Source organism: Ptychodera flava, chromosome 13 (assembly GCF_041260155.1).
Source record: "Ptychodera flava strain L36383 chromosome 13, AS_Pfla_20210202, whole genome shotgun sequence".
NCBI classification, from domain to species: Eukaryota; Metazoa; Hemichordata; class Enteropneusta; family Ptychoderidae; genus Ptychodera; species Ptychodera flava.
This window is the reverse complement of record NC_091940.1, coordinates 7,408,247-7,480,335: the sequence shown is the minus strand read 5'-3', so window position 1 is coordinate 7,480,335 and position 72,089 is coordinate 7,408,247. Positions and strand designations below refer to the sequence as shown.

The following is a 72,089-nucleotide window of genomic DNA, read 5'->3' as shown; positions in this document are numbered from 1 at the left end:
AAATATGATACGCTGGCTGGCGAGGCTAGTCTAGACCTACGCGGACACAATACGGAAATTGGACACATTCTTATTTGGTAAAGACTAACTTCAAAATATAAGTTAACTCTGTGGTCACAGATATTTAGCATTTGAAGGTTCCAACCAAACTTGACGATAAAGTTAATCGTAGGAATTTCAATGAACTTTCAGCTTTTCTAAGTAAACTGAAAGGTCCGACAGTGTGCATGTCGAACTTCACTTATTTTGTTTCGTGTTCAATATCAATTGAAAGCCGGTTATATTGTGCAGAAGATGTAAACATGGTTAAATGATTTGAGAAAATGTTGCTTACAACAATTACCCACAAAATAGACATAACACAAGAACAAAAATACTGGTATCAATGGAAATGCCGGTGATAATATGATAACTACTTTCAGCATAGATCGGTTTGCCATGTCAATTGACATTTCATTATCTTAAAAGCGGCGCTTTTAATTTAAATTTGTGACCAAGAAATATCACTAGTAAATACATGATAGTTGTTGTCGACGTTTTATCTTGATTAACGTGACCAGGACCTATGTGTGGGCGAACATACTTATGCTGATGAAATTTTTTATGCTGAAGTGACAACCAATAACAATTTAACTTGAACTGCGCATATGACCTGCCATGTACACAATTTACAATATCCGAGTTGTTTAAGATATTAAGATAGTACAAAAGTTTTGAATTTGCCTTTTCCAGAACACGAAATGCAACGCCAATTATACAATTAATATGAAATGTGAAGCACGATAATTCGAAAAGTTTGCGAGTTACGTCAACTATTGACGAGTGCTTTTAGGGCGCCTGCCAGTCTCAGTCAGCTTGGTATCACTGATAATTTTGCAATTGCAAAAATGAACTCTTAAACATTCTTATCGTCTGAATTGCGATTTATGTGAGGTTGTAATGTTAGCAGGTGCGCTTTTATGCTGTCGCTTATTGATTTTCGCACAATTCTATGTGAATGGTGAATGTGAAGTTAAATGTCAAAAATGAAATTACGCTGCATGAGATACTAGGGTTAAAACTAAACATAACATATCACCCGACGCAATTCAAGAGGAAGGTGATTTTACGGTCCTGACTGAGGCATAAGAATACGTATGTATCGTATCATCCCGGTAGCGCAGAGGAGGAGGGCACCTATCGGCCAAAGAACAAGTCTAAAAATCCATGGTAGTAAAACAAACGACAATGCATTTCAGAAGCCTGAATTTTATCAGCAGTGCAGCAAAGACCACGCTTAAAAACTATCTACTATTGATTGACCAATCAGAGTGCTCAATTAAGGATGTTTTATTTACTCGTAATTAGTAAAGCCTTGGTCACCAAATTCCAGAAACGAATGACAGCGCCGTAGTAAAGTACTGTCCAATCGAAAGTGAACATGTCATATTCTGTAGACATCTGGTACGTTTTTTCCCTAATATTCAAATTTGGTAACAAAGCGGAAACCAGCTGCAACACAAAATTTGCGGTGGTACAAACATAAACTAATGTGCCCTAGGGCATTTATAGGATGTTCCATTACATTGGAAGGCTATATCACAAATAAAAGTTTTAATTCATATCCTAAACATGTTACATTGACAAAGGGGACGGTTGACGTAAACACATTGAAAACGAAAATATATCAGTTAGGGGCGATAGTTTTTAAGTCGGATAAAACCCTCGTACTCGGGCTCTTCTGGTATACAAAGTCCAACCCTACGATAAAATGTCTTGACATTTTATCGTTGGGTTGGACTTTATATACCAGAAGAGCCCTCGTACTCGGGCTTTATCCTTTACTAAGAGTACGCAGAAACGCTCTGTTTATGGTCCGTTCACCGGCGAACTCCAATTCTCTCCAATGTCTTAGCTTGGTGCATTCTTTGCGCCGGGCTTATGTAGTAACTCCACGATAATACCTCTTACATTGATACGTGGGAAGTGAAATGGGCTGAGTAGGGACCGCATTCTTGCAATGTCAGCAGTTTCCTTTTCTTCCGATGTAGAGCGTATTTTTTAATTTACATTTTTGTAGTTCTTAAGGTGTCTAGTAAATGACTTTTGATGTTCCCAGTATCAAATCTTGTCCCATACAGTTCTCCTGGCATCCATCTGGGATTTCAACAAAATCGCTTACTTGACATAACTTTTCAAATAGGCATCACAGGAAGAAAAATAAGAATATTGAGTAATTTTGGCACGAAGTATCTATTTGAAAGAACTTTTTATGATTCAAACACGTCAAATATCCTAAATTTAAAGTGACACTGCCACTCAGTAACATTTTTAAAACACATTTTTTATGCCAGCGGTCGATATTTCACGTGGCGACTGCGCGCGGATCGCGAAATATCGATCAAAACAACATGTCCTCAAAGACAAAAAAGTAAAAGTTTGAATTCCGGTGGCCCACATAAATTCAGTTTCCGAACATCGAACGTCCGACACTGGGGCCGTTGTCAACAAAGCTGCTGTTTAGACAAACTGCATATGACTCTTACAAACAAAATGAACAAAACACAGCAATATAACAGGAATTCTGATCCTAAGAGAAGCATGATAATAAGACGACAACAGCAATTAAATTATATTTATTTTTCATTACAACATTTGGCAATGTGTCGCCAGACTTCAACCAGATATGCACTGTAACCTCACGCGTTTCTGTATATATTGCAGTTGTCTGTGGAATTAAACCTCTGGCGCATGTTTGCAACTTCATTGAAAGTGTTATGATCGCATCATGACAGTATTCACCACAGATTAATTCTAAAGGTCATTACATAAGTATGTAATTAGCTAAAATAAAAATACTAAATTTCTTTCGCTGTTGTCATTGTAGGACGTACATCCCATGAAAATAACGATTACTGTGAAACAAAAGGTACCACCCAAAAAGGTGACCGCAGGGAATTATATTTGAGAGTAGATAAAAATAATGATGTTATCGTCAACATTTTCATGTCGGAAACTGTCTGTGGCTGCATTGTACACATGTTACCCACAATATATTCTTACGACGACAGTCATACCCCAAAGGGCAATCAGAGGTAAGGAGAAGAGGGCGCCAGACGCACGGCACGTATGCTATGTAGCCCTCATGTCATGACTTATCAACTATAATCCTGCGAGTGAGGTAATTTACACTGCGACCTTCACAGTCGTCGCCATATTTCCTTTTCCACATTAAGTGTTACATTGTGAACACTTGAAAAAGGGTTTAGTAAACTCGTCCACAGAAAAACTGCAAATTAATACCCAACGATCGTCGATGCCGCTACCAACAGGCATCTTTAGTAACATAGGATTGTATAAATCCTAAACACCTTGACATTTTTCGACAATTTTGTTGTATTCTTACATCTTGCTACAATGTTACCAAATCGCCAAGCTACGAGTTTACACCCCCTGGCCAAATCCTCGCCAAGTCGAATGCAACATTCTGCCACTTGAGAAATCTATTAGGTTAAAAACTGAAATACCGAATACACATTATCACTTCAGTTTAATCACATGTCTCGACCAAATGATATACGTTTTCATATAATTCAAGGGAAACGAATAAAATAATCGAATGGCCGCATTGATTACGGCAAAAACAGAATGGCATGCTGCAAGCTTGTAAAAGCGTGTCGTTTGGACGTACTTGATTGAAAGGAAAACTACATTTTAGCTATGACCCTATTAGTCGATACATCTATTCGAAATACATATTATATATTACACCCCTGGTAAAATCCCCGCCAAGTCGTATGCAACATTCTGGCAATTGAGAAATCTATTAGGTTAAAAACTGAAATACCGAATACACATTATCACTTCAGTTTAATCACATGTCTCGACCAAATGATATACGTTTTCATATAATTCAAGGGAAACGAATAAAATAATCGAATGGCCGCATTGCATACGGCAAAAACAGAATGGCATGCTGCAAGCTTGTAAAAGCGTGTCGTTTGGACGTACTTGATTGAAAGGAAAACTACATTTTAGCTATGACCCTATTAGTCGATACATTTATTCGATATTATAAATTGCTTCGCTGCAAAATATCATGGATTGTGTTCGCTAGGTTAAATCGGTACTGTACAAAAGTAACAGAATTTACCTCAGATCGAGGGTTGGGATCGAACAAGTAAACAGGACGTTTTAAGGAGTCTTCGTTTCTTTTAATATTGTAATCCCTTACGGAACAGTACCCCAAAAGTTTCTATACAGCCTAAAGGGCACTACAAGTGACAATGTTTCCGGCGGAATATGCGGATGATACTTGATAGCGGGTTTTAAATAACACTCTGCAACCGTTTGTTGGGTTACTTGTGTTATTATCGGGGGAAAGATGCTCCACTCTACCCGCTCCCATTTTCAAACAAAAATTGAATTCTAGACTCGGTTAAACTTCGGTACACGTTGTTAACTACGCTACCACTTCTAGTCTTTCCCTGATGAGTAAATACTGATCATCTTGTAGCTCGCAAAACCTCGTTACACTTCGCTACGTTCGCAACATCCCCTTCTCTTAACTAGACTCTGTTACACTTCATAACTACGCAACAGGATTGGTGTCGCTCTGGCGAGAAAAAAGTGACCATCTAACAGCTTGCACCACCTCGCTACACTTCGCTACGTTCGCAACACCCCTGAAAACATTGTACATCAAGTCACTACAGCCCTTTAACTACATCATTCATACACTTTCACACGCTACTGTACGTCCGAGCTCAACATTCGCGACATCGCATCTGTATATGTATTTTCACTGCCCTTCTTGCACTCAATTTTAAATTGATGCTCTTCCAGTATCAAACTTTATCGCAACAACCTACTATTTTACAGCACATTTTGTTTCACCAAACCAACGGATGATGATCTGTTCGAACTGTAAATTTCCTCCCGTACAAGTAAGGATTCAAGGCTCTATAGCGCAAACAATGGCTAAACATTCTCTTTCTATGGTGGCGTAATTTCTGTTCCTGGGGAGGAGTTTTCGGCTTATATATTGAATCGGATGTTCCTCTCCCTTGTCATCATACAGACACATATGACACCAATATCATGGTCCGATGCGTCTGTCTGCACCACAAATGTCTTACTGTGGCCCGGAACCGCCAGAACTGATGACGACGCTAAAGCATCTTTCAGATTCTTGAAAGTATGCTGACAGCTCTGAGTCCATCGAACATTGCCTAGTTTCTTTTTACATGTAAGCTCAGTCAACGGGGTCGCAATATCAGAGACGTTCAGGTAAAACTTCCTTTAATATATTGCTAATCCCTAAAATAATATGACATCACGCGTTGTCTCTGGTGTTGGATAATTGACAACAGAATTAACCTCATCTACCATAGGTTTTATATTTTGACATCCAGCACCATAACCAATGAAAGAAGCCTCACTGCCATCAAGGTAGCATTTGGTTTGTCTAGCAGATAGTTTACAACTATGTAACTCTCAAATATGCTACACAGGTGTTTGACATGATCTTCAAATGAATGATCATGTGGATCTAAGTTATTCTTGCACGCCTTCTCTCTTTGGGCTGATTAAATGTTTAATCCATTAGTCTCTGAAAAACTGGCTGGCACATGTTCCATCCAGAATGGTATAAGAGTTAACTCATACAGTCCAAAAGGAGTGATAACGGCGGGGTTCTCGTTTGCACACTTGCGTAGGGGATTTTGCCAGATTAATTTATAGGATCAATAGTCAATATGTAAATCGATCCGCCGATTTCTTCAATCAGTTTATCTGGTCTAGGTATAGGATATGCGTTAGATATTGTAATACCATTAAGTTTTGTATACTTTACACAAATTCTTACTCCCAATCTTTTTTCTGGACAAAACCAACCAGCGATACCCAAAGACTCTGATTCAGTAACAATTCCAGCCTTCAGCATTTTCTGCACTTCCTCTTGAATTGTCTCTTTAGCTGCCTGCAGTAGACGCTATGGCTTCTGACAACCGGCGTTTCATCAGTAGTAATCACATCGTGTTTTACCCTATCTGTATAATTAGGTACATTAGTTTAAACATCACTATACTCTTGCAGTAAGCATGGCAGTTCAGCACGTCGATCTACAGTCAGAGAATCTGCAATTACTACATCTCTCAAAGTCTCTTCGCTCTGATCTTTTGGTGTTTAGTACATAGAGCTGACTATGTCCTTTTTGCAAACAGCATAACAGTGTCAACAGAATACACTGGTTTATTTCTGTCTTTCCATGCTCTGAGCCTGTTTATATGATAAACCCGTTTAGGTTCTCTACGGCCACCTCGTTCAATTTTGTAATCAATCTTAATTCCTCACCACAGTGAATGGTCCTTGCCACTGAGCATTCAACTTATGCATGTACGAAGATAAGAGTACAAGTACTTTATAGCCACTCTTAAAAGAACGTCCCATTGCTCCCCTATCATACCACCTTTTTTTGTCATGCTTTAGCTTTTTACATGTTCTCCTTGACAATCTTACTCATATCAGCAAGTCTTTCTCGCATCGTTATTACGTCATGTGCCAAGTTTTCCTCCTGTTAAGTTGTCCTTGTTCACAGCGAGTGGTCCTCTAATATTTCGACCATACATTAATTTGAAAGGTGAGAAATTATTACTTGCCTTGGTACTTCCCTGTACGCAAAACGAAGGTACGCCAAATATCGGTCCCATTCTTTCAGGTCTTATGCTACAAAATGTTATAACATAGCCTTTAGGGGAAACCCACCTTTCTTGGGCGATTTTGATAATTTTTTGTTTTATGGTAAAGTTTGAATCAGTGTAATATGGTCTTTGAGTGGACGAAAAGTTTGAACCCTAAGCTTAATATATCCGGAAATGTGTAAGATTTTAACAAAGATGAACATCGTTTGCATGCCGTCGTTTTTCTTATAATATCTTAAAGGTTTCCAGATTAGTCAAAAATATTTCAAGAGTGTGAGTAGATTACGTTAATTCCATCAAGATGAGTGCGCATGTGTCAGTCTTCTTCCAAATTGCTAGTAGGAAGTATGTCGTGGCTACCATAGGTAGCCTTCCATATCTTAAAACTCCAGTATCCGATGCGTTTACAAAAGGTCGCACTGTGTAACGCAGAATGCCACTCATTGAACAAAAGACTGAACTTTGAACAATAGCTGGTGATACATCTTACGAACAACTGAGAGGCTGCTCAATCCAGGAAAACAAGGTAAAAATAAAACGTATTTACTAAAAATGTTCCCGAACAAAACAAATAGTGGCCGAATCCAAAAAAATACGTCTTTGTCTTATGTTTTACATGTTTGCCAAATAAAGTCCAGCATTCAAAATAAATGGCCGTTCGATATTCAATATTGATCCCATTCCGAACTAATTGCGACTGAAGATAAAACTGTCTGGTTATGTTTTATATGACTGCAAATACCCAGTGGAGTCCGGCATCCAAAACTGCTCCCACTAACAATACGGTTTAAAGCATGCAATGAAGATTACGTTCCTGTATGCTACCACAAGTTTTCTGCTTTTTTTGTGAAAATGGTTGTGACTTCTTTTTGTTTCGACAGTTGGTCGAACAACATTCCTCGAGTAGAAATTAAAAGTATGCCAATAGTTCGAACATTTATAGTTAGAAAATCGTGCCAGTGTTTGCTCTGCCCGGTTGGGAAACGTAATGTATTGTAAATTCTATGAGGATAACACACATACAAGTTTGCTTCATTACATTAGAATGATGCCGTGATTTTCAATGTAAACACAATGTTGACCTAACATTTGTTTTGAATCTGCACTAGAGCTAGTCAAAGAGCAGATATAGTTTGTGTCGGCCTATCTTTATTGGCGGACTCCTAAAAAATGAATCAAATCACTCTCAATTGAAAAGTATGCGATAATTCACAGCTCAAATTCGTGTCAGTATAGTTGTTAAGGAGGTACGCTACCATTCCAAAAAATGTTGGGACATTCTTGAAGTTGACTTTTCTGAAATAATCTTTATGTGTACATTGCTAAGATATGAAAAAAATATGGGGTACCCATGCAAAATTTTTGAAAAAAACACATGCCAAAATTGACAGAAATCCACTAAATCTCCCATTTTGCGAAATTTGTACTTACCAGCAGAATCTTTATTTTATCGCAAACAATTAACAGATCCCAGTGTACATACTACATTTTTGCATCGCCAGGACAGCTGAATTACGACAATCAACTAAAATTTGTGATTTCTTGTCTTAAAAATTAAATATTAGACCCTAAATTTATCATTTAACTGTAAAATTAGTTTTTTTTTAAATATAAACTTCATATAAATGCACAAAATAATTTTCAAAATGTTAAAAAGTACAGCAATTTCTATCAAACAGACAGTGTTCTTTGATTTAGAAGCAAAAAAAGTTGGGGTCACCACGCAAATTTTCTTACTAAACAGCAAAAAGTGACGAAAAAAGGTGAATTTTGTTAGACCTGAGATTTGACCCTCTAGCTTACTGATATTATGTCAGAGCTACAATTGTTAATTATTCTCTACTGATCTTTCAAAATAAAAATAACTGTCGATTTTTCAGTGCAAAAACATAATTTCGGTTCTTTTGATTCATAAAAACTTCTGAAAGAAATATTATAAGGTCACTAGCATGATTTTTTGCCATTTTGTCCTGTTATTCACGCTCACCAGGTTAGGTAGTCTAAAAGGAACATGTACGTCTTCTGGACAAAAGAGGGCGCTCTCCTATATAGATGGTAGCGTACTACCTTAAATGATTGCAATTCAATTGTTAATGGGTAATTATACACTTGTGCAATAAATTTAAAGAACAAAATAGAAAAATAATAGAATTCTTTAATAAACATAAAATTAAAAACCACGAGCATGCTCTTTCCGAATCTGCAACCGCTTTTTTGTGTGATTAACTCAATCACGCTGAGAAACAGCGTGCTGCTGGTCTGTCTATTGTCGTTATAATGGTAGTTCAATGGATAGTTGTCAGGGAAGAATGATGAACTCTCGTTTCAACATATTAGACAACGCGATATTCAACTGCTTGACTGAAGTTCACGTATTTCGATCGTTATTTGTATAAAACTCGACCGTCGCGATTTTTAGAATGACGTATTCAGTTATCTCCGTGGTCACAGATTCACATATGTTTTACGTACTCGCAGAGCCAAAACAAGTCGCTTTTAGACCCAGGGCTTTTAGAATTGAAACTAAGTTGAGTGTAAGCAACACAGCGTCTGAATGACATCAAAGCTTTGTCGCTATGCATGATATTGTTAATTCATTGTCACATGTCTCTCGCTCGACAGGAAGCTGAAAATGCGGTGACGATTGTGCAACCAAATGTCAGGAAAACACATGTCATCGGACTTCGCATGCAAAACCATTTCATTTTTACGAAATATATACGCACCCGACCATTTCTTCCCTTGATAATCAGATTTTAACTGGTACAATACTGTGTCCACCTAAAACGCTAATTTGTATTTAGTTAAAAGATTATCCCAAGATTTACCTCGGAGAGACAGATGTGTAAATAAAGCCTAGTGCTTACATTGCGGACTGGCCGTTTCAGTGTTCTTTTTCTTTCAATTTTCACGTCATGTATTATTTCGTACATACCACAAACTCAGAAAATTGTGTAAAAATCCTGGACTTTATAATGGGCTTGAAATTTCCACCAAAATTGTGAGCGAACCAGATTTTTAGCTGACTTTGTGCGACCCCAAGGGTCACATACACATCTCTGCGATTTACTCCGTTCCGTTTTTTTGCAATTTATCAGAACTTCTGGAGAGTGTAACTTGGTGCCACGTTGACAGATTAGCATATCTTTGCACAGGTGGTAGTTAGTGACTGTTTTACAAAATCCTGTCCCAGAATTCCGATAATGTTCCAAAAACAAAAGATATCGTGACAAACGTGAACAAATGGCATTAATTTATTCAGAATCCACCATTTCTCACTTTCAAGGCTAATTGTGCAAAAACAAAGTGGAGCATAAAAAACCCAAGGTAGGGTTTTTAAACACCTGACCCTGCTCTCTATTGCATTGAGCTGCTCATTAATGGCCATCACCCCTTCGTACTTTCACTTTTTAAGTGAAACAACTCAAAAACACACATTTCTAGCAAAACAAACACACGCACACAGGTTTGAAATATTCTTACAATTTTCGTAATCTTCAAATTTCGAGCTACCCAAATATATACTACATGCTGTGCTAAAGATTCATTTTAATGGTGAAAAATCAGGTTAAAGATAAGTGTCTGCGAAAGGTGGGTCTCCCCCTTAGGAGTTCCATTGACCATCTCAGTGAACCCTAGCACTATATTATGATGTGCACTAGTTTTGATCTTCGAGATATGAACTTATTAGCATACATATCAGTCATACATGCGATATGAAGTTTGTACCCTGGTCTGTCAGAATGTGACCAGGTAGTCCCATATGACTAAAAACTATTAATACGTAGCAACAGTTTATGGTTCCTGGTCTAGAATACCCAAGGCCTTGGGATACCGAGTTGCATAATCTAAAATAAAAATAAACTCATTTCCTCGTCGAGTATTCTGCAACATCCTTGTAAATGCCAGGCCAGTAATAGTATTGTAGCAAACATTGTGTACTCTTTTCAATACCAAGGTGTCCCGACATAGGTATGTCATGTGACATTCTTAGCAATGCATCGTGACATTTCACAGGCACTACAATTTGTCTAATGTCACGTTACTTATGTGTGTGTGTGTATGTATGTATGTATGTATGTATGTATGTATGTATGTATGTATGTATCTATCTATCTATCTATCTATCTATCTATCTATCTATCTATCTATCTATGAATGTATGTATCTATCAAACTATCTATCTATCAAACTATCTATCTATCTATCTATCTATTTATCTATGTGTCTATGTATGTATCTATGTATCTATGTATGTATCTAAGAATAAGAAGGGATAAATGTCATGCACATTCGATAACTATGTGGTATTTGTTTTGTTTTGTTTTGTTTTCAGGTAACGCTGTTATATTCGACGCTATACTTACATCTATCTGTACAGGGTAAGTCCATAATTATTGTCGCCATGTTTTCAACAAGAACTCTAAAACTGCATTGAATTCAGTCAATTACCTAAGTGAGACTATCAAATTTATTTCACTACTTTTATGCCTGTGTTAAAAATTGTGTGATGAGAGGACGGCGCATGTGTTTATAAATCATATATGACTCGTGACATCGAAGCTTTGGTTACATCACTCACTTATGACGTTGTCGAAATTTCCTCATCTTTCAAGTAAGGAGGTTCAAATGAATCGTTGCATTCACCTATAATTTTGCTAGGTCAACAAACAAATTTTGATATTGCCTTAAATTGCGAGCCTTAGTGGCCAAAATTGCTTTTTTTTAATTCAAGAATATGTGGCCATGAGGAGATAGGCCGGCACAAACCGTATACCTTCATTAATTCGCCAACGCGCAAATTTTCCAGGTTGGCGAATTAATGGCTTATTTCATCCTATAAGTAAATAAACTACCGATAAAGTCGTACAAGGATGTGATTGTCACCTTCTGTCAGTGCCTTATCAAACACGGACCCTCCTCACAGCCTTTGTGACAGACATCATCACACCATGGAGGTTTTTCTTTTTACCTCCATGATCACACTTACACGAAGTGCAGCATGCATGTCCGATCTGCTCGAATTGGAGAGACTAGATTGGTGTCTTAATTAAAGTCATTTTTGAAAGTTAAATTCTTGCCATGCTGTTTCATTAGTAATTAACTAATATATGTATCACTGGTAAAATGGTGTTGCAGTGTACAATCGGCAGTGTTCAATCCGCCTGCCGAGTTCTCAACCAGGAGAGACTGTGGCAGTTTCCTTGGTATTTAAAACAAATACACTTTAAAGGGAAACCGAAGTCAAGCGAATTTCACCTTTATCCATTCTTAAATAACCTTTAAATAAAATATACTTGCACGCGCCGACGACTACGGCGTGACGAGAAGAGAAGTTGAAGTAGACGACATTTATGAAAATAAGCTCGGAATCCCATGGGCGCGAAAAGGCTCACGGGAGGAGTGTGCGTGATGTCATCGGCATAACACGAATGTGTGTGACGGCTTTCTGTAGCATTGGAGTGTATGACTTTAGTAGTGCAGTTCTGCACGTTACAACTTTTAATCGAATGCTCAGGAGCATGAAAAAATTTAAATTGTTGTGCAGTTGGGTGCGAAATGACTCAAGGAAGAATAAAAAAAACGGTGTTAGTTTTTACCGTTTTCCCGCAGAAGAGTTTTTCGAAGACCGTGGTTAAAGAAAATCGGACGAGGTAACGCAAGTGACCTAGCGGCTGATATAGGTCCCTAATCCGATTTTCCCCCTTTCATTTTGGGCGTGGCAGCTGATAGTATCTATCTTTGGCCTAGGAATGCATCAAATTGTGACAGTTATTTGCGCGGGTAACTCGTTCAGTGGATCGAGTAACGAACATACAAAGAACAATACTGTTGCGGCCGCCGGAAAGGATTGTCCGATATAATCAGTTTGACCTAACCTGCTGAAGTTTTGCACTTCCCGTCATAGTAGAGCGGATAAGTGAGAAAATATTTCAAATTGTGATACAAATATGAAAATTGGCATGAGGGCTCATTTTAGGTCACCTTTTAAGAAAAAAACGCTAGCCACGAAAAAAATCCAATATGGCGGCCATTTTTCAAGATGGCCGCCAAATCGACTTCCTGAAAAATGAAATCATTGATGATTTGGGACATTATCATCTGAATTTAACAATTTTGGTGGCTATACCTATGTTTTCAACTCCATAGTCAATGATACGATACAGTGAGTGGATCAATGTTGTTTTTATGAATCTATATTGCTTTGACCCTGGTCATGTGATCTGGACCCGAGGAAAAACAGTTTTATGTTTGTGTGATTTGCTTTAATGGTGTTTAAGGACCGAATTGGGGTCCCTTCATCAGTCGCTCGAATGATTTTGTATTACCACTTGTTTAGTTTGATATTAGCCATTGTTTATCTAAAAAATTCATCTTCAAAAATCCTTTGAAATGTTGTTTGGGTGGCAGGAACTTCTTAATAAATATTGGAATGTGTCAGTCGGTTTTGTGTGGGTTTTAGAATGGAGACGTTCTGCTCCCATATATATGTTTATAGTATTCTCCATTGAATTCAAATATATTGCGTTTGAGAATAATCGAGAGTAGGGCTTTCATGTATTTTGTTTTGTTTTTTGACATCGTTTATGTTGGGTGGTTCTATTTTAGAGTCCATTGCCACGATATCACTGCACTTATGGCGTCCTTTTGTGGCGTGTCTGTGTGCAGTGATACCACCGTGACGTCTAATATTATAAAAGTTGGGATTGCAGGTATTTTTTTTATTCCAGCTTGTTAAGGAAGCCTTTTGTGCCCTTGATATTTGTTGATTGTCTTTAGACTATTATTGTTTTTATGAAATAGTCTAGAAATTCCGAGATTTGGGTTTTTAGGCTGGAAACAGCAACTCATATTAAGGCATCATATAAAGATTGTTCCCTCCGGTTTGGTTTGTGTATATTGGTAGAAGATACCTTCATGGTGTGCATATTTCTTTTCTAATGTGGGTTTCAACACGACTTTCTGCTATATAATGATCTTAGTTATTTTCAGCTAGTTTTCCCTTTTCGGTTTATCCGTTGTCAGAAGTTGCCACATGGACTTATCCATGCAAAGATGTCTGATTGATTGACTCTCATGATATAACGCAATCTCATGATGCGCATTAATATGTTAATATCTCATACGAATTTTTCCCATGAGGGTATTTTGGAATGGGAATATATTTCAAGCCTTTGCTTAATGTGTTGATTCAAAATTTGTTAACATTTCATTTGAAAGGTATTTTGATATATCTGAGGTTTTTTCTCAGTTCTTGTTTTTGTTTAAAATTCCATTTTCAAGGGCTTCGTGTCTTTTTTTTGCATTTCAAGTTTCTTGCTTTCTTTGTTTGAGAAGCCTCTTTCATTTGTTGAATTTTTTGTTTGTTGTTATGTCTTGGTGTGTGCGGTGCCGGAAACGTGGTTGAGTGCGACGGTAGCTTTCTTTATGGAGGATGTGGTGACCTTTATGAAGGTCGGTTGGTTTTTTTGACAAGAGAGAAGATTAATAGAATCTCACACCCCAAATCAATGGGCAATCAAACACTTGACCCGATTTTTCAGGAAAAAGCCTATCACAGCATGCAAAAGGAATAAAAACATAAAAGGCATCATCATTCGAGCAAAAAGCAAACACGAGGACAGTTTAAACAAACTGTCCGAGCAACAAACTACGCAACAATCAGACCACAATGTAATGTTTCTAGCTACTCTCCCTGATGAACAATGGCTATCATCAAACTGAATATGTGGGGATATAAAAACCATTCAAGCGATCGGTGAAAGGGCCTCATTGTGGTCCCGAAACACCATTTAGACGAATCACACAAACATAAAATCGTTTGCCCGGGGACCAAGATCACATGACGAGGGGCAAAGCACAATCGATTCACTGGTTTGTTACCATGTTTACCGTTGTCATGAAACCCCACATTGGTTTACTCTCATGCCATATGACTAAGAAGGGTAGAAACAATGTGTGTTGCCAATTCATTTCGTGTTCCATACTGTATCTGCTTTCCAAGGGAAGGGAAATAAATCTGCATGGTACTCATGGAATGTCTTGAAGAATATCTCTGACACCTGTTGAACATTCACCCATCAACCGGCATCAGCCATTGATGAGGGTCTTGCAGTTCTAGAAACGTTTCTTGAATACATATATGATAGAAGGAGTACAGTAATACATATGAATGATGCAAGATTGGACCTATTTGCAAGCAGCAACGATCATACAAATTAATTCCTCCGATTCACTTGACACCCATACAACATACCAAATGTGGATGCATATCAGGCAGGTCATATATGGGGACAGGAAATTTATAATTCGTCAAGTAGACCTATACACCAAGAGAATGGGGATTGGAATAACAAGGTAACACTTAGCGCATCCATATCCTATTGCTGAAAGTTGTCAAGAGTTGACAAAATGTGGCTGTATAATAGAGAATGTGCCCGTAGGTGTGGGTGTTATGGCAGTGGTCTGATTTGCACAGTACCATACTTTGAAGTTGTTCTGCCTAAACTAATATCAAGTTAATGTTGACAAGATAAAGTTTTAGTATCTGGTCTGAATAAGTACACAACAGGTTTTTTAAAGTTGGCTATGAGTCCATGAGTGCTACTTAAATAGTAAAACTTTATATGTTTTCAATTTTCGAGATGAACGGAATAACAAAATATACTTTTAAAACCTGAAAGAACAGTCTCAGGCACATACAAACATGCAATTTGACATAAAATTCACTTAAATCGGTGGTGAATTGTGCATTTTATGCCCTAAATTATTATATATTGATTTGCTTAGAAGCGCTATTGGAAAATAGTCACCATACAGCAATCAGCTTAGATAAAAAAAATCACAAAACAAGCCTTTTCAACCTGCAAGAACAGTCTTGGGCATATAAAGAACATACGGTTTCACACAAAAACCACTTAAATTGAAATGAATAGCGATTTTTATGCCATAAATATAGTATATAGATTTGCATGGAAGCCAACTATCGCCATGCAACTGCCATCTTGGAAGACAAAACCAGAAAAATATACATTTAAAACATGCAGTAGTAGCCTCGGGAACATAAAACATACAGTTTTACGCATAAACTATTTAAACGGATAATAAATTGTGCATTTTACGCCTTAAAAACTGGTACATGGATTTGCATGGGCGCCATATTGGAAAATGGCCACCACTACGGCCGCCATCTTGGATCGACATAATTACAAAATATGCCTCAAGACCTGCAAAACCAGCCTCAGGCATATAAAACATGCAATTAGACACAGAAACAACTTAACTCGTTCATAAATTCTGCTTTTTATACCTTAAAATATTTGCACGGAAGCCATATTGGAAAATGCCTGCCATACGGCCGCAATCTTGGATTTTTTGTGGCTAGCGTTGTTTTTTAACTAAGTGATACACCATTAATGGTTTTGCAAAGTATCATGCTTGCATCGTAAAATGAAATATTTTGCCAAAATACGACACTTATCTGCTCTACTAAACGTCGCAAACTGGAACATTGTGTAAAATTGTGATAGTCATCAGTCCAATCAGAGCGCGGCATCCACATTTAATTTTTTCTGATCAATTTATTCAGCTGTCAATCTTTGTACGCAATGATGTTCTCCTTATATCATAGTTTTTAGTCCCAACGGACACCGTCCAGGGGGACCTATAGGTTTGGTCATGTCCGTGCGTGCGTCCGTGCGTGCGTCCGTCCGTCCGTCCGTCCGTTCACGCAGATATCTCAGAGATACCCAGGTCAATTTCTTTCAAACTTTGCAAAAGAATAGTACCCTACCTCATACAGATGCACGTCGATTTGTTTCACAATGCGATCAAATTTGGCCGTGTTAGAGGACTTTTTAGTTTACATCTCCATAGACTCCCATGTATAAGGCAGCTCTCCATAGACTCCCATGTATAAGGCCAAGAAAAATAAAAATTTAGTTTCTCATCGTATTCATATTGCAAAAAGGATGCAGTGACACAGTTTTTAGTCCCCACAAATAAAGTCCAGGGGGCTTATAGATTGGGACATGTCCGTCCGTGAGTCCATCCGTGAGTCCATCCGTTCACGCAGATATCTCAGACACTTTGACAAAATGTCATGTGACCTTGGTGACCTTTGACCTCAAATATACATATTTGTCCACAACTCAGTAACCACAAGTGCCAAACCTTTCATATATGGTATGATGGGACACCTTATGAAGCCACATATTGTACTTCATTAATTATGCGCATATCTAATTTTGAACGAGCCCATAGAGCTGGAGGTCTGATTTTTGGTATATAGGGATAACTTAGCAATAAAATTTTTTTGACAAAATGTCACTTGACCTCAATGACTTTTGACCTCAAATATACATACTTGTCCATAACTCGGTAACCACAAGTGCTATACCCTCCATATTTGGTATGATGGGACACCTTATGACGCCACATATTGTACCTCATTAATTATGCGCATATCTAATTTTGAGCGAGCCAATAGAGCTAGAGGTCTGATTTTTGGTATATGGGGATAACTTAGTAATACGATTTTTGGACAAAATGTCACGTGACCTCAACGACCTTTGACCTTAAATATACATATTTGTCCATAACTCAGTTACCACAAGTGCTAAACCTTTCATATATGGTATGATGGGACACCTTATGAAGCCACATATTGTACTTCATTAATTATGCGCATATCTAATTTTGAGCGCGTCAATAGAGCTAGAGGTATGATTTTTGGTATATAGGGATAACTTAGCATTAAAATCTTTTTGACAAAATGTCACGTTACCTCAATGACCTTTGACCTCGAATATACACATTTGTCCATAACTCAGTAACCACAAGTGCTACACCCTTAATATTTGGTATGATGGGACACCTTTTGACACGACATATTGTGCCTCATTAAATATGCCTAATCTAATTCTGAGCAAGCCAATAGAGCTTGATGTCTGATTATTTGGTATATAGGGATAACTATAGGATAGAAATTTTTTGACAAAATGTCATTTGACCTCGATAACCTTTTACTGTAACTATACGTTTATGTCAATTAATAAGTAACCACAAGTGCTATGTCCTTTATATTTGGTAGGATGGGAGACCTTATGACAACACACGCTTTACCTCATTAATTATGCACATATCTAATTCTGGGCAAGCCAATAGAGCTGGAGGTCTGAATTTTGGCATATAGGGATTAATTAGCAATACAATTTTTTTTCAACTTGTCACGTGACCTTGATGACCTTTGACCTTGATTATACATATATATGCATAACTCAGTAACCACAAGTTCTATACGCTTCAATTTTGATAGGATATTAGACCTTGAGATGTCACATCTTGTACCTCATTTCTTATGCACATATGTATTTCTTGGCTGGCCAATACAGCTAGAGGTCTGATCTTTTTTCCCGATTTAGAACGATAACTTAGACATGCCTTTTGTTATAAATTGGGAAAAAGGACATAAACCCATATGCCCATAGATCTGAACATATACATTCCAGTGATACTTCTTAATGACCACATTTCCCTGCCCTATCAAGACTAATACTCCTATTACAAGTGGGGACTATGTCATTGTCAATGACTTGTAATCCGTATGCCGGCTCATTTTATAAATTGCACCCGTTCCAACCCGATCCAAATCTTGACCTTAAAGGCGTTCGATATCATGTTTGAGGCTAACAGTTCGTTCAGAGATACCACTTGCCCTGGGCAAAGCATTTTGGAGGTGAACACCCATTTCTTGAATTTCCTGCGGCTGAACGTGCACCCGCACTCTACCAACCAAAGAACAGCTTTTTTCTTGTCTTACAGTATGTGAGACGATGTTAGGGATTGACCAGTTTGTTCAACCTCGCGCGCTCTGTACGTACGTGTGTAGTACTAGTACACACACTCCAGAGTTTGCAGAAGCCATCTGAGATAGCGTTCTACATTTGTACTATAAATCGGAAGAAAAAATGATGACATTGCACCAAAACGGTCACTACTCTGACAATTTGTAGCTGTGGAAACGCAGCTATTGTTGGCGGGGTAGCGTGCGCCATTATGCGGGTCATCAAAAGGCAAGGTTGACCTTAGATGACCTTTTGATGACCTGCATAGCCACGCACCCTACCCCGCCAACAGATAGCTGCACAGCTGGACAATTTGATGTCCCAGTGAAGAATGTAAGATTTATAATAATAAGATTATCAAGAAAATACTGCAAAGGATGCACTATGACATCGGCGCCGTGCATCACCCTCCGCTTTGCGTCGAGCGATACGCTGCGCCAATGTCCTCGTGAATCCTTTGCGGTATTTTCGTAATAACCTCATATTAGTAAAGTTACGCGCCCGAAAGGCGCACTGAAAAATGAAACTGAATTGAGGTATATATATATAATATATATATATATATATATATATATATATATATATATATATATATATATATATATATATATACCTTTTTATATACATTTTCCATCTATTCTATCTCTTCAATTGGCATGATTGTGTAAATTATGTTTTTTACTGTTGGCGCCTCGTAGGGATCAGCCACTTTTTGACGTTGGCAAAAAAATAATCCACCGGCCCCCAGGCCGAAGAAACTAACCAGTCCCTTAAAGATCTTACTAAGTTCGACTTACATGGTAACACATACAATCAGTCAATCATTCCGTAATCGCAGGCGTATGTGAGTACGCAGCAAATTCAAGGGTTATATCAGAAGGGATAAATGATCAAATTCGCCGGACTTCGGTTTCCCTTTACAGATTTAAAGCTTCTCCATTTACAAAAGTACATGTGGACAGGACAAGTGTTCTCTCCAGAGGGTTTTAGCATATCGGGCCCCTTATCCTTTGATTGCTGCCGATATCTAATCAATCAGGTCGATAACCTATTCGATATCCTATGAAATCGAACTTCCCTGACAAGTTTTTCACGTCAGCCGTTATTTCGTCGTCCGTGTATTTTGTAGCAAAGAAAAATAATGGTATTAAAACATATTCAATGTTCAAATATTCAAAGCTTGCCCTACTTTTAGCGATTGGCACGACGACAATGCCATTGCCAAAGTATAAATGGGAGATCTGCTGAAGCAAAAAAGATGACGCCACTGATTTACCTGACCAACGTTTTCTAACAAGGCTGTCGTCCCGGCAGGCTCATTTGTAGTTGACGGCCGGTAAAATTGACAGCCGCGGCGGCTCATTTAATTTGGCTGCAGTTTTTCAAGACTGGTTCACTATTTGTGTGATAAACAAGCACCAATGGAAACCACACATCCTTCAAGCGGCATAGTACCAAGTAGCGTCTCCGACGCATGAAATATGTCTTCCCGACCATGAATAATACCTTAAGCCTATGGGTAATCGACTGTTGCCGAATAATGCTGAAGATCAACCGAGTCAAATTTCGAATATGGCTGCGTGATCAATTGGGGCCGCAAAAAGCTGCTGTTAAATTTGTCAGTCTTTGTCCAGTGGGTATACACAGACAAGGGATAGAGTTTGGAGCAAAATATCAGATCAGATATTCAAATTTCTTGCAGAAAATATGCAACATCATGAGATTGAAAAATGAAATGGTTGCGTACAGTTAAATTAACAAGAAGTAGCCCGGCCCTACACATTGTGAAAATTTCAACAAATTCTTGTCATCCAAGCTTTTTAAGCAATCACTGGCACGTCAGTGCGCAAATTTTAGAACGGGAAGTATGAAGGTTTTTTTGTAGTTGATAAATATGGATAAATTCCAAACTGATTTATATTTAATCGGCTAGGCTAAGAAAAATATAAAGCTTGTTTCTCATAATCGTGCTCGTCAAATAAGACTCGCCTTGTCAACATTTTTCTGCTCATGAGGAAATAAAATTAAAAAGTAAACGTAAAAATACGCGATGATAGTGCATAATACAGTGCTGTATAAAACACAACCGTAAACAAAATAATTGACACTAACATTCCATTCAGAACTGTACACATAAGTCACAGTGACTGTTATATTGAACTGTCAAAATTTGGCATTGCTGCACTAAAATTCAAACCGCAGAACTGTTGCTTTACAAATATAATAAAGCAACACTGCTGTGCATTTATCTCTGTGTGCACATTCCTAAGTTGTTGTCATGTTTTTGCGTGTTGTTGTTGATTGAAGAATAAAAAAAATTGAGAAAAAAACCCTCACGTTACCGCATCATTTTTGAAATATGTCTAGGATGAGAAACAAACTTTTTATTTTTCTTGGCCTTCCAACGTGTTTTTCCTCCGTACACTGCTAAACTTCGACTATTTTTCAACGCATGCTGCACAGTCAGGCTAGTCGTTCGTTTAGAAATCGAGCAGTTTCAAATAAAGAATGTGTACACCACTTATATGTTTGAAGAACAAGAGCATATTGGCTAACACCAACAATTCTTCACTTGCTTTTAAATGTGTTTGCTACTATAAACCGAAATGTTTTGGACAAATAATAAAAAAGGTATGAAATGTGATATTCAATCAAAATGCATTAATATGGTTTAGCTGTCTCGACTTTGAATTGTTTTGTTTAGCCAAAATATAACGGAACAAACGTTGTGTTTTCAAAATCATTTGAATGTGAAACGATCAATTAATTGGGGAGCTTTATTTCTTTGTTAAGATGTGAATGGGGGGGGGGGGGGGGCGATTCCAAGGCGAGCGCATTCGACATTAAATCCATGATGATACGATGCTGGGTTACCACAGCCATGTAAAATATCCTACATTACGGGCGAATTGCTTGCCTCTGGTTGAAAGCTAACTTATGGCTCTACAAAATGACTTCAGATTCTTCAGAGTTATTTACATAACAGTTCAGTTTACTTCGCTAGTTGGCTGGAGGCCGTACGCTGTGAGTTCGAAACGGATATCGAAAATTTACTGTATTTGACACATTTACTAACAAAACCTGCTACTGAAATATAAGCCTTTCGTTTCCATTTTTCTGAATTGTATGTCCTTACAGTATGCACTGATGGCGATTATACATTCGGAGGATCATGTTACAGTGTTAGATTACAGGAGGTGCCATACTCTGATGCAAATGACAATTGTCAGGCATCAGGTCATTGGTTGGTTGCGTTTTCTTCAGAAGAGGAATTCAATTACGTATCTGCCTTACTGATTAGCTTTGGCAATGAACTGAATTATTGGATAGGTGGGTACAAAAACTACAAATTCGATGACTGGAAATGGAAAAATGGAGAACCGTGGCTGAACGATGTTATTAAATGGTGTGATAACTTCAAGGACTGTTGTAACTGTGCACATTTGGCGAAATCTTGTAATTACAACGGATCAAGCGGTTACTGTACAAGCGAAAAAGCTAACGTTTGTGAAAAATATGAAGGTAATGCTCATTATTGCAATATTATTTTGTACGTTTTATTCACTAAGGGAGCATTCGTTTTTTACAGGGAGGGGGGAGTCGGTGGAAATCAGGGGGTTGACTTTTACAAAACCGCTTTTTAGGGGGAGGGTCAAATTTTACAATCAATGATTGAAGGGGGGGGGGTCAAATTTTACAAAGGTTTGTATTGAGTTATGGAAAAAATGACTTTGGAATTTCATCGAAATTATGCTCGTGTCAGAATAATAACCGACCGAAGCTCAGCCAAATTTATTTCTCTAGCAGGGCCAACTAGTCCGAGACTGGCGTTAGCCTCTGTAGAGCAGCAACAGAGCATGTAGCCCTGAGTAACAGGTCTGTGTGTTCCTCCACCACTCCCATGCAACGGTCTATGGAGATAACTGGGGTCTCTGCAGCGAGATTCAAAATGGGGATTTCCATGGGTAAACAACTTGTCGAATACGTTATGTTTCAGAAAATGAGCGGTTTTGGACGTTAGGAGAAGTTAATCGCATCTTTTCTGAGATTGGTTAGGAGGTATAGGTAGGCAGGGAAAGGATTTTGCCCCGATAGAGCAGAATTTCGGCCAAAAAGACCGTTTCTTCATTGCAGTCCAGATCCAGGCTGCAGAGACCTCAGTTCTCTTCATAGACGTTGCAGGGCTGTGGTAGAGGCCATATAATGCTGCGAACACACGTGCACAGACCTGTACGCAGGGCTACAGAACATGAGGCATGAAATGAGGAACTAACACACAGTCATATAATGTAACAAACAACTTCTGTATATAACTATATTGTGTCAAATATCGGGGTCTACATATAAAATAGTAAAACCGTACTTCAAAACTATAAATATTACTCCATGGTAACAATAACCGTACTGATCGACCTCCCGACGGCAGGAGTCGAACACACTTTCAGAACAAAAAATCTGTCCAAACCCTTTCAAATTGCTTAACAATTTCTATGGAAAACTTAACATTACCGCAGAGCTGCAGAGGTACCTCAGACTTGACCACGCGGCTCGGAAACACAAATAGTTCACACGCGACTTTAAAAAATTGTCGATGATAAGCACAATTGTAAGTCCGACTTTTATGTCCGCACATGAAAGTCGGCGACAACACACGCAATTCACTGCTAAGCAACGTCCAGTTCAGCCACCACTCAGTCGCGACGCAGCTCTGCAATTTGGCGGTTAATTTGAACTGCGCACTTTTTCTGCGCAGGTTGCCACAATTGCTCATGGCGGATTGAGCTGTACGATCATGTAAGTGGTATGAGTTAGGAATCGTTGGAATTCTCGAACATCTCTTAATCTGTCTGTCTAATTCAGGAAGTATGTATTAAAGGAAGACGTTGCCTTTGTGTGGACGATTGCATGATATTTTTACATACAGCATCGACCTATTTTATATGTCTTCGAATGTAATACGTTGATTTCCAGCTACTCGTTACGTACCGATTCTTTTCGAAATTGGCAAAACCGTCCTAGACAGCGATTTACCTGACCATTAACAGAAATTTCTTCTATCATCCTTGTGCTACGAAATTGTGGAATATGAAACCGGTACATCCATTAAGACTTGTAAAATTTTGCAGTAAAACTCTGCCTGTACGGTGACTGGTTTCACCTGGCGAGTCGCAAAACCCGGACCGAGACGAGACGAGACCAAAATGACCCCTCAGGCCAGGCGTTGTAAATACATCATTTAAACAACACTACAGCTGTTGCTCACGCCTATGGTTTAGCGATGTGTCCGTCGAATTCGGCCGAAAATCACACGAAACAAGCGTTGTTGAATCAAATTAAGTACCAGGTATGAATTTTGAGAATGATAGTGAACGATCGACGGTTACATGATATATGAACTTGCTACTTTTCATGGTAAAATTGAACGTCGAAGATGACATGGTGGCATAATCCCTATAGGAAATAGCCATTTGATTTCCTTACTTGTTTTTTCTCAGGCATGTACACACGTCTATGGGGGCATAGACGCCGAGCGGAATAGACTGATCATGAGTAAATGTGGTCAAAGAAGTGATATCCCACTCCTACCATCGACTTATGCTTGTTCATTTTCGTACATTCTCTTTACATGTAGTTACAAGTCAGTGGTTACATAGCTCTCCGAATCTGATTCTTATACTGAGGCTGCCTCAGATTCCACACACATAACATGAATGTACTATCAGCAATGTAGAAAAATGGTGCAGAGCCACTGTAATAAAAGTAAACATATGAGCTCTCAGTTTACGTTCTATAATGTGTTTATAAATGGTGAATCTAATTTCTAAAAAATGATTACTTAAATCTCCTGTAATTATGTTTCAAATACAAGGCTTAATTAACAGTAGATATCATAGTAGAATCTGAATCTGGCACTTATCGCAGAAATGTCCATGTCGTAGTTCACATGTTTCGAGCTCGCCTTGAACTCAAGTTGAAAAACCTCAACAAATCTTTTTTCAGTTGTTCCAATCGTTGATTGTGCTATCTCTTGCTTTGTGCATCGATCTTTGACACTCTCAACAAACTGCAAGCTTTCTGTAGTATTGTGTATATGATGTATTTTCACCGCCTGGCCTGAGGGGTCATTTTGGTCCCGTCTCGTCTCGTCTTGGTCCGGGTTTTGCGACTCGCCGGTTTGACCTATAGAGCTGCAGGGCGTGTGGACGGAAATGTTGGGCGACAGTTGATTTAGCACCAGCGCTCCGTTTTCCATATCGGCGTTTGTTCCTCTTTAGGCCCCTAAATTCCAAAATTTTCTTGCCAGACCGGGTTCTGACCTTATTTCGCACCTACTCGCCAAAAGATGTCCTGATGTTCGTTATTTTCGCTGATAAAACTCGTATTTCGATTGACATATGTGGTAGTATCCGCCGTGTTCAGCTGTGTTGCCACGTCCATGCTTAACATTGTCTTTTTTATGAGCCACAAAGGTGAAAAAATCTTGTAATTGTTAGATTCAGATCATAAAGCAGATCATAAAGCAGCACGATTTCAAAAATAGTGTGCGACCTTCATCTGAGTTTGCTCAGCACAAATCCTAAGTAAGGTAAGATTTGATCTTGTGACAGTTGAGGGCGCTTCTTGGCTGCATCGGTAGGTGAACTGAGTGCGGAAACTGTTTTGACGAATTGGCATAGCCGTCCTAGAAAAAGAATGCGGTAAGGAAGTGGATTATTTGGTCAAAACATAATCTGTTATGGGTTCAGTGCATTTTCGACTCTGGACACAAACGTTTTGCTGCTTTTTACGGTCGATGAATAGATTATATCGCATTGATACGATCGCGAGTTGTCTCCCATGCCTGCCGATTTTAGGGGGTTCTTGATGAGGTAACCATTGATTTGACCAATGTAGTTATTTATAATGTTCTGTTTTCGGACTGTGTTGATTTAGAACGCAAAATGAAATCATTTAAGGTGAAAAATTCCACGACAAACGAGGACATGTTGAGTGCAAAAATGGCCGCCATGTATTTCAATTTAATGTATGCAGACCCCCACGAACGGCAAATGGATTCTATTGTTCTCGCGGAGCTGCGTCGCGACTGCACGGGCGAAGCCATCTTAGATCTTTGTTTACTTCCGGTCGGCTTCGGGGACATGCCGAACTAATCTGAAGTCTTCCTCTGCTAACTTCGCGCATCGACAAAAATTCAGTGGAACAATCACAAATAATGTTCTCATGACAATCTCAGACATCTGACCGAACTCATAAACGGAATAAAGTTCGCAGTTACCACACAATTTGCTGCAGAAAGATCAGCTTTCAACTTGTGGTGACACCATCTCAGCGTGCAGTGCGCATATTGCATATATACGGCACGTCTTTCAAAGTTTCACTTGTGTGAGCAATGTTCGTTCGATCGACTAAAGTAGAGGATGGCGTAGGGTTTAAATAAACAATCCGATCAGCATAAAGTTCGATCTCTGCCACTCACCGGTTTCTTTACATATCTGCTGACTTATGTAAGACTCAAAATAAAGAAATATCTGACTTAAAAAGCACACGCAGACACTCAGACTTTCCAGTGCAGCATGCAACGGAAAACACTGTCTGGAAAGTTCCTGTCTCGGACTCCCTAGGTATATAGTGATAACACATAAGAACTCCCCAGCAAAATAGAAAATACACAAGTCCTCCATACATAATCTATGAGAAGCTATTCATTATTTTTTTTAAATACAAAACTAGCTAAATCAGTTCAATTATTGATATTAATTTACTTGATTAGACTAGGGTAATTACCGGTGCATGTGTGAGCAAGAAATTTGATTTTGGAATTTCACCGAATTGTTAATTCACTATCTTGTCAGAGGAAACTATGAATAATTTTTTTCCAATACAAAATAGTTAAATCTGTGTATTTATGTACGCTTGATTATTGATATTAATGTACTTGATTAGACTAGGGTGGTTAAAAAATGGATGTTTGTGCAAGAAATTTGATTTTGGAATTTCACCGAAATGTTGATTCACTATCTTGTCTATGAGGAAACTATTAATAAGTTTTTTCCAATATAAAACTATGTAAATCTGTGTATTTATGTACTCTTGATTATTGATATTAGTGTACTTGATTAGACTAGAGCGATTACAAGTTCATGTGTGTGCAAGAAATATTATTTTGGAATTTCACCAAAAATGTTGATTCTCTAGTATGTGAGGAAACTTTTTTCAGCCCGGGGCCATAGGGTGCGAAGGGTTAATGAATCAAAACTGATGAATCTTTTTTTTTCATTGGGGGTCACATTTTACAATTGATGAATTGAGGGGGTTACATTTTAGAAATTTGATTTGGAGGGGGTCGCTTTTTACATTTCATTTGTCGCTCAAATTCCACCGACCCCTCACCTCCCCGTAAAAAACGAATGCTCCCTAAGGGAGCCGAAATTATTTACTTTCTTTGGGGGAGGGGGTTAGAGGAATTTCATCTGACACTCCGAAATTTCGAGTAATCCCCCAAACCATGCTGAATTTGAGTAATCTCTCTCTAACGCAGAAAGTTTGACCGACCCCCGCCACTTAGAAAAGTTAACACCGATACATGTATTTGTAAAATTTACATAAATAAAGCAAAAGTAAAGACCTTTAAAATCCCGATGTACCCTGCTAGATTATCATCTGTTATTTCATGATGGTTGAAAAAGGTGAAAACAACAAAATGAAATTCAAAGTGACAACAAAATTCAGATATAAAAGCTTATGCTATAACAAGTATTCAACCATATAGTATTGTTTAATGGGCATCATGACAGGGTTTCCACCATGGTATCTGACTGCGCAGAATTTTAAAGTACAGGGGGAGAACACGCGAGAGGCTGAGAGGGAATATTTTGAACAGAATACTTTGAGAAATTTATGTGTTCATCGGTGCAGTCTGGCGCAATCTGAGAGGTGTTTTTAATTTTATATTTAGGCAAAACTCTCAGAAACTCCAGGGGAGAGCACGAGAGGGGGTCCCCCATTCGTATCGTAACTTTGAGAAATCGATGTGTGAAAAAGTGTAATCTGAGGGGTGCTTCAATTTATTTTGTACTTTTTTATTTTGTAAAAAAAAATTGTTTGAAACTTATATTGAATACTGATATTTTACTACATTTTTTGTATGATTAGTGGCTGAGTAACAATATTCAACAAACAAACAATGACAATACGTGATGTAAAAAACAGTTCTCAGCTTGCCAGAGACAGAAGACCTTAGTATACCAGATTATGCAGGAACGGAAATTCTGTAAGCTTCTTGTGTCATTTCTCCAGCTCCGAGCTTCTGATGAAAAGCCTGAATACGGTATAGTCATATGTCAAAATTGGTTTTGAACTGAAGACAATGAAAATATATGTTTCTGTGATTATAAAGGATGAATTCACGACAGTTAAGTTCTGTCCTAGATCCTGTGAAAAATTTTCAAAAATTGAAGTATGCAATGTTCTAATCTGAGAAGCGTTTTTCGAATTGTCCTTTACGAGTAAAACTGTTAGAATACCCCAAGGGGGAGAGCACGAGAGGGGTTCTCCCCCTCTCGCATCGAAAATTTTAAGAAATTGATATGGGGAATGGTGCAATCTAAGAGGTGTTTCAATCTATTTCGCACAAAAAATTGAGAAACCCCCTTCTTCCTCTCAACATTTTGAGCAACCCCCTTTAAGTTTAATTTTTTGAGGGACCTTGTAACCTCCACAAATGTAATAATCTCCACAAATGTAATATCAACCACAATTGTAATAAAATCAACCACAAATGTAATAAAATAGTCAATCATTAATGTAACAACCCGCAACCACAAATGTAATAAACAAATTAACCATAAATGTAATAAAACTCAACCATAAATGTAATAAACTTGAACTTGCATATGTGATCATTTGTTTATCAATGCCCTGAGTAAAAAATGATTTTAATAGGACTTGTGTAATGTTATTGCATACTTTCCTGAAACTAGGTTTCCTATCCGAAACACAGAATAGAATACCTTGAGAACGCTATCAGAAAACGGCGAGGTACTGATCAAACCGTTTGATAATGGAAGTGGAATAGCAGTTCTAGACACTGATAATTACATAATAAGGAAGCGTCAAAATAACTCGTCAACCAGTGATACTACACAAAGTTTATGACAGATGACTCAGAACAAATAACAGAGAAATATAAAACCTTATTATAGCAGAAACTTACGACACAAAACATGTTGACGAGAACATATATTTCAATCTAGTAAAAAACAATACGAACACTACCTTGAACACAGTAGAAAAAAATTTGACATCCTGGCATCCCTAGTGAAGGAACAAACTTCAAGTGGGACAACATAGGAATACAGACAATCTATCGATTATTCCACACAATTTATCCACTGAAGACGAATTTGAGGAGATTGATTAACAAAGTACGGCAATTTTCGAGAAAACGGCGTTAAAGGATCGTAGTGTTATACTGTCTTCCCCACTCTGGACTAGAGACTGCACTGACACTCAGATTACAGCTGTGTCTAGCCATGGCCAGTCAGTTCTGTACACAAAACAGGGAAACGTAAAATACACTTTCAAATATGCAAAGCACACTAAACGCAAACAATTAAGAAATGAATAATGTGTGGAGTTGCTTTCCTTATTACATAGATCAATATTTAAGGGCTAATTCCTCATTTGCAACGACAAAATAGATTTATTACATTTATGATTTACAAGTATTACATTTATGGGTGATTTTTTTATTACATTTATGGTTACCATTTATTACATTTGTGGTTGGTGTTTTTATTACATTTATTGTTGATTTGTGTTACATTTATGGGCGATATTACATTTATGGGTGCATTTTATTACAATTGTGGTTGATATTACGTTTGTGGACATTATTACATTTGTGGAGGTTACAGACCTCCTAACACTCCTCTAACCCCAGGCCTTAAATAATCACGGCTCCCTAAGTTGTATAGTTTATCAAATGAATACAGCAATCTTTTCTCTGCAAATCAAGCATTAACAATAATACTAGGACGAACAAGTAAATTATTGAATCATACGTGTATGATGAAGTCATGATGTGAAATTTAAGTGTGATTATTTTTTAAAAAACAAAGTATTACTCTCTTCCTTTCGTCGAATTATGACTTTATAATCCTTCTTATTGACAGTTATACCACAAGCAGCTAAAGTTGAAGTCTCCTGGGAGAAAACTTTCAAGTGAAAACGTATATGCAGATGTTAATGACAAAAAGGGTTACATGTCAAGAAACTAATCTTATCTGCACTGTAACACTTTACAAAACAGTCTCGTAAAATTCTCATGTTCACTCATAAACTTGGATCACAAACAAACACGTAAAACATGCTTAACACATGTGTGCAAATCCCCTGACGCTGAAGGTAATGGTGTTTTAATCAATCCTTTTGGTGTTGATGACCGGTAGGTCAATTAACACCCATGTAATATAAATTAACCTATTAACAGCATACACGTGCACTTGTCGCAAAAAGGTCAAAATGCTTATCACAGAAAAAAGGAAAAGAAACATTAAATATCTAACAGCGCACATCAAAAAACTTAAGAAATAATTAAGGAACAAATATACTCCACTACCGATTGGGGAAAAACACTAAACATATGCCCCAATCTAATATTACTGTGAATACAAAGACAAAAAATCAGAATTGAAAAGTCGACCACAAATCAATATTATTATATGTAGCAGGTGTCATCAGCTTTTGCACAGTACTCTCAGAGTTAAATCAATAATTACAAAACTTTATTTGATATGTGAATGAGTTTTTTATTAACTCGACACCGCTCAATTCTTCATGGGACAATTAGATATCTATCAGTTTAACATATGTAGCACGGTTCATCAAATTTAGAGCTGTAATTTTGGAGTGACATCACTAATTACAAAGTTAATGAAATATTAAATGAAACCTTTATAACTTGATACTGCTCAATGTTTCAAAACTGAATTAGATATTTATCTGATGAATATCTGGAACAAGTCTCACCAAATTAAGTGCCGTAATTTTAGTGTTATATATCTAGTTACTAAGTTCATTAAATATGTAAATGAACCCTTAATTAACTTTACACTACTAAATGTTTTACACTAAAGTTAGATATCTGTCGGATTATTATCTGCAGCAGATTTAATCAAATTTGGTGAAGATATTTCGTAGTTATATGACTAATTACAATACTCTATAAAATATGTCAATGAGCTATTTATTAACTTAACACTATCAAGTGCTTCTAAGTCCAATTAGATATATATTAGATCAATATTTGTTGCATGTATCATAAAATATGGTGCAGGAATTTCAGAGTTATGTCACTAATTAAAAAAGTTCATGAATTATGCAAATGTGCAGATAATTGACATGACACTTACAGTATCATCATAATTTTCTGAGATTGTCATCTATGAAAAGTTTTAAGAAATTTTGTTAAGTATTTCTCGATATATGTCATCACTGTGTTTATTTTGTCAATTGGAAACCATTATATGAAAACAATGATGTTTCATAACTTCATTAATGTGCAAGCCACACTAACCAAAATCTAATCATTTCTCGCATGTAGCAGAGACTACCTGTCTACCAAATCTCACTTGAATCTGTTCAGGCGTTTTTGACAGACAGACTGACAGACAGACACACCGGACGTAAAGACAGACATCGCTATGACATTAGCTCACGTGTGTGAACACGTGAGCAAAAAAGTGCATAGCTGTCGTGTCCTTCAATGAGTGTTTATCCGCTGCATCCAATCATCATACTGTAATGTTTGACGAGATATAGAGTTGAGGATATTCGGAGCATTTGTGCCATACCTTCCGTCTTGAAACCGTACTTGATGAACAATTGTACCTTGTAGTAACCAATATCAAATAAGGGACGTGCGGCTCGAGAGTGAATACTTTCGTAGGGGCAAATTCGTGTTATTTCTGGAGAAGTGAAGGAATTAGGTTCGTCAATAAACTGTTCCCGTCACTACGTCGGCAATTTTATTTTCTGATGCCAATCTTGCATCAAGTTATTTTTTCATATGCAGAAGCAATGCATGTTTTCTTGGTAACCAACGTTTGAAAGCGCAGATCGTAATCTACGTATGCCACTTATTCAAATTTGTAGCACAAAATGTTTTTTAGTCTTCTGTGTAAGCAGACATAAATCGCAATTTAAATATGCGTCTGCTATATCAATTTTATGTACGAGAGATTGTGAAATACCATTCTCAGCTGACTGATCTAGTGACTCCTCTGAATTCCCGTCCTTCAAGCCGTCATAATGGTACCAGGTGCCGTAGGCGGTGCGCCTCCAGAGAATATGAAAGAATAAGATGATCTAGTTTCTTGGTTTCCGCAGGTTCTTTCTGTTCGAAAGATATTTTTCTTAAGCCATTGTAGGAGCAAATGATTGTTATCTCCTTCACCTGCTGACGGTTTTATTTTAAATAACTCCTCCATCCTTAAATCATACGGCTGTCCCCCAAAGTCATCAGTCCATATGACGAGATGGAAAACTCTTCACAGGGACTCCTCAACGGGTACTTCTACAGTATATACCCATTATACAAAGGCGCTCGTAGTGCGTCATCGTCCGGTCCACAATACATCATCCGGGCATTTCTCTCAGCATGCTTGGCGGAGGAAGTAGTCAATAGCCAATTAATAGGTAAGATTTCACGTAGTCTGAAAGGTAATGCAACAAAAGTCATGTAATAAAATTAACTACTAGTATCCGATTCCAGTACAGGATTTTTGTCTCATCTATTCACACAGAAAGTGCAAGTATAAAATGTACCCAAGACTTGAACATAACAACAACCATTGACAAACCTACCATTCCTGTATCATGGCCAGTTCCTAATGTAACTAATGAATCTGGCACTGTTCATGTACATGGGAGCCATAGACCTGGCAGTAACTTCTCGCTCGGCGCTACAGTTGTATCTTATGACATATCATACCCGTCCGGTAGTGTGGTTTCTTGTTCATTCACTGTGAGAGTTGAAGGTGAGAATTGGTGTTATGTATAAAAATTCATGATATGCGTTTACTCATGCCGGATGAACGCATGACCGATCAAATCCACTAGGCCTATAGCTTAAATTATGAGTGATAATGATGGCGCACGATGATAATTTTAGATAGATAGATAGATAGATAGATAGATAGATAGATAGATAGATAGATAGATTCGTCTGTAAACGGTGAGAATTTGAGGAAAGACATTAGTACTGAAAATTTACGTACATTTATTAGGAAATAGCAAAAGCTGTAATCAATAGGCAATAGATAGATGCCTTTTCTCTCCCGTCAATAAAGAAAATTTAACTTCTTCGTTTTTTTGCTATATTAGCTTATCATTATGATGTTTACTTGCATAATTTGAAGTATCATATACGTACATTCACGTGCCTTTGTAAAGCTGTGGGAGAAAGCGCCCTCAGATCCGTGCATTTTTTTACGTTGGCTGGTCCCCGCCTCAGTGACAAGCACAAAGAGGCAGGTAACGGGAAACCGCCATGTATCGAATTACGAAATCTGATTGGTTGAATCATGGGGCGCTGTCATTGGCTGTTCAATTTTACTTTGAAGTAAAGCTAAAATTATCACAGCGAACGTGGCTAGAATTTAATCGAGGATTTAATTAACATTCTTACAAGTTTTGAAATATTGGCAGGTACCAGACTAAACTAAAAAGTACGTGACAAAAAATGATTCACTATGTGCGGGCATGCGCAATTAACAACTTCCGGGAGACCAAAAACTGTCTCATTTCAAAATGGCGGTTTGCCGGTATCTGCGTCTTACTTCGTGCTGCATCTAGCTAGTCACGTGAGACGCAGTGATCAGCGAATTTTTTACGTATCATTCCCCGGCCCGGGGCCCAAATATGGGCAATCGCGTGCATTTCTGAACTATCTCGATTCTGGTTACTACGCACGTTGCTATCTGCAAACGTTCCATGCTCGGGCCCTTCCGCCGTACGACCTCGGCCGCAAAAGCCGTATCGGGGTCGTAAAGGTTTTATCATATACCTTATGGAATGATAAATATGTAGTTTACATAATATTCAACATTGTTAAGGAGTTAAAAATGCGTGCGATATCAAAAATTCATCGCCATTTGTGTCAGTTTTTCATAAATACGATGGCCGCTTCCCGTCGCGGATTGACATACATACTGACGTCATTTGTTTACCTACAGAATTCTAGAACGCGCAAAGCAACATCCTACTGTACATGACCAACAGACTTCAAGGCTGAGATGGAGGTGTAAGAAGGACAAAAGCGTGATGTCAGTTTCTGGTAATTTATACTGAACAGGCACGCACTTAGGATACACAGGATTTCACTAGAATTTAGAAATAAAAGCCGATTTCATCTGTCGCCACGCGCAACTACGATCTAAGCGAGCAGACGTTTTCCTTATCTCGCGCTGGCTTTGTGTACGAATGGAACGTTTGCGGATAGCAATGCGCGTAGTAACTAGTCTGGATCCCTGCCCCCTTTCTACCGTTGGCTGCGCTACACTCATGAAAAGGGTCAGGTATGCGGCAGCCATTTTGCCCAGATTTTGGGCAAAATGGCGGATGCGCGTGGCGCGTGATGTCAGGCTGGAATGTTCGAAATGACTGCGCCCTTGACAGTAACTCAGCAACAAAGTAGGAGGGGCAGTTACATGAACATTACACAAGTCTTCAAAAATCAATTTTTCATTATGCAAAACGTCGTACAAGGTGATATATTTGTGAAAGAGTGTACATGTATACGTCATCCTAATGACAGAATCGAATTATTTTTTTGTTTGTTTTTGAAATTTGAAATAACATATAACACTTCAGCGGACGCAAGTGCTCCCCTTAGCAAATCGACATGTTCCATCGTGTCGTCCAATCAGTGCCGTGAATAGAATGGCGCGTACCTGACCCTTTTCGTAGAAAGGGGGCAGGGAACCAGACTAAGTAGTAACCAGAATTAAGTTAGCTACACACCTTTTAGACACTTTCAGATTTTTATTTTTTTCTCAATTGAACACGTCCCAAACCCCAATAAAGTATACATTTCTGAAAGCCCTGATATAGAGCTATCCGACCAAGCACTGTACACGGTCATTATTTGCATAAGAGTCACGTGACAAGCGTTTTACCAAAAACGGTTTTTCCCGCCTTATGCAAACACGCTGCAAGGTTTCCGGTTGGAATTTCTTCATTGACAAGCCTTGACAATATCCTTCAAAACCGTGTCTGGGATTTTTTTTATATGCCTTTGTTTTCTTTTAATGGCGCTCTTAAAGGTGTTAGATGAAGGTGCTTTTCAAGGAATTTAATTATCACGCCATATAATTTGAATGGAGCCTCCGAGAAAAAATCGCAGACACGGTTTTGAAGGATATTGTCAAGGCTTGTCAATGAAGAAATTTCAACTGGAAATCTTGCAGCGTGTAAGCGTAAGGCGGGAAAAACCTGTTTTTGGAAGGTTCAGCAAAACGCTTGTCACGTGACTCTTATGAAATAATGACCGTGTACTGTGCTTGGTTGGATAGCTCTATATCAGGGCTTTCAGAAAATGTATACTTTATTTGGGTTTGGGACGTGTTTAATCGAGAAAAAAATAAAAATCTGAAAGTGGCTAAAAGGTATTTAGCAACCAGAATTAAGTTAGTTCAGAAATGTACGCGATTGCCGATATTTGGGCACCGGACCGGGGCGTGATACGTTAAAAAAATGCACGGATCTGATGGCGCTTTCCCCCATAGCTTTAGACAGGCACGTGAATGTAGGTATATGATAATGACCGAAACTTCTCAGAGTATGCAAATTCGACAAAGCAGTGTTTTAATGGTTACAATTTCGACTTTTACGGTTTACATTTTTAAATAGGGTCAGACATATCATGCTCCTTTGATTTATCTTTCACGGGAATGATTGGTCACGTTAAGGTATAATTTCGCATATTGAAATTGAGCGTCACTCTTTCTTTTCATATTTTCAAATGTACTCGTTTCTTTACGACGGCGACCAAGTATAGCTGTCATCGGAACACTTTTCACCATTCCGAACGGAACACAGTCAGAATTATCAACCGCTGAGGTTTGTATCTAAGTAATTCGAACATACCTAAAGCGTTTTTGACGAAAGTAAGACTGACACATTATTTTTTTTTATTTCCTCAAAGGCATAAAATCAAAATTGATCTTGCTTTCATTGATTTATAAATGCAGTCTTCGATAGACAGACCAACATGTTGAGGTGATTTGAAAGCGAATCTCTACCACTGACATTGGTAAAGCCTATCTGGCAATCATCCGTAACAGTTACTTTATTTTGAAGAGGAACTTTAAAACGCTATTCAATAACCTTATTTTGTAGTGAGAGTCAGATTGATGTCAACATTTATAAGAATATCGTTGTTGAATATTGAATGCGAGCGGGACAGTTGATTCCAATCATGTGACAAGCTTTACTTATATGTTACAGATTTTTGAGAGTTTCAATAAGATATCGGATACGATCAGTGGGCTCGACCAGGTAAACCTATCGCAAGACGAAAGCCACACTTTGGCCACCGGTAGGTGAAGCTTGAATCCTCCAACAATAGTATCGAAATTCGTCACGACTATAGCGTTGTCTAAGACCTATGATACTAGATTTGTGACATATAATGCCGAGAAAGGCCCGAAGGTATAATGAACAATTGTAAAAATGCATGAAACAGTTGGAAGCTGCTGAACAGAACATACATACTGTTTAGTTGCATAGCGTGTAATATCCCTATGACAATTTTAACAACACATAAGCGAAAACGGTCCCATTCAGTCATGCCAGGTGTAGTATTGAACGACTTTATTTTAGACAAAAGCAGTAGACTTGCTTACTTGTTCATTAGATGGCATCAACAGCTACTACAAGCATCATCGGTAGAAAAAGCTAGCTAATACAAATTGAACACCATGTCAGGAAATCAAGAAAGGCAATAAGGAGTGTCGTAATTTATGTCAGTGCATATTAATGAAAATACCAGACCGAGAGACACAGAGCGTTTAAAGTTGAACTCCTATTGCAACGCAGTACAGTTCACGTTTACCGAAATGTTATACGCGAATTTATTTCCGGAATTTTCTGATAGAGACATCAGTTTGAACATGCCCATTATTCTCCTAAACATTCTATTACTGTCGATGCCTTTTTTGTAAGATAGGTATTACAATAGTGGTATTGAAATTCTGGAAGCAGAACCTACAGGAATGGAATCGAATGAATTCACAAGCTAGTAATTAATAGCCGGTCCACTATGCAATCCTTTGCCATTATTATATTATGTTGCAACAAGTCAAAGTTCGACCGCACTCTCTCCGCTGATGATAAGTGCCTCGTAAGGTGTCATAAACTAGAGTGGTTTGTTCGAGAAAGTAAAATTACTTATGCAAAATTGGATTGTTGGTTTTAAAGCGATGTAGGTCTTTAGAAGGGTAATGTATGAACGAAGAAAAGAGGCGTAATCACATTCATAAATTCCACACCCTGCCATATGTTGTAGGACAGTCTCTTAACCACTGATTTTTCCTAATTCTTGTAAAAGACTTATTAACAGCAATCGACGAGGGCATCGAAGTAATACAGCTCGCGGCACCAAAACATGTAAACAGCAGTGATGGCACAGACTTGTTGACTGATTCTGTGCTGAACACTGTTGACAGCCTTGCGAAGTTTGTTCTACGCAACACAAAGCCTGCCACTGGACCCATCGTATTGGATACACCATCTGTAGCATTACTCTTAGAAAGTGACTCAATCGACAACATCACCAATACCGCTATCGTATTCGGAGATGGTAACGGATTTACTTTACCGTCGGCGGATAAACTGTTTGCTAATCAGACGTCAGTGGATGGAATATTTAATAGAATTGTAAGTTCGTTTAGAATCAACCGCACTGGTCAAAACATCTTTTGTCGATCATAACCACTTTAAGAGTTGAAAGAAGCAATGGATTGCATTTATGCATCGGTGGCTAGTGCAGTGACTCTGAAAGGGCCCCCAGATAAGGTATAGGAAGCATGAATGCGGTGCTGTAATGTCTGTATTGCATTGAAACCGCTATTTTAGACTGAAAGCCAGCAATTTGGTAATGTAGGGTGCTAAAAGACTTTCAATGCATATAGTATGATTTAAAGGAGATAATGTGGTGTTACTATACTATCATCCACGATTAAACATAATTAAATATATAGAAACTAAAACGTCTCCACAGCGGACAAGGCTAACTGCGATGCTTGCACTTTAGCTTCAGCTAACATGTAAGAATCTGCATGAAAATTCCGTCCACAAAGATACGAAATGCATCTTGCAGAATATATGGATTCGTGAATCAATAACCGAGTGACATGTTTTAACTCATTTAAGTTTTAGTCAACTTGCGTTCAGCATTTTGGAAAAGTATATCCTCCATCCATCACTAAAAATATTTGAAATTCAAAATGGCCGCTATCTCTGTGTTGACTCCATGGGGAGGAATTTCGAATTTCGAAAAACTAAGATGGACGTACAATTTTACTCACTCCAAGACCTTAATCAAATATCTGTCCCTGAGACGCATTCTGCAGAACCTTAAAGGCTTCGTTAGTTGTAATAATGTGTCAGCTCCAAATTCTTGTAAATGGCAGACTTGGTGAAAAGTAATAAAAAACCGACAAGATTAAAGCAGCAACAAAGTAGCATCACCTAAAAAGGGCTATGGAAAATGACAATTTTTATCAGAACAATTTCCTACCCAATCAAGTACCTGAGAAATCAGGTCAATCGGTCTTTCGACAGTAGCTATTGAATTTGAAAATATCACACGGCCAGTAAATGTGAAAAAATGAAGTGCTAGACATGATTTCAGGCAAAACTGCGAACACATCGGAAAGAAAATCGTTTGTCTTTTTAACAAAGCGTTATATTTGGTACCTCATCTTTTATCCGCCCCACTCTTCGAAACAAATGGAATTGCAGATAGACTTTGTACGACGACATGAGGGAAAACGCTGAGAGGATTTGACCGGTTAAGAAGGGCTTGACTACGCAGTTTCTGCGTAGTGAAGCGTCATTACGTATTCATGATGACCCCTGGCCACCTGTCAATATCTTTGGGTGCTTTTGTCTTTTGGCCTGCTTTGCATATGCGTCGTTGGACACGACCTGCCAATCACCCAGGTAGTCAATTAAACTATTAATTGACTGTTTACCGACCCAATTAACACTATGCAGCAGTATCAGTCATATTTTAATCGCGTGGCCCGGGTGGGCACAACGTTGGAACGCGTGTATTTCTATGTGTACGTTTCACTTGTGATGTTGTTTGTATACCATCGTGCGTTTGAAGTCCTTGTTGCACCTACAGCATTGCCTTCAAGGTGACAGGCTTACTATTAATATTCAGTATCATTGCACCGAGTTCTGCCCAAGGTGAATACCACCTGTTTTGCCTACTAATTACTGCCCGTCGCTGCCCGTCCTGAATGTAGCCTATCATAGCTACAGTGATCAGTCAATATATAATACCCCGCGCCTTATACTTTTCAAAGAAACTTGTAAAATCATAGTCCGAGCCGTAAAATTGTTGACTTTCGATCCAAAATACAGGTTGATCGTTGAATCGCACCGGCGCATCCATGTTTACTTGCCCCATAAGCTTACTACTCTGCAAAGGGTGGGTAGATGGAATTCCAGGGCGACGGTAATCCGCACCACTTATCACCATCGGGAAGGTACTACTCCCCCTATACTACTGGCGATCCCGCCCTCAAGGCACTACGTCATTCGACCAAGCATTGTTATTGTAATTTCCTGCATAAAATTAACAGCGAGGTCAACCAGTCAAATCTTCTTTGCATTTCCTGGCATGGATGCGTGTCCACCAGCTCTCTGAAAACAATGTTCACAATTCATTAGTGCATTGAAGAGACTGTCTCTCTACGGCACGCCAAATAATTCAAAAAATATTTAAGGTTAAAGTATGAATTTAGGGGGGTTAAGCCTAATTCAAGTGCCAGGGGCCGCATGTCACGTGCTGCGAGCCACGTGTCAAATTTCACTATATATATAATTTGCAGTTTAATTAAGCTAGAAATTGATGCATTTTCACTCTAATTCATTTTATCGATTCATCTATACTGTTACATCACCATAAGCCGTCTTCTTTATGCATGGAGTGGTGACCTGCGATGTATATGTTCACGAATTCAACATGTGCTGGTCGGTAAGGGACTGAAAAAAATTATAGGGAGGAAAGGCGAATGTTTTTCCCAATGATGCTGTGCGAAAAAAGTAACATTAAAAAGTGTTTGCAAGATAAAAGTGGCCCTCCCAAATATTTATACCCAACAAACAATGACTATCCCTGTGCATGTCATAGTCAACATCAAAAATATTTTTATTTGACAAATAATCAATAATTCATAGTGTGACATCTCATCCCACCAAATGTGAAGGCTGTTGCACTTGTAGTAACTAATTCATCAGCAAGTTGTAAAATCCAGGTAATAGGTCATCCTGGTCACTTGACATTTTGGCAGAAAACTTAGCTAAAGTAATCATCCCTGTCCACCTAACTTCAAACGTCGACCTCTGTTGGCTCGGTAATAATCATAGATGTGCGTAATTATTAATGGCCTACAGGATGATTTGAGGCTAAAAGGTCATTTGCCCGTACCAGCCACAGCTCAATAGATACCAGCCGTCTTTGACTCTAATGTAGAATAAGAGATATAGGCTCAGCTGAGCTGCAGATGTAAAGGGCAGGTAAAAGGTCTAAGAAATTTTAAAAAATAATATTTTACCAATTTTCGTAAAATTAGCGTGGCTTAAGACCTTGATATATTTGAAATTTAGCAACCTTACCATATGGTCTTCAAAATTACTGTACAGAATTTTGATTGATCAGTTATTAATGTCAAAATTTTACACACATTCGCTGGTCACCAGTTTTTGCATTTAGACGGCGCCGTTGAAGCCCGAATGTTGATTTATCTGTGAAAATGAATCGTTGAATTTAATTAGAGTAAAAAGGCATCTAATTCAAGCCTAAGCTGCAGATCGTGAATTGTGAAATTTGGCAAGCGGCACGTGGCATATGGCCCGTAGCCCGTGGCGCTTGAATTAGTCTTACCCGGCATCGTAGCCAAAGCCGGACAGTGCAGTAGTATTTACGGCCGTGGGGGTTGGAGGAATGTGGGGGGGGGTTCACTCAAAAATGGACGCTTCAAGTGGGTTGCTCAGAATGTTGAGAGGAAGAAGGGGGAAATCAATGTTTGGTGCAAAATAAATTGAGACACCTCTTAAATTGCACCATTGCACACATGAATTTCTCAAAATTTTTAATCCGAGGTGCTCTCCCCTTGGGGTGTTCTAATAGTTTTACGAGTAAAAACAAAGTGAATACACCTCTCAGATTGCACAAGACTGAAACAGCATTGCACATATCAATTTCTCAAATTTTTCACAGGATCTTGGACTAAACTGAACTGTTGTAATTCATCATTTATTATCACAGAAACATATATTTTAATTGACTTCAGACTTTTCATTGAAAGCTGACAGCTGGAGAAATGACACAAGAAGATCACAGATTTTACATTCCTGCATATTCTTTGGTCCTCAACCTCTGGCAAACTGAGGACTGTTTTCACACAAGATGTATTGTTATTTTTTGGTTGTTGAATATTGTGACTCAAACATTGATCAATGAAAAGATGTCATAAAATACAGTGTTCACTATCATTTTCAAATAATTTTACCGAGTGCAAAATAAAACGAAACACCTCTCAGATTGCAGCACCATTACACACATCAATTTCATCAATGGGTGTTCTAACAGTTTTACTAGTAAAAAGGCAAATTGAAACACCTCCCAGATTGCACCAGACTGAACCATTGCACACATCAATTTCTAACAGTTTTCCACGCAAGGTAGGGGACACTCCCCCTGACACTTGCCCCTCAGCCTCTCGTATGTTCTCTCCAAGTTAAAATTCTGCCTTGTAAGATATCCTGGTGAAAATTCTGTCATGATACCCATCAAAATTAAACAATATTATGTGGTTGGAAGCTGGATATAGCATGAGCTTTTATATCTGTACTTTGTTTTCACTTTGTATTTCATTCTTTCGGTTTCACCTTTTTCAACCGTGATGAGATAACTGATAATAATCTAGCAGATACATCAGGATTTGAAAAGTCTTTACTATTGCTGTATTTTTGTAAATTTTACAACTTCATGTATTGGTATTTAACTCTAACTTCTAAGGGGCGGGTCAGTCAAAATTTCCGAGTTAGAGAGGGGGTTACTCAAATTCATTATGGTCGGCAGGGAGGTTACTCGAAATATGGGAGTTTCTGATGAAATTCCTCCGAACCCCGGCAGTAAATCTAAAGGCCAGTGCCAGTACTGAGGGTCACGGTTGCATCATGGTTGCGTTGCTCGCTCGTCTGTCAAACACGGAAAACTATCAACGTTCTCAACATACGGTCGCGGCATCGCTATGTTCGCAGTGTTGCTATGAAACGTTGTACTCGATCGTGATCTGAACTATGGACTGCCTGAAACTATTCACAGTTAACCTGAACGTTCTTTAGGTGATATTGCCGACTTCAGTCCATCAAGTACGGTTTGAAGATGTAAAACTTATCGATGGAATGTCTCGTCAAACTTTGGAGTATGAGGTGTGAAAAATAGTTGACAAGACCCATCTGCTACTATACAATAGATATTTATTTTTCTAACGTTTCAGACGTACACGGACGACCTTCATCAGAGGCTGTACAGACACAGTGGAAAAAAAGGGGAACGAAAATTACATTTTGTTCTATTCGGACAATGAATACGATAACAAATACGTAGATATTTAGCGTATATTACGCACTGTAGAAATGTTACGGTAGCATGCAAAGTCTATGGTAGAAATGTGACCGCGGTAAAAAGTAACACAAAAAATGAAATAGTTGAAAACGGCAATGAAGTCGGGTAGGGAAATTGAACAATGCAATGTATTGAACGGTGGATATTGTAAATTCCTATAAGGAACCAGAAATGAACTTACAAGTTTGTGGAACACATCTGTTCGGTTTGAGCTGTGACAGTGAACAAAGAAAAAGGAAAAGTGGGCTCCCTATGTTTCAGATGAATGATGGGGCCCCTTAGCAGGGGTCAAAGTTCTCTACCAATCTTTTTTGTTAATTCCTAGAGGATGAATGGTGCCCAGATTATAGATATATTTTATTTCCATTTGTTTTCTGATTTTTGTTTGTGTTGATGATATTTTGCAGATTCCAAACATAGTGAAATTGTTGACATTATGATCCTCCATATTAAAGTGTTCGCTTACGAGCGTGTCTTTTTTTGTTTTGATGTTATATACATGTTCGTATGTCCGTGTTTTCAGTTTCCTGCCAGTTTCTCCGATGTAAACAAGTTTATCACATTGTGAACATCGTGAAATCTCTACCATCCTACATAAAAGATACAAACCACCACCTAGAAGATCTACAGAACAACGAAATATCACCTAACACAATCATGGTATCCATGGATGTAGTATCCCTGTACAGTAACATCCCTAACGAATTTGGTATACAGGCAGTCAAGAAACATATGATAGACAGAAACATCACAAACCCACCGCCAGAACTGATAAGCGAGATGCTTACATTTATTCTCAACAGGAACTTCGAATTCAACGGGAAGTTCTTTCTACAAACAATGGGTACAGCAATGGGGACAATGACGGCACCATCATACGCCAACATCGCAATGGGGCAAATCGAAGACAACATACTGAAACAGGCAGAACACAAACCAGAAAAGTGGAAACGCTTCATCGATGATATCCGATTTCTCTGGAACCACGGTCTCGACAAACTACTTCTCTTTCACGAATATAGCAACACCATTCATCCCACCATCAAATTTACAATAAATTACAGCACAGAGAAACTGCCATTTCTGGACACAACAATGATCAACGAGAACGGCAAAATAGCGACCACAATTTACACCAAGCCCACCGACAAACATTCATATCTATGGTCAACGTCCTGCCATCCAAAACACATCTTCAAATCAATACCATGGAGCCAGTCCCTCAGATACCGACGCATATGCAGTGACACCATTAAGTACGATACAGCAAGCGAATCCCTTCACAACCATTTAACACATCGCGGGTACAACCATGACGTCATAAAGAATGCTATAGAGGGCGCTAGACTCAAATCAAGATCACAATTGCTACAACCCAGACGTAATACATGCGAACCAATCACCGAGGACAGAATACCACTTAATCACTTTCAACCCCAAACTACCAAACATACCTGCAATAATCAACAAATACTGGGACATACTTCAGGCAACTCCAGACACAAGAGACATTTTCTGCAAACCACCTATAGTTTCTTACAGACAACCTAGCAATCTCTCCAAAATTCTCGTCAGAGCCAGAGTCAACAACAGCCAGAAAGACGCAAAACTCAGCCCAGGATCATGCAATAGATGTGGCCACTGCAACCAGTGTAAATTCATCCTCAACACAGACAGAGTCAAAGACAATAAAACTGGTTCACTTCACCCTATCATCGGCAATATAACCTGCAACACCAGCAATATCATATACGGCATCAACTGTTCACAATGTGATAAACTTGTTTACATCGGAGAAACTGGCAGGAAACTGAAAACACGGACATACGAACATGTATATAACATCAAAACAAAAAAAGACACGCTCGTAAGCGAACACTTTAATATGGAGGATCATAATGTCAACAATTTCACTATGTTTGGAATCTGCAAAATATCATCAACACAAACAAAAATCAGAAAACAAATGGAAATAAAATATATCTATAATCTGGGCACCATTCATCCTCTAGGAATTAACAAAAAGGATTGGTAGAGAACTTTGACCCCTGCTAAGGGGCCCCATCATTCATCTGAAACATAGGGAGCCCACTTTTCCTTTTTCTTTGTTCACTGTCACAGCTCAAACCGAACAGACGTGTTCCACAAACTTGTAAGTTCATTTCTGGTTCCTTATAGGAATTTACAATATCCACCGTTCAATACATTGCATTGTTCAATTTCCCTACCCGACTTCATTGCCGTTTTCAACTATTTCATTTTTTGTTTGTTACTTTTTACCGCAGTCACATTTCTACCATAGACTTTGCATGCTACCGTAACATTTCTACAGTGCGTAATATACGCTAAATATCTACGTATTTGTTATCGTATTCATTGTCCGAATAGAACAAAATGTAATTTTCGTTCCCCTTTTTTTCCACTGTGTCTGTACAGCCTCTGATGAAGGTCGTCCGTGTACGTCCGAAACGTTAGAAAAATAAACATCTATTGTATAGTAGCAGATGGGTCTTGTTAACTATTTTTCACACCTCATGCATCCATTATCTACAAGTACCCGCTGCAAACTTCACATATGGACTGTGGTTGGACTGACCCACTTGATATTCACCACTATAATTTTGGAGTATGGTGATCGGATTCCCATGCTGTTGGGGATTCATCGATCGAAGGAAACGTTAACCATGACTTTTTTTGAATAAATTAACGGTTAATTCGCATGTTTGGTTTTTTATCTGTGGCTTATGCTCGTTTCTTTTCACGGGCCCACGCATTTGTGTATTTGCGTGTCTTTTTTATTCTTATTTGCTAGTTGTTATTTTTCGTAGACGTACTCTTTTTCTATTTTGTTTGGTTTTTTTTTGTTGTTGTTTTTTTTTGGGGGGGGTGAGTCACCGTCACGTATTTTAGTAGATGATGCCCTGTCGCAATTTTATCTACCGTCATCACGGTCGAGTGTTCAAAGCTGATTTCAAAGCTGATTTCAACGTTTGAATTGTTTTTTGGTATATTTCTTAGTGGTAGTAGTAGTAGTAGTAAAAGTAGTAGTAGTAGTAGTTTTTGTGTTTTTAATGATGTTTTATCGTATATTTTTGTATGTTGTTTTGTTTTTTAAAGATTACTTTCTCGTCTGCAAAATCAGCACGCATTGAATTTTTGTGCAAATTATTACGTATTACACGATGTCTTTTAATCAGTATGTGTGTATTTTTTCCAAGTCATCGCAAATTTAGGTTTAATTCTGTTATGTCTACCTATTTATTTTGTTAGTCGCTTCCTAAAAATGACTTGCATTTTACTCTATTAAACCATTGTTTGTAGTTTAATTAGATATTTTTTTTTTGACGCAATATTTAATTATACTTTCCATATATTTTAAGATAAATGTTATTTTTTATGAAGAGTTACAGTAATGACTGTGATTTTATCGACAAAATATATTTCTTGTTCTTATTTATTGAAGAATTTATTTAGAAAGACAGGATATATTTATACTTTAACTTTAAATATTTTGAAACAATTGTGGCGCCGTACTACGTCAATAAGTTTGAATGTATGACTTTTTCAAATCGTTAAAAACTCTTTATTTCCTAATTACGCTTTAAAGAATATTCTCAAGTTAAAATTATGTCTTAAATGACATTTCTGCTTTTTGTTAGTTTTAAATTTTACTTTTCTTACTTATTTCCTTCGCTGGTAGCGCAGAAGTTTTATTCCAATCGAGAAAGTTTATTTGTTCACTGACTCGATAAATATCTTTAAAACGTTTGGCGCGCCGTAATCTGTCATCTTATACGCAGTGACAAAAAAATGAAACATATTTCCTGGCTCTACGAGACTATTCTCAATGATAAAAGTCTGACAAAATAAAAATCTCAAACTAAAATAGTTGTTGGTTGCACGTAAGTCAATATTTCCTGCAAACGGATTAAAACTGTACAGTCATAGACTGAATTATTCAAAGTGGCTAGTATAGACTAGTCTACTAAATGTTTACTTCTTATAAGATTTCTTGGGGCCCAAGTAATTAAATTCTCTATTTTAGCAACCACTTAAAATTTGGAAAGGTAATAATGCATGTGTTTAAAAAAATGAGAAAAATAGCATTCGCACGTTATGATATACATTAAGTTTTGAATCGGGTCCGAACTCACAACATTCTCATGGCGGAGAACAGAACAGCTCGGCCAAATCCCTATTCTCAAAAGGAGTGGTTCAATAACCAACCTTGGTTGTTACAATTTTTCTGACTGCGGCCCCTTCCATGTTTGATTATGTTTGATTTTTCAACGTAATATAAGTGTCTTTTCAAGACGAAACGCAGGAACTTGACTTCCACTTCGATAATATAACATAATTTACACTACAATATGACAATCTGCAAACACGGACGCGCTTTAAATACACCATACAGTATATGTAAACAAAGATTTCGCGCAGAAAGTGTTTGCAGTAAGGGCTATTGAAATTAATTATTTTGTTTCCTGATAAATCTCAACACCCACACAGGGTCATTTAAATACTCTTGCCAAATGAAGAGTCGTATAATGTATTTGATTTCCATAAATGTATTCAATGTCTCTCATAGGTGATTCAATTGAAAAGAAGGAGTGATTCAGTGAATGACGTACTGTCATTGTCATTTACGGACAGGGCAGGCAAGGAAATCGAAGGTAAGGGCAACGAAACTAACACAAATGACTACTAAATGTCTCATATGTAATCGAAAAAACTAGCAACCGTTCATGTCAAAGAAAAATTTTCGATTGCTTTCACATAACCCTTCGCAATCTGAATCCGGGTTTAAAGTATATTCTAACAATCGACGTTTTCGCAATGTAGATGTTCATGTTGGCATGATAATAAACTCAACAGTAAATGCATATGACTGAGGACAGCTTGTTGCGTTTCCTTCCTTCGAATTGAGACAGTGCGATTACCTGGCATTTTTCAAGAACTCTTCTGTATTTCTCTCGAGACGTCATATGCTTACGATGTTGATTTGACGACAACTGCACCCCCACCATTGTACATATTCTGTTCTGATCAGTTGCGAATGATTCCGAAACGTGCAGTAACTTTTACTGAAACAGTCGCTACCGATGTTGAATTCGTAGTTGTATGTGAAGGCTAACGATCACTTTAGGTCTTGAACGGCGACAAAATGTTTGAGATAAGTAGTTGCCGACACAATTTTGTCGTTATTGAAAAAGAAGCCCATTTTAAACGATGAATCGATTATAAATGAATGTGATAATGACATAAATAGTATATCAAAAAGGCGCGACACTTCAACATACTGGAAGTCGTCACCACAAGTAAATTATACCAGCGCACTTCAGTTAGGCTTTTTCAATTTAAGTTATGACTTAGAATACTGAGGACCAACTTTTTCCATTTTCTAGTGAGAGTATCCATATAAATCACTACAGTTAAACTGTAAACTGTAAGAAGAAAAACTGCAAAGTCTGATTTACTACATTTACATAAATTGTTCGTGAATCACATGTTTTCAGAAGTGCTGATGAAATGAGTTTTATTGTGTCTGAAAATAAAAGATTCATCTTGAATTAACTATCTACATACGTTTCAATATCAACATGTTTCCCTTGTTTAGTAAAAATCCTTACTACGGATGAGAATTGCCAAAGACAGTTGTCATGATACTAAGGAGGAAACCTAACCTCAACATTACTAATCGGGTATATTTTCTTTCGATATCGAAACAGCTTTTATTTATTTATTTGCACTGGCCGTTCCTGCAGTGGATATTGCAAAGACTGACAGAATCTATTAATGAACGGTTACAACTTATGTTCGAGTTAATATGAATTGCTTATTAATTTTGCTCATTTATGATTTTCACAATTGATCTCTTTTGTTCTCTTAGTGAAAGATACAGACGATGATATTGTTATTACATTTGCGAGTACCCCTCCCGAACCAGGAACAAACACATTGATTACAGGTTTATATCTAGACGATGACAATGTTACTTACTTTAGTTCTACTTTTTACGTAAGTATATATGTGTATATAAATAACCAGGGGTTACTTTTCTGGTTTAGCTCCGTAAGAGTTGCTTGGAGCATATGTTTTCACGCCTGCCTTTTGGAGAGGTCATCATTATATATATATATATATATATATATATATATATATATATATATATATATATATATATATATATATATATATATATATATATATATATATATATATATATATATATATAGACGATGACAATGTTACTTACTTTAGTTCTACTTTTTACATACCTAGCAACACCCGTGGTTGCACTTGAATCTTTTTCGTCGATGAGCTGTTCAAGTCCCTATGCTGTTGAAATGGAAAACCTTGCAGTTTTTGAGAGGATCGTCGCTCTTCCCAAACGCTTATCACCCGGCAGTGTTTCAAAGTTAAAGACGACGCTACGGTCACGTGACTAAACATTTTTACAAATTGGGTCAAAACTATTTCCCTAGGAAAATAGTATTTCGCAAATAACCTCAGACCTTACTTTTGTCGATCCTGTAGTGACTAGGTGTATCTTATTTCCCGTCACGTGACAGATTCGGGCGAATCGCAACACGGAATGAGCATGTGGCGTCTTATAATTTGCAGTTACTCTGCGTTGCAGTAAACTTTTAAACCAAGCTTTGCACATGCAGATATATTGACGTGTTCATTTTTATCACATGGACAGATTTTTTAAAATTTTGTTTAAATTACAAATCCTAAACTTTTTGACAGTTAACAAGTTTTGATTTCTTCAGTAATCTAATTACAAACTCATCCAATTATTTGTTTATAAAATTTATGTTTATAGGAGACTCATCATTCCGTCTTTTCTTCTTATACGACATCAGCATTTCTGATGTTTCTGAATTTGCCATATTTTCCTTATAAAATTGTCCCTGTATTGTGTCTATTTTTATGCAAATGTTATTGTTCAAATGTTGTGTTCCTTTTAGCCAAGAACCTGTTGTTTTATGACCAAGTTAACAATGAATCTATCAGTTGTTGAAAAAATACACAAATGAACAAGTGAAAATATTTGTCAAAAGATACTGTTTAATGCATGGCATTCACGCTTTAACAAATGAATATTCTTTTTTGGAAATGCCAAGATTCTCTAGCATTGCCCTGCATAACCACATCTGATTCGTACGGGCAAAAACGCATGTTCATAGCTAAACATAATCGTCTGTGATTTATAATATACCTTTCGTCATTTTTTCAGGTATCGCGGCTTTTCCATGCAACAATTATCATGTTAGTAAGCAATGAATCTGTCTTTTGGAATTGCACTGTGTTACGTGCAGAGAAAACGAACAAAAGGGTGAACTCAGCAGTTAACGTTTAGACAAAATTTATTACGAAAATAAAACTAATTGCTAAGTCAGGGATAGAGTACAAGCTTTAAAAGTGTACAGACTACTTATCTCAGCTGGGACGGCAAAGCTCCAGTCTCAGAGTTGTAACAGTCAGTCGGATGAATGAACAGTCCTTTGGCTTGCAGGCTTGAAGCTGCACAAAGTCCACAGTATAAATCCAGCGTTGGCAGTGAAGGTCTTGAAAAGTCTTGAGAATGACTACTGCTGGAGTTTAGTAACACACAAGAGACACGATCCCAAAAGTCTGACTGGAAGCTGTGCACGTCCCTTTTATAAAGGCATGTAAGAACAATCTAGAACTTTTATTGACATGCTAATTACTGTTCTAAAATTATCTCTCTTACACAACTAATCAACTTCCAGAACATTCCAAACATGACTAATTGAATTCAAGGTTGTGAGGTCATCAAGGGCAGTGACCTTGAGAATGTTCTAGACTAATTGAACTCAGGTCCTGATGAGTGTGGGGGAAATGACCTACATAACACACCCCCTCTTCAAAAAAAGAAAATTTTTCAAAGAAAAATCTTTCTTTTACAAATGTAATCTTGAAAAGGATTTAAGTACTCAAATTTTGTTTTACTCTAAAGTAAAATTTCTTGAAAGTGAACAACAATAAAATTTCTTGAAAGTGAACAACAATAATTTCTAAATACGAGAGAGACAGTCTGCAATTAAATTGTCTCTGCCTTTGATATGTCTAATGTCAAGATTAAACTCCTGTAACATTAAACTCCATCTTAGCAATCTCTGATTTTTGCCTTTAAATTTCTGCAGAAAAACAAGAGGGTTGTGATCAATATAAACCACTATTGGCTGATTTGAAGAAGTAACATAAACTTCAAAATGCTGTAAAGCTAATATCAAAGATAAACACTCTTTTTCATTGTAGAGTAGTTTCTCTGGGATTTGTTAATTTGCGTGAAAAATAGCAAACAGGATGATCTATACCATGACTATCCTCTTGCAATAAAACAGCACCAGCAGCCGTATCACTAGCATCTACAGCTAATTTGAATGGCAAAGTGAAATCTGGTGCAGACAACACTGGGGCACTTTGCAGTATGGCTTTAAGTGTATCAAATGCCTGTTGGCATTGCTCTGACCAAACAAACTTTACTTTCTTTTTAAGTAAGTTAGTCAAAGGCTCAGTAATTGTGGAGAAATTTGGACAGAATTTTCTGTAGTAACCAGCCATACCGAGAAAGCGCATCAGTTGTCGTTTGCAGTTTGGTATGGAAAACTTGAAATGGCACTGATTTTGGCATCAACAGGTTTTACCTCACCCTGTCCTACAGTATGTCCGAGGTAAGTTACCCTAGCCCAACCAAACTCAGATTTGGCAAGGTTGACAGTCAACATTGCTTTGCTCAGTCTCTCAAAGAACTTCCGCATGAGCTTGATGTGTTCCTCCCAGGTGTCACTATACAGGACTACGTCGTCAACGTAAGCTGCACACCCGTCTAGCCCGGATATGACGTCGTTGATCATCCGTTGGAACGTTGCCGGAGAGTTCTTCATTCCGAATGGCATCACCTTGTACTGGAACAATCCGTCTGGTGTAACAAAGGCGGATATTTCACGAGCACGATCCGTCAGAGGGACTTGCCAAATCCCTTCAGTAGGTCAAATTTCGTCACATACTTGGCTTTTCCCACTCGGTCGATGCAGTCATCAATCCTCGGGATTGGGAAAGTGTCTGTCTTTGTTAAAGTGTTGACCTTCCTAAAGTCCGTGCACATACGATAACTGTGATCTGATTTGGGAACAAGTATACACGGCGAACTCCAGTTACTTTTACTGGGTTCAATAAAGTCATTGTCCAGCAGGTATTTGACTTCTTCCTGGAGATATTTCGCTTTTGTTGGATTCAGTCTGTATGGATGTTGTTTTACAGGCTTACTGTCCCCAACATCAACGTCGTGATAGATGACGTTTGTCCTCGTTGGAACATCTTGAAACAGGTGTTTATATTCGTGGAGCAGTTCTTTCACCTGTTGTTGTTGTTCTGGCTGGAGGTGTGCCAACTTTGTAGACTCCAGCTTCTCCAGGATTTCTGAGTTCTGAAGCTTGACCGAGCCCAGCTTTGAGTTTAGAGTATTTTCACTCAAGTCAGTTTCAGTATCACTATCTTCATAATGGCCAGAACTGACTGTACTGACAGGCTTGTTTTAGTAGGATTATCCCTATCCAAATATGGCTTAAGCATATTTATGTGACATAGCTGTTTTTGTTTCGCCTGTCAGGTGTTATTATGATGTAATTTAAATCACTCAATTTCTTATCAATTAGATATGGCCCAAAGTAACGAGCATGGAGTGGTTTGCCAGGAATTGGAAATAGAACAAGAACTTTTTGACCTGGTTCAAACTTCCGTTTTGAGGTGCTTTTATCATATTTGATTTCATTGACTGCTGAGATGACTCAAGATTTTCTCTGGCTAATTCACATGCTTTAGAGAGTTTTGTACGAAAATCTGACACATATTGCAAAATATTCAGACAATCATCATCGTCTGATAAGAATTTCTCTTTAACGAGCTTAAGTGGGCCACGGACTGTATGTCCAAATACAAGCTCAAATGGGCTAAAACCAAGAGACTCTTGAATTGACTCTCTAACAGCAAAGAGCAGAAAATGAATTCCTTCATCCCACTGCTTCTCTGTGTCAAAACAGTAGGTCCTAATCATGTTTTTCAAAGTTTGATGAAATCGCTCAAGAGCACCCTGACTTCTGGATGATAGGCGGATGACCTATACTGTTTAATGCCTAGCTGATCCATTACTTGTTGAAAAATTCCAGACATAAAGTTGGAGCCTTGATCGACTGGACACATTTAGGGAGGCCGAATAAAGTGAAAAATTTGACTAAAGCTCTCACTATAGTCTTTGTCTTTATATTTCTCAGTGGTATGGCTTCGGGAACCGAGTTGATGTACACATAATTGTCAACATGTACTCATTTCCTGATCTTGTTTTTGGTAGGGGCCCAACACAGTCTATTAGTATCCTACTAAATGGTTCTTGAAATGCAGGAATTGGCTGTAAAGGGGCCTTTGGAATAGTCTGATTTGGCTTTCCTACCATTTGACATGTGTGACAAGTTTTACAGAAATGTGCTACATCCTGCCTGAGATTAGGCCAATAAAAGTGACTGAGAATTTTATGATAAGTTTTCCTGACTCCTAAGTGACCAGCCCAGGGGGTTTCATGGGCCAGGTGCAATATTTCAGCACGGTAGGGCTTTGGAACCACAATTTGATGTTTTATAGCCCAATCGTCATCAACCAAAACATCTGGAGGTCTCCATTTACGCATGAGAATACCAGATTTTGTATAATAGGAACAGAGCTATCTGAAGTTTTACCTTCATCATCTACCTGTAAACAAAACAAAATATCTGGTCTCTTTCGTCTATATACTAAACTAAATCCAAACTACTAACACTATATCTCTAAGCTACAACTAAAAACAACTACTATCTAACTAAAAATATCAAACTAAAATCTAAAAAACTATCTATCTATATACTATGAAGTCTCTCAAATACTAAAAAACTACCATATCTATATATACTAAAAAGAGCTATCTAAATTCTAATACCTTCATCACTACCCTGTCAAACAAAGACAAAATATCTGGGTCTTTGTGTTGTTCTGCAATGAGATTTGATCTAGAAAATGTCTGACTTTGGTCAGCAGAAGTTTTACTGGAAGTTTCAAATCCACGAGGGATAACGGAATGATCCGTGTCAAACACCTGACTGAGAAAGGTGTCATTTAAGTCAACATCTGTGACATTATTTTTGAGAGTATTTTGATTCTCAGAAGTTTTCTTTGACATGGCTCGAGTAATGGCACATGATGGGAAAAAGGCCGGGAATGTCTTCCTCTATTGGCTCTGGATTTTGATCTAAACTAGGATTATCAGTCACAAGTGGATTAGTAATGACCTTGTCCCCAGCAAGGTCGTTTCCAAGAAGAAGGTGAATCCCTTCAAAAGGCAAAAAAGGCCTAATACCTAAAGTCACAGGTCCAGAAACAAAGTCCGAAGACAAATAGACATTATGGAGAGGAACAGGAATGTAGTCATTACAATCTACCCCCTTAATAAGAACTTTAGAACCTGAAAATGACTTTTCAGAAAACGGCAGGGTATCTGCCAACAAAAGAGACTGGGAAGCCCCGGTATCTCTTAAAATTTTGACAGGGGTAGCGGAAGAGAAATCACTAGAAAGTGATATAAAACCATTATGAATAAATGGCTCGAAAATACCCATAATGCTATCCTGAGAAGAATTGACCTTGACCTCATTAATTGGGGATAAGAGGGATTTAACCTCAGAAAATGTGTTGCACACATTATTAGACTCTAATTGAGTTGATGAAGAAATAAAGCCGGTGGGCTTAGATCCACTTTGACCACTTTGACCTTCACGTTTTCTTTCAATTTGAAACAATCTGACATTAAATGGCCGTCTTTCTTACAATAATTACAAGAAAGTGTACCAAACTGTTTGTCAGAAGGAGATTGAGACTTGGGATCTGATGATGTGGAAGTGTTACTTGAATTTTGTGAACTGTTGTCATTTGATTTCCTACTCTCCTTTGAAAAATTCTTGGATGAAAAGGAGGAGTTAAATTTACCTGCATTGTTTCTGTATGAAAAGGACTGGGATGGTTTGCTGAGAAATGAAGATTTGTGGGTCAATGAATAATCATCGGCCAAACGTGCAGCAACCTCAATGTATCTGCCTTTTGTTCATTGATAAACGTCTTGATGTCACTCCGGATGCACCTTTAAATTCCTCAATCAAAACAAGCTGTCGTAATTTGTCATAATTCTGACTGACCTTTTCAGAAGAACACCAACGATCAAACAGTTGTTCTTTTGTTCGAGCAAATTCAACATAAGTTTGATCCTTCACCTTCTCACAATCCCTAAATTTCTGACGGTAAGCTTCAGGCACCAACTCATAGCCCTTGAGAATTAATTCCTTCACAGAATCATAATCTGAAGCCTGCGCTACTGACAACTGAATGTAAATTTCTCTAGCTTTACCCACCAAAGCACTCTGCAAAAGCATAGACCAGGACTCCTTAGGCCAATTCAGACTCTGAGCAATTTTCTCAAAATGAAGGAAATATTTATCAACATCCTTTTCTTGGAAAGGGGGAACTAACCTGAAATGCTTAGTGATGTCAAACTTGTCTGAAGGGAAGAATTTTCCTGACTGTCCAAGCTCTAAACGTCTCATTTCTAACTGTAGTCGATGTTCTTCCAATTCTCTCTCCTTTTCTCTCTGTCTTTCTTCCATTTGTAATTCTTTCTCTCTCATTTGTAATTCTAGTTTCTTAATCTCCAAATTTGTCTGCAATTCTAATTCTAATTTTCTGAGTTCAGAGGAAGACTCGGGCTCATAATCTTTCAGGGTGGATTCCTCAAATTGGCCTAAATCAACTAGATGTTGGCAATACGGTACTGTATTTCCCTCTTGCGCATAGATCTTTTGACTTCTACTTTAAGGAAATTGGCCAGTGTTATGAGGTTGTCTTTTCTGAGGGAATTAAATGTGTCCTGATCAAGGTCATCCATAAATTCGTCTGGTTAAATTCCGCCATGATTAAATTTCGCTGAGTTCACAGTATACAGTAGTTTTGAAAAGGCTGTCAAAATGTTGTCAAACGGCTCAAAATATTCGTATCCCGGACAAGCCCCCAATTTTGTTACGTGCAGAGAAAACGAACAAAAGGGTGAACTCAGCAGTTAACGTTTAGACAAAATTTATTACGAAAATAAAACTAATTGCTAAGTCAGGGATAGAGTACAAGCTTTAAAAGTGTACAGACTACTTATCTCAGCTGGGACGGCAAAGCTCCAGTCCCAGAGTTGTAACAGTCAGTTGGATGAATGAACAGTCCTTTGGCTAGCAGGCTTGAAGTTGCACAAAGTCCACAGTATAAATCCAGCGTTGGCAGTGAAGGTCTTGAAAAGTCTTGAGAATGACTACTGCTGGAGTTTAGTAACACACAAGAGACACGATCCCAAAAGTCTGACTGGAAGCTGTGCACGTCCCTTTTATAAAGGCATGTAAGAACAATCTAGAACTTTTATTGACATGCTAATTACTGTTCTAAAATTATCTCCCTTACACAACTAATCAACTTTCCAGAACATTCCAAACATGACTAATTGAATTCAAGGTTGTGAGGTCATCAAGGGCAGTGACCTTGGGAATGTTCTAGACTAATTGAACTCAGGTCATGATGAGTGTGGGGGAAATGACCTACATAACCAACTGCGTACATCTTTAATGATGTATTCCAGTATTCCAAAAACTATCGTGGTTACCAGTTTTCTTTTGATATAAACTTTCATGGAGACTATTCAAGCATTGTCATCCCAGAGGACTACTTTCTGAGGACGGGGGAATACTATCTGACCTTTGCCGTTCCTGAAAGTAAGTTGAACCTGTGAACATTTCCCCTTAGCAACGAATCTTCATATCAAGTAAAATCTATCTTAACCTCTGATCGCAGAACACTGTGCATCAATTTGACTAGTACGAAGGGTAGTGAGCACGTTAGCAGCCGTTGTTTGCCTTACTTTCATTCACTTATTTGCTCAAAACATTACTATTATTTGTAGACCAGAGGACTTACCTCTCCATGACTGTCAAACAAACCGTGTGTACGTATCTGGACAAGAATAAGACTACCTGGGGCAGACAAGGCTGCAAGGTATGTTACTATTAAAAGGAAAATGAGATACTTAATGAAAACAAGCAAAAGAAATCAGTAATTGTTTACAAATTAACGCAGTCATTGAGACAAGGTAAAGGGCTTTCACTTCTGAGAGTTACGTATCATTTCTAATTTTTAAAGTTATTTATAAGTGGGTATGAAATGTAAAATTTTGTATTTGTTCAGTCATGCGTCACCAAATCCCGAAAAAGTACTCGTCAGAATAAGGTATACAATTTGCGATTTAAAATTTGGAAGCATTTTTCAGCAAAAAGAGCATTCATACTTCAACTCAACCCCAGCCTTACATGAATCCCAATTTTTCAGTCGAGTAAATTGCTTTTGTGATCGATCCTTCTTTCACCGGAAAGAATTTTTTTACATTTTTTACCAACCCTCAAAAAACTAATGGCCTATCAAATTTGATAATTCCTTTTCGTCGACATTAGGTATCCTCAACATCCAACATGACGTCAACTGTGTGTCTCTGCAACCATCTGACCACGTTCAATATCGAAAGTACTTAGAATGCAGGTGACAAAAGGAGAGCAAGAGATCTATAGAGCAAGAAATACATCGAAACAGCGACAGAAATGAGGAGGTGAAGACGTACAGTCTAGATGTAGGGAGACGGTTAGGACATGCACAGACATACACACACTGGCATAATAAACACAGAGATACAAATATTTGCAAAACGTAGACAAAGATATTACTAGAAAAGTTTCAAGAGCTTACTCTCATCTCTACAGAAAAGAATCGTGTGTTTTGGATTTTCAATCAAGACATCGTGCTTACAAAGATTTGAACGCTGACTTCTCCAACGCATTGACGGTTCTAGGTATTTTCATAATCTACATATGGATTATGACAGTCATCTTGAAGATGATATTTTCTTTAAGACATTCAGCGCACGTAATCTTGCACAGAGGACCTTTGAAGATCTATGCTGAAGACAGTGCACTGCTCAGCAAACGGTACATTGAGTTTTCTGCAGAAAACCTCCGTTCAAATACTCTTAGCACTGTATATCAGGGAAGCAAGTAGATAGGAATGGAATTATTATGAGCTTGAAAGGCACACTTGTGAAGAAAAATATTCAGTTCACAACATATTTCATTTTGTTGAGTCTTCAACTAATCTGAAAATAACATTACTTTTGCTCAGATGCAACTTTGGACATGTGACCATCTTGACGACTTCAAACGGTGGTACCAACCCGTGAGATAATCTCATGGTCAGAGACAACGGGAGTATGTTTTCAAGAAGATCACTCCCATTAAATCTCTGACTTAAATAGCTTGTGCAGTTTGAAGATCACTTCGAGTTTACGAATACAAATACCTTAATTTCTAAGACGTGCTTTCACGACATAGAAAGGACTAGTTTTATGCTTCTGAAATGCTTTTGTATGATAAAGTAATTTTCTATGAACATGTAATTGTTGTTTTAGGGGTACTTTTGTGCATCACGCCTTGTTTGAAATATTACATGTGCAATCTATTCAGATGATATCATTCTTTGAAGTGACATACAAATTTTAAATTTTACCGATATGGATTCACTTTCATCATCAATTAATTTCTTCTAATATCATCGATGAATAACCATGCCGTGCGCAGAACTATCATGCCCAACAAAACAGATTAAGCAAACCGAATATCTACAATTTTAAATGTTGTATATCATAGATAACCGATTAGGATTTTCTCTCCTTTTCTGTTAAATTATTATGATAAATCGCAGTGAGTGTGTTTGCTCAATCTGTTTGTGAAATACATTTGTCGCAAACTCAACGTTCACTGCAGTAAATCCAGCTACCCATTTTATTGCAGAATTCTGGACATTCCTAAGTTATACAATAGAAGACTTACCCTTGACCTGTGCTTTTTATACAAAATAATCCATTACATTATGATTCACCAAATATTTTAAATCAAATCTGCTTTAATGCCCTCAGTAGAAATTTACACAAGAAACCCCTTTTTAAACCAGACATGTGTTCTGTTAATTGCAGAAAATTCTCGACAGTGCGAAGATGCATGTTTGTTTTTAACGATATGTCTTTCAAATGTAATATAGATATTTTTATACTCTGTGTAGTTTTAAAACTATTTTATCCAGTCATTTTAACATTCCTCTTTTTTGATTTGTGTATGTTTTTTTCAATTTAATGTAATGTGTTATTTTTATGGTTGTCTTTTACATTTGTCTTGTGATGATGTGACTTTTATGAATCGCAGATCTGTTAGTGGGTTTGCCCGTTGATCTGTGTATCATATAAATAAAATAAAAAAATAAATATGCCAACTTTACCAGCATAAATTAGGTGATAGAAAATTCTTATACTACTTTATAAATTATCTGCTGTCATTAACTCATGCAAACATTGGCATACTTACATACATACATACATACATACATACATACATACATACATACATACATACATACATACATACATACATACATACATACATACATACATACATACATACATACATACATCATACATACAGACAGATATACACTCATTCATACACACTCATATAGACACAGACAGACAGAAACATACAGCAAAATTCGTATTGCTGTATGTTTCTCATTCAGGCTTACTTTCTAGTTCACTTAAATCGTTATTGTAAATTTCACTTTCGTGTGTACGAAGAAAATCTCATTTTCCAACAATCGATTTCAAGAAAATTGTGGAACAAATTCTATATGATTGTACGTTACTTATATTTTGTGTTATTAAACACTCCTCACTACATATGTTGATAGATAAGTACATAAAAGAAAACATGTCTTCACAGGAATGTATGCAACCATACATACATACATACATACATACATACATACATACATACATACATACATACATACATACATACATACATACATACATACATACATACAGACATATATACATACATACATACATACATACATACATACATACATACATACATACATACATACATACATACATACATACATACATACACACACACGTACGTACGTACGTACGTACATACATACATACATACATACATACATACAAACATACATACATACATACATACATACATACATGCAGACATACAGATATACAGACATACAGACATACATTTAACTTTGTTTTAGCTGTGATATTGTTCTAAACGACTTTATAATCTGTATTACAGCATTTCCATTACGTAATTAGGAAATTAGTTTACTTGACGTGAACGACTGGATCTTTTTTTTTTGTTTTATCCACAAATTAATAAAATTCATTCACTTGCACCAACTCATTTGTCTCATTGTCATGACAGCCAGTGTAGGAGATAAATTTAATATTATGATTTCTACATGAAAGGTACGAGACATATTGTTCTGTGTTATGGAATCCTGACCCAATTGAAAAAAACATTTCATTGTAAATGACACAGGTTATATGATTCGGTATCGTTGAATAACTTTAAAATGATACACGCATTAGGATGTGTGAATTGTAAGCGTGTAGGTATACGTTAAATATATTGTTTTCGTGCCAAATCGAATTGAAATTGGTCTCCGTAAATTAAAACAAAATAGCCGGTCCTGGAATACTTGCCTAATGGCTCTGGACAGACAAATTCAAACATATATATATATATATATATATATATATATATATATATATATATATATATATATATATATATATATATATATATATATATATATACCAAAACTTGTTTGTAATTTCTCAGAGGGGTAAAGTGCTCGATGCAGGGATGCAGAGCAATATTACAATAAATATGAGAACACATCAAGTATGTTTGGTACCTATTACTCGAGTTTCACGCATACACGCGATCGTCAGATAGGTAGATTTTATTGTGTGAATTTGCTTCAGGTGCTTACATATAAGTATCAAGTTGGGTGAAACCATTTGGTGTTGTGGGTTTGATTGAAATTTGACAAGTAAAATTTCTTTTCGTTTGGGCACTTGGAGACCAACTCGGAACGCTTGTTTAAAAGGCTAGATTTATCTGCATTGATTATGAATAGCTTCTCTGTAAGGCAAAGGTTGATAGGATTGACCATGATATATTAAATGGTTTGTCCTGAGATTTCAAGTGACAGACATATTTTGACAATTCTGTGCTGTTGGCGTATGCCTTACTTCGGAATGATTTGACAAGATTTGCATAGCGTGTTTGTAAATGCGTATCACGATCGGCGCGGCCGGCCCAAGGGATGGGTCTTGAGGATTTCATACCGTTATTCTAATCAATGTAAAACATTTAGGGACGTTCGCTGTGTTTCCGACCCATGTTTAGGGATTTTTCCGATGAAAATTCGACCCATATTTAGGGATTTTTATGCGTAAAAGTGACCCATTCGGGCGGCACATACACGTTCACCTTTCTACGGGAGTACCCCCCCCCCCCGGGGTAGTGCTTCTTTGGAGGTAGACCGTGCCTTGCGAACGCTAGAATGTTTTTAGTATCTCAAAAAAGTAAGAAAATTAATAACAATCGGATAACAAAATAGGATTTAAACATGTTACCCGTATTTAGCTACCCGAACAACCCTTTAAATGTTCCTCTATGCCCTTCAAATATGTGTGTTGGCAACATAGCATCGTAAACTGAGAGTGGCAGCCACTAGGTTTGCTTACCACCAATCAATACATATCGAGCGAATCGTACCAAAATCGAGTTTATACCCGATTGCGGCGAGGGTTATTGCTAGTATATTATATCAACTTATGTGTCTTTGTTGTCTTGCTTTGGTATTTTCGTCACTTTAAGCCCCAAATGCAGAAAAAAAACGTATGAGAGATCGAACGTCGGAAATTCAGCGCCCAATACCGAGCATTTTCATAAGTTTGGATTACGTTGACAACAGACGCACACTATATCCTACGATAAAATACGCATTACGTTCATCAACATTGCATTTTATTCATATGCAACGCGAACACTAACTTGCGACCTGCTGCAGACACAGAAAATGGATCAAGAATTCAAATCACAAGAAAAAGTAACAATTTTTGTCGTAAATTTACATAAGAATAATAGTCCTAGCTGTTTGGCATACTGAAAATAGATTTGTCTCATTTTGTACCGATACGTCGACCATCGCAACATACAGTCTTGGTACAGTAAGGTTACAGGCGCTGTATTTGAATGATGAATAATTTGGACGTTATAGTACCAGTAAACAAGCAGTTTTGAAATAATCCGGATCTGGGATGACAGCAACTGAGATAAGCAGTTTAGCAGAGGTTGCTGCCCGATTAAGTGAGAGCTGTACGCTGACACCGCTTGTTGCATTTGATGTCAAATTTCGTCGCAGTCACCAGGAGTAATCCCATTGTTATTTTGAACTTCTTGGTCTACATTGTGAGAACATCCTAGTCTGTTACTGCCCCCGACCTTTTGCAAAGAATATCTGACATGCCGTTACTGTGAGGAAGTGTCAATTTATTTGTGTATGAACGAATACTTTAGCTTCATTTTAAAGAGTTGTGTGTCGCTGCTCGACTCCCGCTAAATCAAACAAAAGTGCACGGTAAATGTGCTGCTTCAGAGGTGTCTTTCATCATTGACCCCAACTTAATTCCACCAAGAGGTGAGTTACAGAGACAGACATTCATCTGTGTATCGAAATTTGGACTTCGGTCTTTGAAATAAAGTGGACTGTTTCGGATTAAAGTTAGATCGGTACGTTCAAATGCACCGACTGGGCAATTTCGAATGCTGATTTTACCACTGCTGAAAAAGTATTATAGCATCGGTGGAATGAGATCTCGTCGAATCAGAAGGGCGCATGGTAGCATGATATAATATAATAAATTATTAATTATGTTCTTCACGCCACAAATTAGTATGACACGGTTGGAACTAATTTGGGATAATTGGATGGCGAAGTAAGGTTCTTTTAACCTGCAAATGTAAGCTCATCTGCTTTTCACTTGTTTGTATTAGTATATAGCAACATTCAGCTATATGGCACCTAACACTTTTGAGAAATTTGAAATATATAAAGATCAAATAATCCCAAATTAGTCTCAATCGTGTTTATGGCTTCTAGTTTTATCTGCATAGCATTTGCCGTACGTATTTATATGATATTTAAAGTCGTTATGTAATGCCCGAATGATTATACTGCCAATTAGATTATGAAATGCATTATTAATTAGACTTTTTGTCACGTTTCTAAATAATTCAATAACTTAACATCACGACGTCACTGGTATCCATGACGAGTGCAGTTTGTTTGTATTAAAGGAAAGGATAACATTAACGTACTGTAAACTCCTCCGTTCAGGACACGTCGACAACGAATACTTTCAAGCTTGAAGTCAACCAAAAAAGGAAAAAAAGCATGAAGAACTTCATGGTAGGTGCTTCGAAGTTTTAAGACGTAGTATACAGAAAGGCTTACAGCCTTACTAGCCTTACAAAAGAAAGACTGAGATATGGTTTGGCGAAGCAGACTATAACGTTTTGGCAGACAAAGCATGATTCAATTAAGGGTATTCCAGATATAAAACAGGAGTTTAAATTGCCGCACATCATTAGAAAGTTAGCGAAAAAACCGTTTTCCATTTGAAAAGTTTATGCGCCTCCTTTTCTTTTTTCGTATGCACGTGTCTACTCCGTTTCCTTGTTGTCGACAATAGATCATATTCTATTGATATAACTTGTAATATCAGTGAGCGAACATGTTTGGCTAGTAAGGCTGTAAGCCTTTCTGTATACTACGTCTTAAAACTTCCGATGAAAAACTATCCGTATATTCAATATTTTCAGTTTTCGATCTAAGGTGGATAATACATAGATTATTGTGGGCTCCCCTCATTTCAAAATTAGGGGTCCTTGAGGGGAAAGGGGCTCCATATTATCAAAGGGCAAGTTAGTCGACAATAGAAGTACAGAACAATGTTATGCTGCTACTAAAGCAGATTGCTTAGATTTATGAAGAATTTCCTGAATACGCTGTTACAATATGGGAACTTCCAAGTCGTACCACGGCTGGATTGAAGATAATAACCACGTAAGACAGGTAAGCTTCGGTTTTAATTATTACCCCATATGAAATATACTCTTTGTTTATTTTTAGATGATCTTATTTTGTGAGATTTCATGTTTTTTTTGTTTCTTTTGCTTAATTCTCCATTGTAGATGTAACAAAGCAGTCCATTGTCGTAATGGTAATCTAGTGCCACGGGGACAGCCCCTTAACCTAAAGAAGACAAGTTTCTTTTTTCTTTAAGTATTATGAATGCTTTCCTGCTTAGACTAATCAATAAATATAATTTTTCATTATCCTTGTTTGCGTCTCAGTTTGTCGGACGTTATTCAATCAAACTGTCTGAATACTACATGAAAACTGATACACAGAATGTTATTATTGATAATCGAATTGAATTTAGACGTTTATGAAACACTCGATCAGTGTTAACTCTGCATTTTCATTGAAAGGGACAATTTCTGCCCCATTCAGCAAAAATTAGATGGCAGACGTGACGTTTTAGGGGCAGTCACTGTTGATGTTGATTTTGCCTTCTTAGGAAGCGCTTCTCGGATATCATTACGATATCGACCGTCACCCAGTTCAGTTTCGTCGTCTATGTCGCATGCAGCAACCGTACTAAGATCGACATCATGATGTTTGTCAGCTTATGATTGCTTGGCTGCTTCCCATTTTCTGTCGATTTGTCACCTACAGGTTTCCCCCGGCTTAGAGCTTGACTTATTTGTTCCCTTTGGCACGATTTGGTCCAATGCGCCGATCAAACGATTGTGTTTCATCATTGCGATCGAGATCGATCGTCACTGCAGCGCACCAGCACGATGCTAAAGCTGGAATTTTTCCATAATTCCCTCACTGATATTGTGTTTCACGTTCTGCTGTCAAACTTTACCGTTATCAAAACATGAACATAAAATCTCTCTGGGATCCATGGTAGGCGAGCAGCGAATTCACAAAAAGAGTCTTATTTTAGGCGTTTAATGTACCCACATTACATACGGCCACATTATACGTCATTTTAAAGCTTATTATCTCTACTTTAAGTAAATTGACGATGTTGAGCTGCCAAGTAGGGCATAACCCCCTAAGTTATATAATTATTACAGGTACCCAATTTGCATAAATGCGAGATAATATTTGAAATTTATTGTTAACTTTTCTAAAGATACTTTTAAACTATCGAGTGACACATCAAATGAAAGGTATTTGCATGTAGAATACAAAATGGATATCCGACGAGATATTGAAATTGATTTCACTGACATATTTCCATATTGATATGGAAAACAATATTTTCCTCTTTTGAATAACAATATTTCAAAAATTTTAACACACACCGCTACAACACACAGCCACATCATACATCATTTGAAAGCTTATTATCTCTACTTCAAGAAAATCGACAATGTTGAGCTACCAAAGCGGGCTATAACCCCAAATTTACATAATTAACAGTTACAGTGTCATTTCCAGTAAATCTAGTAATTGTAGGAATTCATCATCCTCGTCTTCACAAGCATTGTCATTAGTAAAATTGTTGCCAAAGTTATCGCTGCTTTGGCAGAAAAAAAGGTCTGTGCAGGGAAAATTAATTTGACAACAGACACAATTGGTGACATGTTATAAGAGAAAGCAACTCAATACATCGTTCATATCCTAGTTGTTTGAATTTTGTGTATGATATTGTGTATATTGTAAGTGTATGTTATGTTATTTTTGCCGTTTTATGTAAAGTGTTGATTTGCCATGGCAAGACGTAGCCCTAATCTACGTGTCCTGCCATATGGGTGGCAAGACTAATGTGACACTGCGATCCTTTGATGCTACCTTTCGAGAACAGAGTTGTCTTCATCAGTCTCTAAAAATTCATTTTCGGTTGGTGAAACGTGTGCACCGATTGAATGATTGCAAGTGTTTCCAATCAAGTTAATCCACTGAAGTTCAGTTTGTTCAAGTAGGGAAGCTAGAATGTCTACTGACCGCTCAGGCTGTGTTTGTGTATGCTCATTTGAATCGGAGATCGGGCTGTTGTAGGTTTTGTGAAGTTTAGCATAATCGTAACGCTTATATTTCTGTATTTCTGTTTCTTATGTATGTGATTAGGCTACGCTCACAAATAACGGTGAGGGGCGGAGGAATTCGGGTCATTTGCATAGAACTTTGCACCTCGGAACTTGAATTAGATGCATCATCAACTTATAATTGTCATAATCAAGTCCGCTATCATCCGACCATTGCTGAAAAAAACAGACCTCAACCCAATATCCTTAAGAACTATCGACCCGTATCAAATTTGTCTTTCTTATCGAAAGTACTTGAGCGGATTGTTGCTGCCCAGCTGAATACTCATCTCAGAAAGTACTGTCTGTTTACCAAGTTCCAAAGCGCGTATCGCGCCCATCACAGTACAGAGACGGCCCTTATGCGTGTACACAACGACATCATGCTCGCCCTCAACGACAAGAAAGACGTCGTCCTTGTTATGCTGGACTTATCGGCTGCGTTCGACACAGTTGACCATGAAGTCCTTCTACATAGACTTCAATTTCGTTTTGGTATCACCGGCACAGCACTATCGTGGTTCAGATCATACCTCAACAATCGCACTCAGTGTGTCAAAGTGGGATCTGCAACATCATCCAGTACACATATGAAAAGTGGCGTTCCTCAGGGCTCTGTTTTGGGTCCCATTCTTTTCACCCTCTATACGGCACCACTGGAAGATATCATTGTACAGCATGGTCTCAACCACATGTTATACGCAGATGATACACAAATTTATGTTGTTTGCAATAAACCAGATGAAGTCCAAGGGTCTATTGAAGTATGTGTTGATGACATTCGCGCCTGGATGAAATCAAATATGTTAATTCTTAATGATGACAAGACGGAGGTTGTTCAATTTTCGTCCGGACTGAGATCTGATGTAGTGAAACTTCCAAGCCTAAGGATTGGCGAGTTTGATATTGCTCCATCTGCTACCGTTCGTAATCTTGGCGTTACCCTTGATCAGTCTGGCTCTATGTGCGACCAAATTAGTCATATCTGCAGAAATGGTTTTTATGCTCTGTCCAGGATTGGCAAGATCCGTCAGCTGTTGGACAAGTCTACAACGGAAAAAATGGTTCACGCGTTTATCACCTCTCGTCTAGATTACTGCAACGGTCTTTTATACGGCATCAACAAGATTCAACTTCAACGCCTTCAATCACTTCAAAATGCTGCTGCCCGCCTTATTTCTCGAACCCGTAAATTCGACCATATCACACCTGTACTAATCGATCTACACTGGCTACCTGTTGAGGCACGCATCAAGTTTAAAATCATGCTGACTGTTTATAAAGTTATTCATCGTGTTGCACCACTATATTTGATTGACCTGGTTGAGCTCTACACCCCTGCTAGAGATCTTAGATCTGCCGATTCTCTGCGATTAGTGCCACCTTATGGGAAATTTAATAAGTCTTATGGTCAGAAGGCTTTCTCTGTTTCTGCACCGTCTCGTGGAATTCTCTGCCGGCCGAGATCCGCAATGCTACATGTGTTGACTGTTTTAAACGTAGTTTAAAGGCTTACCTTTTTAGCCAGTATTATTCATGCTAGGGATGATCAGTCATTTTTTATCTGGAACTGTTTTTTATTCGTTTCTGCGACTTTTTTTTAACATTTTTGCATTTTTGCTGACCTTTTCCACATGGTGAATTTTTAATGCCTACGAGTCTTGTACGGGTCATTTTGCTTGCTTGCCTGCTTTTAATGCGTTTTATTGAATTTTTACTTTTTTCATTTACTTTGGATTTTTGGACTTTTTCCACTTGTGACTCTTGTAATGGATTTTTGTTTTTTGTCTTTTGTTTTGTTGTTGTGTTAAAGGCACTGAGACGTATGTGTAGTGCATTTCTTCTAAGAATTAATTATTATTGTACTTGGGCCTCAGCCCAAGTACATTTGTTTTCATTCCGTGGGAAAAAACTCTGTAAGGTATAACCATTTCTGGCTGAGACCAGGGAGGGCAAAATGTCTTGGCTTCATCTTTCTTGGCATAATAAATGGCGTAATGATGTTAACTGAATGGAAGTGCTGCTCTCAGCCAGTCTTGAATAAGTGAGATGTGAATATTAATGCTTCTCTATCTGAGTTTTTGCCACAAAATCTTCTGAATATAATCAAAATGTGCATCGAAATGCAACAATTAATGCACCCTCCGTTTCCTAGGCGATGGCACGACCCTTGCTACACCCACTGGACGAGCCAAAGTGGGAGGGGTAATTTCAGTTTGGTCGAACAAGAGGGCTCGAGACCAGAATTTAACATTTAAACTTGAAACATGTTTAATCACTGACAAGATGTGGACTAGTGTTAATCAAGCAAAATTGTAAAAAGGAAAGGTTTTATATCCCGGACACAATGAAAAACATTACGACTGGAAACTGTACCCCCAGTTGAGAATAGTAATGCCCACAGCGATGGAGAACACTTATCCTTGAGCTGAGAAAACCAGACCATCATTTCGAAATAGAGCTGCAGATTCGAGAAGCTCGTTCAAAATAGCTAGGTACACCCCATAAAGGGGTGGTTTCGAGTTTTGAGGGCAAATTTCGCCTCCTTCATATAGAAATCGTACGTTTGTTTTTCCAGGAGAACACACCATTTGACACAAAATTTGCATGTAAAGGGGTCGCCAGTAAGCACGTGGTCAAATCTGGCATAAGAAACAATATGAAATGTTGGGTAAAGCCAGTCCAAAATAAACTGATTTGAACTTTTGTGTTTTGTAATTTATACCACTGCAGTAACATTACCTTTTTTGACAACATCACACAAGTAATACGTTTTGAAACTGAATACTCCGACGTATTCTGTGTCCCCTTTGCTAAAAATACGGTATGCCGATTACCATGTAAGGAGATGATGACGTCAAGACAGATTTGTAGTGCGTTTGGTCCTGGATGGTGCACGAAGTTTTGTCAAGGTAGCTTGTGTATTTATTTCCTAAATGGGAGAGATTAGGGTCGATCTAAACGAAGGCCGAAGAATGTTATGATACTCTAAGCGAGCTGAACTCTAACGCGAATGGTTGGATAATTTGGAGGATGTCTAGAATGATCTTGTCTCATTAAGATTATTTGGCGGTCAGTATTGAATTTCAACTGCGTCACAAGTTTGCGAAATGAGTATTCCGTCGAACGGTCAACGAACGATATTTTAGAAATCTGGAGACATGGCACATCGCATTTTTATTTTAGTATTTTATATTTTACAAAAGATTTAAGAAGCAATGATTTTGTCGAAAATTCTGAAAAAAATATAGGAAGATTTGATCGCGAACACATTTTCACTTGGGGTCAACTAGCCCTGCGTACGATGCTGTGTGTTCCGCTACAGCTAATCGCCCCGCTCACCACAGCCCTGCAAAGACCCGTACGTAGGGTCGGTGACTTCAAATCCATTTTGGGACTTGACGTAAAAAGCCAAATTACTGCCGAAATTCAGCGTTCTTGGGCCCAAGTCGTATCCCAGCCTACCTCAGCTACTCGATCGCTTCCAAAATGACAGTCTTTTATTCACTTCTCGTAAATAACCGTCGATGTCGGCAACTCTCTCGCTAGCCCTGCGTACGATGCTGTGTGTTAGCTGTAGCACATAGCATCGTACGCAGGGCAGGGTCAACATGGGGTCGCAGCCATGTTGCCTCAAAACTTATTTCTGTCTGCACTCTAAACTCAAAAATGTCGGATATGAACCTGAAAAATCTATGCAATTTTGTCAAACTTCGGCGAAATTTCAGCCTATAGACAAAATTTCATCTAGGTAAGGTTGCCTCAAAACTTATTCTGTCTGCACTCTAAACTCAAAAATGTCGGATATGAACCTGAAAATCTATGCAATTTTGTCAAACTTCGGCGAAATTTCAGCCTATAGACAAAATTTCATCTAGGTAAGGTAAATTTATTGAAATTTGATCGACAAATAATCCTGAGCTTGAACGTGACAGCTCGCCTTCTCCGGAAGTAAAGTATCCACTGCCCATACACAGTTGCCAGGTTTATGAGATTGTTTTCAAGCGACGGCGGCAGACCGTACGGGGCTCTGGATATGAACCTACCGCCGGTGTAGCTGTAATAACTGTTGCGTTGTTTTTAGTGCCCACGGACGAAGTCCTGGGGGAGTTATAGGTTTGGTCATGTCAGTCCGTCCGTCCGTCCGTTCACGCAGATATCTCAGACATGCCCTGGTCAATTTCTTTCAAACTTTGCACAAGAATAGTACCCAACCCCATACAGATGCACGTCGATTTGTTTCACAATGCGATCGAATTTGGCCGTGTTAGAGGACTTTTTAGTTTACACCTCCATAGACTCCCATGTATAAGGCAGTTCTCCATAGACTCCCATGTATAAGGCCAAGAAAATAAAAATTTAGTTTCTCATCGTATTCATATTGCCTAAAGGATGCAGTGACACAGTTTTTTGTCCCCACGGATAAAGTCCGGGGGCTTATAGATTGGGTCATATCCGTCCGTGAGTCCATCAGTGAGTCCATCGGTTCACGCAGATATCTCAGACCTTTTGACAAAATATCATGTGACCTTGGTGACCTTTGACCTCAAATATACATTATTGTCCATAACTCAGTAACCACAAGTGCTAAACCTTTCATATTTGGTATGATGGGACACCTTATGACGCCACATATTGTACCTCATTAATTATGCGCATATCTAATTTTGAGCGAGCCAATAGAGCTAGAGGTCTGATTTTTGGTATATAGGGATAAGTTAACAATATGATTTGTTTGACAAAACGTCACGTGACCTCAATGACCTTTGACCTCAAATATACATATTTGTCCACAACTCAGTAACCACAAGTGCTACACCCTTCATATTTGGTATGATAGGACACCTTATGACACCATATATTGTACCTCATTAATTATGCGCATATCTTATTTTGAGCGAGCCAATAGAGCTAGAGGTCTGATTTTTGGTATATAGGAATAACTTAGCAATACAATTATTATGACAAAATGTGACGTGACCTCTATGACCTTTGACCTCAATATATATATATATTTGTCCACAACTCAGTAACCACAAGTGCTACATCCTTCATATTTGGTATGATGGGACACCTTATGACACCACATATTGTACCTCATTAATTATAGGGATAACTATAGGGTAGAAATCTAAATATGCCCATCTAAATATTAGACATCTACCATCGAGAACAAAAAAAATTGCTGTAATTTGAATATATAAGGAGTTTAAGCAATTTCCACTATAATGAATGAATGAATGAATGAATGCTTTATTTCACCAGATGCTTCACAGTATGTACAATAATGAAAATTATCAGAAAACTGTGTATTACTGAAATTGTACAAAGTCAAAGAAAAGAACATTGCAATATTGTAAAATCTGGTGGGGGCCATGAAAATAGTCTAAAAGGACTAGTCGAGTTCATGGCCCGTGAGTATACTAATAACTATTCGGTACAAGCTTAAGTGTGATGGAGGATAGAAACAAACACAGATTTAATGTAAATTCAGTAAGTGATGTTTCAATGCAGACTTGAAAACTTGTCTACTTGACAATTGTTTGAGATAGTCAGGAAGCGAATTCCAGTGTTTCACAGCTGCATACCTAATGTTATGTTGTGAAATTGTCAAATTTGAGCCTGGAATACGAAAATTTTCAACTTGTGTTAATCGTGTTGGATACGAGTGCTTTGGAATCTCAAAATAGTGTTTCAACTGTATGAGGAAGATTGTTATGTTTCAAATCATAAACAAACATACAAGTACAATATTTACTCAGTTTGTAGATATCTAAAATATTCAGTTTGTAAAACAGAGGTTCGGAATGAGCAATGAAATGAGAAAAGGTATTGAGCGAACAATCCGTTTCTGAAGGCGAAAATTGGCTCTAAATAGCTGGAAAAAGTGTTTCCCCAGATTTCCATACAGTACATTATATGAGGTAAGATAAAAGCATTATATAGTTGAATGAGAAATAAAGAACCCCTGCCTCAAACTCCACAACGTTGCTAGACATATTTTGCTGTTGTCATGCCATTGCTTCGTTTAATAACCAGTTAATCAAATGCCTAATTGACAGGAGGAAATTCAAGACCATATTTGAATAGTAGTATATATTGCCCTCAAAATTACTCTATCACGGCCCAAGTACTCATTGCCTTCAGCAATACTGCCTTGTTATTATTATTATTATAATCGGGCGGCCTACGAACTTATTACCTGGTGGGCTTCATTTTGTGCACTTGTATTTTTAGCATGCGGTACCAACTTGTAAGTGGTGCTAGTATTTTACTGTTAATAGGAATAAATCGCCATGGCTTATCAACATTGTATATAAAATAGCAGAACATAATATACACTGTCACTGACAATGTATACAATTTCAGACACACAACGCAAACAACGAAGATATTAACGTTGTGATGAGTTGCATGTATTCGA

The 72,089-nt window shown here is 37.8% G+C and overlaps 1 long non-coding RNA gene across 1 annotated transcript; it reads left to right on the top strand.

Moving 5' to 3' along the window:
* Positions 1-32,235: 32,235 nt before the first annotated feature.
* LOC139147284 (uncharacterized) lies at positions 32,236-57,963 on the top strand. The gene is made up of 7 exons (XR_011555694.1): positions 32,236-32,565; positions 35,586-35,647; positions 36,035-36,125; positions 47,044-47,128; positions 48,346-48,473; positions 56,500-56,591; positions 57,044-57,963. It is a non-coding gene; the product is annotated as an uncharacterized lncRNA (long non-coding RNA).
* The last annotated feature ends 14,126 nt before the right edge of the window (positions 57,964-72,089 follow it).